Source organism: Theropithecus gelada, chromosome 17 (genome assembly GCF_003255815.1).
Source record: "Theropithecus gelada isolate Dixy chromosome 17, Tgel_1.0, whole genome shotgun sequence".
Classification (NCBI taxonomy): Eukaryota; Metazoa; Chordata; class Mammalia; order Primates; family Cercopithecidae; genus Theropithecus; species Theropithecus gelada.
In genome coordinates this window covers 27,456,614-27,528,702 of record NC_037685.1, presented here as the reverse complement: position 1 = coordinate 27,528,702, position 72,089 = coordinate 27,456,614, and positions in this window count along the sequence as shown.

The window sequence follows — 72,089 nt, the reverse complement described above, 5'->3', positions numbered from 1 at the left end:
TAAACTTTTTTTTTTTTTGTCCACCAGTCTTTGTGCTATGGATGGGACAAGTTTCTTACCTGTTTTTACTTATGAGTAATCTTATTTTATGTAAGAATAACCTCATTTTATTAACTTTTTCCAGTTAAAAGAAAACATTTTGATGTACAAACGAGTAATTTAGTAATCAATGTATTTATTAATACATGCTTGTGTGTGCATTTTTTATATGCAGTTTATCCTATGTATAATTTACCTTGCACAGGTATGTGTGTTTGTTTTTGTTGGTATTCTCATGGTTTACTTACGAGCACAACCTCCCAAAAGCTCATCTCATAGTACATATCGCTAACGATATAGGGTTGCTATATCATATACAAAGTAGTTCTTCATTTTCAAAAAATGTTTAGTGTACTTTTGGGGAGAATATGAATAAAGTTATACAAATATTTCAAATGTACCATGAATATTATTGAATTGTTTCTAATCTGATTTTTATTTTTGGGGGGAGGGGGATACAGAGTCTTGCTCTGTTGCCCAGGCTGGAGTGCAGTGACTCAATTTTGGCTCACTGCAAGCTCCACCTCCTGGGTTCACACCATTCTCCTGCCTCAGCCTCCCAAGTAGCTGGGACTACAGGTGCCCGCCACCACCCCTGGCAATTTTTTTTGTATTTTTAGTAGAGACGGAGTTTTACCGTGTTAGCCAGGATGGTCTCGATCTCCTGACCTCATGATCCGCCTGCCTCAGCCTCCCAAAGTGCTGGGATTACAGGCATGAGCCACCGCGCCCGGCCTCTAATGTAAATTTTAACCCCAAATGCATTGGCTTTGAGGAACCTAATTAGTAATAAAGTACTGTTAGCATCATTGCCCTGGAGAGTGATACTGGATTACTCAAGCCTGTGTAAAATCACCAGGGTCTCAACTTTTATTAACATATTTTTAAGCAAATTCCTCAAAGCAGTGACATTTGGAAGATATGCTACAAAATTACAAATGATTGCACAAAGTTGTTGGAATCGTTTCTCATTTTTATAGACAATTTTGTTATACAAACAGGAAATCAACACATTACAAAACATCAGAGTAAGTCTGAACCCACATTACTATAGGCACTTACCCAGCTACTGGGTTTACTTATCGCTTGCGTACAGATTGCCTTGTGTTCCTTCAAACAAAACAGTCGTATTTTAATGTTAAAATGTAAGCATGCTGAACATCATCAGTGTTTCTCCCCAGTCTTTTTCAATATTCATTCTTTCTGTTTTCCTTGGGGACACAATATGTATTGCTGCCCTCTGGATAACTTAAGGTCCCCTCTACAGATGCTCCTGGCATCCAGCCAGAGCTCTTTGATTTGACACCCAAAGTTCAAATAGGAACATCATTTCAGTTTCAAAATACGGAAAGCCTGATAACAATATATGTGTATATGTGCGTGTTAATATACATAAATATATATACAAAAGACTCATTGTATTCTTGAGATAATGGCCTTCTGAGCATTGTTTACATTGTTGTTTTACAGCTTTAATTGACATATAACTGAAAAATAATTGTATATATTCCAAGTATATGAAGTTATGATATATGTATATGAAGTTATGATATATGTATACATTGTGAAATGTTTACTGTGATCAACTTAACTTGGCATATCCATCGTCTCATGTAGCTTCTGTTCTGTGTATGTTGATGTATGCTGAGGACGATGAGGATCTCTCTCCCTTGCTTTCCCTTGCTCTGGCTTTGCGTGTGTGTGTGTGTGTGTGCTTTTTATTAGGAAAATTTAAGCATTTTTCCAAATTAAAATGAATGCAGTGAAAAAACAGATCCAAAGTAGCAGTAGCTGTTATGTTTATCTCAATGTGTAATTAAAAGTAGTATCTGACAGGCCAGGGGTAGTGACTCATGCTTGCAATCCCAGCACTTTTGGGAGGCCTAGGCGAGTGGATCACCTGAGGTCAGGAGTTCGAGACCAGCCTGACCAATACGGTGAAACTTCATCTCTACTAAAAATATAAAAGTTACCTGGGTGTGGTGGCGTGCGCCTGTAGTCTCAGCTACTCTGGAGGTTGAGACCACAGAATTGCCTGAACCCGGGAGGTGGAGGTTGCAGTGAGCCGAGATTGCGCCATTGCACTCCAGCCTGGACGACAGAGCGAGACTCCATCTAAAATAATAATGCTGGGAATAACGCTCAAAATCCTAAGGAGATTGAACACTTAAAGGATTCTTAGCAAAGCAATTTTATTTGTGTAGAGGGGTAGTCGCTACGAGAGCATACCTGAACAAAGGGGCACGAGAGCCTTTATTTCTGATGCAAGTCCTGCCCCTGTACCCTTTCCCCGTTGGCTGGTGTTGGGTAGCACAATCTGAACTAATACCAGTTGGCTGGACATCTAAAGTTTCTTTAGAGAAGGTGGCATGTAAGGGAGAGAGGGAAAGAAGGGGAAGGGGGGTGTCTGCAATGAGCTAAAGAGCTAGTCTCCTTTCCAAATGAGGGAAAGGAATGTGAGCCGGTACTGACAAGCCTGGTACTGTTGCGTGTCCAGGCATGTAACAAAGGCAGAAAAGAGAAAAAGGGTTGGTGGGGGCGTACTATGAATTAAAGAATAAAGGATTGATCAGGCTGTTTGAAGTGAAACCTCATCATATCCCACAATAATATCTGACTACATTAGGTGTCCCAACTTTCTGTGTGGTATATGCTTCTCCTAATTATAACTTAGACTACTGTTTTTAAGAAATCAACATTTAAAAACTGGAAGATAATTTATAGTACTCTAAACAATATTTTTTTCAAAAATCATTACATCCCTTTAACTTACTCAGTTATTCTCTGGGCTTAGTCTTTTTTAATCCCTCGGAATGAGTATGCTGACTTAAACTCAACATCAGTAGATTTAAAAAACATGGTTTTTAAATATGGCATGGACTTTAGAAAACTGGTCATCACCTAGATGGAATCGTTTTTTTTTCCCCGCTCTAAAATGTATAATTGCCACGTAAATAATTTATTTTGTACAATTATCTAATTTATTTTTCTAGCTTTGGATGTTGCCCACGGTCTGTATTCATGGCAGCATAAATCATCGATATCTTGCCATACTCCAGTCTGTGTTCTTTCAGTGAAAGTACAAACTTAAAACCATTTGTAACTGATCTTTCACGCTGACTGTTGTCATTCTGGAAGATGGGCTGTGATAGCTGCCAAAAAAGCATTTTAGGACCAAGAAAATTCAAGGTTTGAGAGCCATGTAGAGTATGTATTATAACATTTTGTATTTTTGTCTGTATGAGACAAAACCGTGAAAAGTAGGCCAAAGGAACAGAAGCAAACTTAAGTTTTCTTCTCCTCCTGCCTTTGCCCTAGTGATAACTTCTGTGATTCCTCACACATCGATGAGACAAAACAGAAAAAAGACCACATTATTTCTCCCTAGCTCGTGAAATGTTTTATTTAATAATCTTAATGTTCATTTTTTTCTCCTGTAAGCACAAAGTGTATCACTCAAGACATTCTGCCTCTTCATTTTTTTGCAAAATATATGATCAAGCAGTTTTTCCTATGCTATGTAGCAATTTTAGCATCGTGAATTTATATTGTGAATATATACATGTTAAAAAAATGAAGATTCCTGATCATAGATTATCCATTCTACTCCATGTGACTAAAGTACTCTAAATCCTGGACGTCTTTTAGATTACTAGTTTTCATAGTTTTATAGCATTTATTGGCCTTGTGTAGTGACTAAATCATTCATGCCATATTGATGAAAGCAACTAAATAAATGTATATGATTCACTATGTATTGAGTTATGACTGTACCAATAAAGAGGTGAGGGTACTTAACAGGTATCAGCATACATTCTGTAATTCCTGTATCCCATGTAAGCTCTTTGAGTTATAATAAAAATACAACACTTTAAACATTCAGGATTATAAAACACATGCCTAGTCTACTTCTGGAATATTTGTGTAAGCCTACCATAAACTTCTTATCTTACAGTTAACTAAAAACTGTGGGTAAAATACAAAAAACAATATATTCAATGGTTATGCAACATGAACAAGAGCAGGTAAGTTCTGAAGCGAGTTAAAATTTTGAGGGAGCTATAAACAAGGTATGAGCACTGGATTTTGTGGCTTTGTCACTGAGAGAAGACGGCGGTTGTTTCATGCAAGAAGGCTTAAACTCCAATTAATAGTTTGCCCTCTTTCTCAAATGAAGAAACAGGGGGCAGAGTCCAGGCAACAATGACTGCATGAGTATAAGTCAGAAGAAAGTGGAAGAGGAATTGAGATTCAGTTGAGAATTAAATGGATGTTTGTAAATTTTTCAGTTTGAATGTAAAGGAACTAAAAGCCTCAACATTTATAAAGAATAATGTAGCAGAATCCACAGTCTTGATGCAATACTTAAGCTACAAACCAAAATGCCTGGTATACAAAGAACCAAGTAAATATGGGCCATTTCCAAGTAATAGTATAATTACCAGAAGGGGGTCCCTGATATAACGCATATTTTAGAATTGTTGGAAGAAGATTTTAAGAGTAATGATAAATATATTCAAAGAGGTGAAAAAACGCACATCGTAAAATAACAGAAAATCTTAACAGAAATGAAAATTATATGAAAGAACCAAAAGAAATGTTAGAATAAAAAAATTACGTGCTTAATAGCCTGATAAAATGAGAGAGAAACATGAAAATTAATGATTTTTGCAATCTGAAAATAAAACATTGAGAAACTGAACAGAATCTCAGGGACTTGTGAAATAGGAAGCACACCTCAATCTAAATACTGAAATCTGAAGATAAAGAACAAATCTTAAAAGTAGCAAGAGGAAAAATAACACTTTAAATAAAGAGGAAAAATTAAATTACGTTTGTTTCTAACAGGAAATTATGAAGGTAAAAGATAATTTAAATTTATGAAAGAACTGTCAATGCAGAATTCTACATTTAACAATACTATTTCTCAAGTAAGGCAAAATAAGACAAGTGAATATTTAAGAAAACTAAGAATTCACTGCCATCACTTCTGTATGACAGTAAGTGCTGACTGCAGTTCCTTCAGGTTGAAGGGAAATAATTAAAATTTTGATATATATCAGTAAATGCATCACAAATGTTAAATACCTGTTTAAACATGAAAAATTTTTTCTTTTTGTCTTTTGACTTTAGACTTTATTTGTAATACATATTATACTTCAACTGAAGTCATCTACTAAAACCTTATGTGGAGTTTACAATTTTAAAACTTACATTTTACAAATGTAAATAGCTTTCCATATAAAAAGTATCCGATATAAAGAATGAGAGGAGTATAAGCAGAATCCCATATTAGAAGTTTTTTATACTTTGTAAGGATGGATACAGCGTGAAATCCAAGTAGACTGGGAAAAGGTGTAAGAACATAATTTAGTACTGGCACTTTGGAAAATGTGACAGCCTCTCAAAGTTACATATACACCATACATCTATTATATAACCCGGCCACTCAACTCCTGGATATTTACCCAAGAAAAATGAAAAATACTCAGATTTGTACCACATTTTTATAACAGTTTTACCCAGAAGAAAATACAATATCTACCAATAAGTGAATAAAGGAAATGTGACATACAATTATTGATACACCCAACAACATGGATGAACCTCAAAATACTCAAGCTGAATGAAAGACGCCAGAAATAAGAGTAGATACTGTATAAGATAACTTACAGAAAAAGAAAATGAATATGTGCACACTAATCTGGAGTGACAAAGTGGGAGCTCTTGAGACCAGAGCTGTTTGGGGAGAGGGAGAGGTTACAAAAGAAACACTCGACAATCTTTATGGGAGAAAATGATTTGAATATTGAATTTCACAGCCCTCAAAAATGGTTATAGAAGAGGGATGGCAATCTTGAAGAGCATCTTAAATTGTGCCTATTGTGCGTTAATACATATGTACACACATTCCTGCATGTGTCGGGGATGTGGAAGTTGAGTTCATAGTATCATGTGAATAATGGCTGTATATTTGCCGAAAAAAGGCAACTCCAAAATCACAGTGAATTAACACATTAATACAAAGCCACATGTTCATTGTAAGACGTGTATTTATTGAACATCTCTATCATTTGCCTTCTAAGACTCAGAGTTGGGTATGGTAGTGAAAGTACTGAAGCACATTGCAGAAGAATAGAAACTCTTGTGTGGAAGAATCCCACTAAGTATTTAATATTTTACATTTTGTTCTTTAAGATGTATTTCAATATTACTACTTGTTACAGAATATTACTACTTGTTACAGATATATATCTGTATCAAGTGAAGGATTTTCCAAAAATTATTTTTTCGGCCTTCCCCTGCAACTCAGTTGGGTTAGAGTTGCAGAAATAGAACAATTAAACCCAGGTGTTAGATCGGTGTAGTAATGCTTTTCAGATTGTGAGAGATTTAGGTGGAAAATGAGGTTTAGGTAGAAAATTTGGTAGAATGCTGGAACCAATTGCATTTTTTTAAATCTAGGAAATTCCCTGTCGGTTCTAAATTATTAAAGATACTGAGCTGTGTTTCAATGTATTCACTTATTTTCCTTCAAAGTCAAAAAATTGTAACACAGTTTCTTAAACTGAGTGTTTCACACAATAAAAATACTCTGAAATAAGTGAAAACAATGGAGAAAACGAGAGATTTGTTAAATGTAAAAAAAAGATTACGGAAAGGAACAAAGGACACAATAAATCATGTATACATTCTTCACGTTGATGTAATTGATGCTGTAAATCGCAACACTTTGCGATGATGCATGTTTTTAAATGTATGAAAAATTGTGCCACAATTTTCTTGATTTGATCTCTTTATAATAATGTAAACATTTTGAATGCATTATGATAGAAATAGCAGAACATTACTTAAAGTTCTTTTAAAGCACATGTGAATGTAGTCTAAAACTGTTCTTTATTATCTGGAAACCTGCATTGTTTTAGAGAAACTTGGAGACATATCTGTCATGCACGTCCATGTGAAGAGACCACCAAACAGGCTTTGTGTGAGCAACATGGCTGTTTATTTCACCTGGGTGCAGGCGGGCTGAGTCCGAAAAGAGTCAGCAAAGGGAGATAAGGGTTGGGGCTGTTTTATAGGATTTGGGTACGTAAAGGAAAATTACAGTCAAAGGGGGTTGTTCTCTGGCGGGCAGGAGTTGTGGGGGGTCACAAGGTGCTCAGTGGGGGAGCTTTTTGAGCCAGGATGAGCCAGGAAAAGGAATTTCACAAGATAATATCGTCGCTTAAGGCAAGGACTGGCCATTTTCACTTCTTTTGTGGTGGAATGTCATCAGTTAAGGCAAGGCCAGGGCATTTGCACTTTTGTGATTGTTCAGTTACTTCAGGCCATCTGGTATACGTGCATGTCACGGGATGCGATGGCTTGGGTTGGGCTCAGAGGCCTATCTGTTTCTTTAAACGTCAATATCTTTTCTCTAGCTGATTCTTCTTTTTCCTATTTTTGCTAAAGTTTTGAAGTCTTTAAAGATAGGATTCTGAAACACCAAGCTGAGTTTATGACAACTACTTCTGTTCCTTTGGTTGTGTTATTCTCATTGCCAATTATCTTGTTACTTTTGTAACACATGTCCTGGAAGAGAAAAGGTGTTCTTAATCCACCTAAATCACAGAAAAATTTAGCATCTGTTGATGTTGGGAATACATCAGGCTTTACCAAGATGCTATAAAAATGGACTGGAAGAATGTATGTTGATTGTTTTAAATTAACTGTGAACAATACAATTGTTTATTGAAAAACTATAGTTAAGCATATTCACTTTTCTCATTGCAAAACTCAATTTACTTTTGCCTAAAGAAATTCCAGAAAGAAATTTCTTACTGTCCCCCATTAACAAGGTTCCCAGAACTCTTGTATTTCCTCCAGTCTATACAAGCTCCACATGCATAGCCTTTGGCAATCCACTGGAGTAATCGGTGCCACCTTTCAAAATGTTCCAATTTCAGCAACTTCCATTCTACAACATTTTCAGATAATCCACAATCTTCAGAACCTTTTCCTTTTTCCAAAACACTTTCAAGAAAAAGTTTCATGTACACCATGATATATTCAGAGCTCTCTAAACATTGGCATACTTTATATACCAAAAGTATTCTTCCTAGGGAAAAATTCCTAATGCAACACATACAAAATCATGTTGGAAGACATGAAATTGAAAATGGAGTTTGAACTTGCAGAAGGGATTTCAGCGGGTTATTTGTTAGAAACACCACAGGAGCATTTTGTGTGTTTGCGGTTTTGTGCTTTCTGGATAGATTAAAAAAAAAAATAGTGGGGCTTTGTGTAGTTAATTCTTCATGAGGTTTTAAATACCTTCTCTACAATTGCACATCTCATTTTAAAGGTGTGCTTCTCTGATGTTGTATTTAGTCTTTGCTGTGGAATTCACTAAATTAAGATGTTAAACATTATCCATCCAACTATGTTTAGCTTTATTTTAACATGCTAATGTCTTTAATTAAAGCTGCACCTGTTACTATCAGTGAATGTAAAGGTCTCATGTTCCTATCACAATTCTAATTTTAGAACTTTTTCTGGCATTATCAGCTCTGTCAAACATTTTCAATTCTATATTGATTTAAGCTAGATGTCAAGTAGCCATGAATATTTCTTCAAGCATCTCTTGTTGGTGTTACTGTTACCCTCCTTGCTTTGCTTTAGTAGAAAGTTTCCAATGAATTATTGGGACATTAGGTTTCTTTACAAAATAATACATGCTGTCGAAGCTAAAACAGTCATTAAGCAACACCATTTTTTCTCACAAGATTTTTAACGAAAATACTATCTTTCACATGGGTTATCTTTTTTATTTTATTAAAAGGTATTCTCACCTAGGTGTGGTGGCTCACGCCTGTAATCCCAACACGTTGGGAGGCAAAAAGGGTGGATCACTTGAGGTCAGAAGCTCGAGACCAGCCTGACCAAAACACGTCAAAACGCCGTCTCTACTAAAACTACAAAAATTAGCCAGGCATGGTGGTGCAGGCCTAATAATCCCAGCTACTAGGGGGGCTGAGGCAGGAGGATCGCTTGAACCTGGGAGGCGGAGGTTCCAGTGACCTGAGATTGTACCCCTTGCACTCCAGCCTGGGCAACAGAGCAAGACACCATCTCCCAAAAAAAAAAAAAAAAAAAAATTCTCCGCTGTGACTAGCATAGGATAAGCTCATAGTTAATATTTATTGAATTAGAGAAAAGCTAATGAAAATCATAAAAACAATTTCAAATTCAAACCTCTGTGTTGCACAAAGATTTGGGGTTCCACATTTGCATGTAAGATGGCCTTTTTCTGCTTTCATATCTGAAGCAAATCTTTCAGATATTCAGTCTGCTTCTTTCCTTCAATAACTAGTTCTATACATTTTTCCCTTTTGTGATATTTTGTTCCTGCCTAGCATGGCTGTGTACATACTGCCTTTCAAAATACTCAATTTTTGAAATTTCTAAAAAAAAAAAAAATACAAGTGTAATTTACCATTTGATGGTATATTCAATGGACTGAATGTTTGTGTCTTCCCAAATTTTTGCGTTGAAACCGTAATAAGCAGTGTAATGACACTTGGAGGTGGGGCCATTGGGAAATAATCAGATCATGAGGATGAAGCCCTTGTGAATGGGAGTAGTGCCTTTACAGAACATCCCAGAGAGCTCTCGCATGCTCTTCATGCTCTGAGAATTTACAAGTCAGTAGTCTGCAATCTGGAAGAGAGCCCTTCACCAAAGTCAAACATGCTGTGCCCTAATCTGGGACTTCTAGCCTCCAGAATTGGGGGGGCGGGGAACTTTAAACAGCCGAGTATTATAACAGCCTTAAGTAACACAACTTATAACTTAACACTAAAGGGAAATGTAAAAAATGTAATGTTAAAAATTGCTTGAAGGCACCAAATCCTTACTTTAGAATCTTGTTTCCTACTGGATGGATACTGATTTTATTCATGAAATCAAAGCTCAGTATATCATGGGCTTCCCTCATTTGTTTATTTCATAAGTATTTATTAGCAATTGTTCTGAGCTGGGCACTGTACTAAACATTAGGGCTTCAACAACGTAGAAGATCCACCATCAGAGAATAATTCTAGTAGTTTAAGGAGGGATATAGTCAGCGATGCTCTTTCTCCAGAACTTCCTTGCAAAAAATAAAACCTTTATATATTTTAGTTGAGTAGAATTGTATACACACAATTCGATACAAGTTATATATACAAACATTGATATCTCAGGTCTTCAAATGGTTTGATTGATTTATTCATTCAGTGCATATGTACTTTACATCTTTTCTGTGGAAAATTCTAAGACTGAAAGAGTGCTGAACAAAGCGCACTGTTTCATTCCTCAAGGAATTTGCCTTTTTTCAAGTCTGTAAAATTGAAAAATGTTAAAAAAATAAAAATAAAAATAAATAAAAATAAACATTTCATGGCAACCAAAAACAGATATTTCAGATAAATGTAATACCCGTACATTTTTTCAGCTCTGAGATTTTAAAGATTAAGATCCCATAATCTCTTTTAATAAAGATAAAATAGGGCCAGAAAATACGTCATGACAACAATGGCAAGGAAATAGAATAGCTAACAAAATATCTGCATTTAGTAAACTGAGCATATGTTTTCTAGGGAAAATAAAGACAAGGACTTAAGCTCACTATAGGTATTTTGCTGTATTCTTATTCTTTCTTTGAGCCAGAATGTTACATCTGATTTGGACCACCTCTGGAGCATATTTCCACCTCTTAGCACACTTACTGCCTCCTTTCTTCTTTTAAGCATCTTTACTAAAAATGTGTACAATTGTCCTCCTGTTGTTCTTTTGACACTCATATTGTTAGATGCTTGAGCAGAAATGCTTCAATGAAGCTACATAGATTATTATTAACTGATTCTTTATGAGAAAATTCCAAGTTATAATCATGAATTCCTGGGTCAAATAGTAATGAAGTCATTTATAATGTGCCGTTACAAATTAAGAAATTAATTTGAATATAATAAGAGATATGGATGTTCTTTGCCTGGAAAAGAGTTCCAGGTTGTAGTTAATAGTACTTGCAGAACAGAATAAAAACAAAATCATTCACATGACACCATTTAAAGTAGAGTTTAGTAATGGCTGGGGGGGAGTTTAGAATATTTTTGGCAACTGTAATGTACAATTGATGAAACAATTTTAGGGCAATATTACAAATACAATTAAGTGCAAGTATTGAAGAATTGATATTAACAGTGATGCAGGAGTCCACAGTAAATATAACAAGAACCGTATAAGAAACTTACAAGAAATTCTTATAACTATATAAGAAAACGCTTATCACCATCTGGAGCACCATGAATCCCTTCATTTATTCCGTAACTATTGTTGACTAGTGTATGAAAGACATTACATATTATATCTATGGGAGACTATAACCCTGCTCTGCCATATTGGAATTATAGTCGATTAGGGAGAAAACCAGGAAATGGGTCATTTTCAGAAAATATACTTGTTATTAAATAAGTAAAAGTCCATTATTCTGTGGGAAAGCTTTGAGGACCTCATTGAAGAGACTATTTTCTCTCTTGATTGTAAGTGCCTGTTTCCACAGATTACAATGAACCAGAGTTTTCAAAATTAATAGCCCTTTACCTCATAAAACAGTTAAGAACCCAGACTTTAGATTTGTGACAAGGGCTAAGATTAATAAACTTTGGGGAGTGAAAATTTGCACACAACTTGCATGTGTTCCTTGGGAGGTAAATACGCATTTAAAATGCAGAGTTGTAATAGTTAAAAAAAAAAAAAAAAATACACACACACACACACACACACACACACACACAGAACTTCAAGACTCAAGATATTTTTCTGAGTTAAAAGTCAAGTAAAAGCAACCTCAGTTGGGAGTACAATATAAATTTCAGAATCCTTAAAATATTAACTATTTTCCAAGGTCAGTGCACCTAAACCTTTTTCAAGCCTATTTTTCACTGGGATATATAAAAATATACTTGTTATTATTTACCATTTTTGAAATTTTATTTTTGTATGAACTAAATATAAAAAGGAAAATAAGACATGCTATTTCTTTTCTTGAAACGGCCAGTGTTTTCCAAATTCTTTCCTTTCCCTCATCTCTGCCCTACATATGCCTAAAGTGAAACCCTCATGGCAGGAGAAAGGCACTGAAAAATGTAAGAAACTATTTCATTTTCCTCACATTGTTAGATTCATGGTAGTCAAACTCTAGATGTGATGAAAACCGTCTCTACTTACTTGGCAGTGTGGGGAACCACTGGCAAGATAACCTAAGGTCATGGAATACTCTATCTTTTAAATGCATAGGTCAAAAGACACTTAAAGTACCTGTGGTATCTGAAGTATTTGACGAAATAATCGATTGATAACAATGCAAGCTAGTAAGATTGTAATAGCTTGTGTCTTGACTTCAGGGAAATATAGAGAAGCATAACTAAATAAATTCTCCTTTGGAGAGGAAAGTAAACTCCAAAAACGGGCATTCTCGTTGGTAATTGGAATCCTTTGTAACTTGTGTGAGGGAATTAATAAGATCTAATAATTCGAACAAACTAAAAGGAGTCCAATCCATTCTAACTGTGGCTGACTTGAGAAACGCTGTTTTATTCTTCCTGGAAATGGGAAACCAAAGGCTGAAGAATAACTTACCAAAATCCTTGTAAACAAAATTTCAGTTCTGCCCCGAAGTGTTGAGATGAAAAGAACTATGGGTCAATGCTGTCATGCTTTTAGACAGGGTCTTTTTTCCCCATTTCAGGGTTATCATTTCTGTTTTTTCTATAAATTGTCCTCATACCTGACACACACAGTAGGTAATGACTACACTCCGTGCAGGTGTTTCAGGTCACTTCCCCCCCCCCCCCCCCCCCCCCGGTTTTTTAGCATCCTAGGTTTCAGTATGCTTGAACTACACAGTAGCTGTTTCTCTTTTGAGTTTAAAAAAAAAAAAAACCTCGACTAAGGGGAAGCCCATTTCCTCCTTGTATATGCAAAGCAAGAAGTTTCCTGGAATTCTTGTCACCACCTCTTCCTTTCTGATACGCAAACACCTTCATTATGCTTTACCTGAAGACGGATGGATGAGAGACCCTGAAAGCCTCTCTTCCCTTCCCTCAGCTCAGGCTAACCTGGGTTATAACTTACTTGTCAGCATTCTTCTGTGTGAGGAGGCTGTAGAGCATATACACTGTGATTTTTACCCAAGATGGAAGTCTTTCTTTGTCCCTTTGGTCCTTTTTCTCTTGACACTTCTACAAAAATAAAAATTTAAAAAACTTATGTCACTAAAATAAAGCAGCTAACGGTCGCTTCAAAAACACCTTACATAAAACATCATAGCCCATTCCTCAAGATTCCTTGTAACTCCTATTTTTCCCATGGAACATTCACTAACCACTCATCCTTAATCACATATACAGACTGATGATGCTGTCAAGTATTCTAGAAGTGGTATGGAACCTTTGAAATCAATCCTCACCCATCTCCCAAAAATCTCTCTCTCTCTCTCCTCTCTCTCTCTGCGGCTCACTTCTGTGTTGGTATATTTGGTCTCCTCGATAGTATTACAAACTTACAAAAATTAAAGACATATCTTTCATGTTTTCTTTGTGTGTGTGTAACAAAGTAAGTTTCTCACTTGATAAGCAGTGAGAAACAAGTCAATGAATACTTACGAAATGAAAAAAGTCCTTATGAAAGGAAATGGAAATAAAAATATGCTCATTTTGTCTAGGCAAAACGAGGGAGGTTGACTCTCTAAAAGACATTAATGTTAAGGCCATGTAAATCATGAGTGAAATTCTGTACACTTATCAAGTGAGTGAACAGGGATGGAAAAGCAGCCTGTGTGACTCCGAGGTTAATGTACTTAGTCAATGCTTTCAACACAAGAATCCAGTGGCTCTTCTGAGTGAGATTGTAATGCTGCTTACTTCCAATAAAGCTTATACTAAAAAGATCAAAATTAGTTTATCCATCCAGCTAAATACTTGTCAAATAATGATGCTGAGCTATTCAGTTGGCTTTAAAAAATATGGGAGACTGTCTCAAGGAGATCAGTATCTAGTGAACAAAACTGAAGATAACATATTAAATATAGAAAATGTGATAGGACCTTAGGCTGGAAGTGTGTACTATATGTTTTGGGAACACAGAAGGTATATTTTTAATTTCATCTGGGAGTGAGGATGTGTTTTGGGAGCCGTTTATCTGTTACCACTGTAGCCATGAGTCCTAAGGCTAAGATTGTTTTTTGTTTCAATTGAAATCAGAAGGATAATGACCATTTGTTACCTGGTTCCATTATAAATTGCTTACTCATAGTTTTATCTATGATTATTCAATATGATGGAAGTATTAATGGAAATAAATTTTGATTTTATTAAATAGATTTGCTATGGAAATCTTGATATTAGGTTGGTGCAAAAATGTGGGTTTTGCCATTACTTTCAATGGCAAAACCCACAATTACTTTTGTACCAACCTAATATATTGATGATAATCTCTGGTTATTTAGAATTTGCAACAATTCAGAATTACTGAAAGAGTTCACAAAAATATGAGAGATAAGTTGTTTTTATTTTCCTGTCACATAGAGTTGCCTCCCCTTATCCATGGGAGTTCAGTTCCAACACACCCACTGGATGCCCGCAACCACAGACAGTACCAAACTGTATGTGCTATGGATTTTCCCATTACATACATACCTAGGATAAAGTTTACTGTATATATTCGGCACAATGAGAGATTAACATCAATAACAATAAAATAGAATGATTATAACACTGTGCAGCATCACTGCTGTTGTGCTTTGGGACCATCACTAAGTCAGATGAGGGTTACTTGATCACAAGAACTGCACTACCATGACACTCGATCTGAGAAAGCAAACTGCCAAGTGACTGACAGGAAGGTAGTGTCTGCAGCACAGAGACACTAAACATAGTGATGATGCACGTGGGAAGGGGGACAGCACAGGACAATCCAAGATTTTGTCACACTACTCAGAACAACGTGCAATTTAAAACTTAAGATTTGTTTCTGGAATTTTTCATGTGACATTTTCAGACCACAATTGACCACTAGTAACTGAAATCTCAAAATCCTAGTCCAGAAATAAGGAGTGGATTACTGTATTTGACAGTAGTTTGAACAGCTATGAATCTATATTCATTTTTGAAGCAATGACTAAAAATTTAAAATTGAAGAAAACACACTTATTCCAAGACAAAAAATTATGATGGTACATGAATACATTTTTAAAATTTTCTTTATACTTTAGTGTTTTTTCTAAAATCTTAAATTTTTCCAATATACGTGTATGCTTGTGTTAGTAAAATTTCATTGAATGATATCTTATAGTAAGTTTATAAAATTTTAAATATAGAAAATATAGAAGTAATAGCATAGCACAAATCATCATTTTGCATTCTCAAAGATATCTGAGAAGTTGTATTGGATGGACTGCAAAGTAGAAATCGGGAAACAAAGAGAAAGGATTGTATTGCTGATTAAAATTTTCCTTTGACAGTTGATTCATTTCCTTGTTCATCAAACAATTTGTGGTTGAAGCTGTGATGAAAGACCAACAGTAGCACTGTTATGGAGAATATAATGAAAATAATTCAGTAAATCATAAAAATGAAATCCACTGAAAATGTGTATGTATGAACTTTGAAGTTATTTTAGCAGCAGCAAGTTTACTTCATGAGCACATAAATAAAGACAATAAGATATAGAAGAGTATGATCTTCCATTGGCATGTCACATTTTTCATCCACGTGAAATATAAGGTAATGTATATTAGGCAATCACCAGCCAGTCACTTACCAATTTGCCAATAACAACAAAGCTTTCTTTCTCATATATATACGTATATATACACATACACACAGAGAATTTATCCTGTTCCCAACTATGTGCCAAGTAGTTTTCCAAGTATTCAAACATATGCATAAGCACAAACATAATGACTCCTGAAGTCGGCTTTGATTTTTTTAAATATAATATATTCCTTATTTTGGGAGGCATGTTTCTAAAGTAAATATTTTGTTTGAATGACTATTAAAAGAAAGGAACTACAACAATTATTTTTTACTTTTGACCAAAATAGAGTACAGAAGTGTTTGTGCTTATTTATTAGAATAGCTGGTACAGTATTGATGTGTTCAAGGTAAATTACACTGAAGTTACACCTGGGCAGTATCATACGTATACGGGATGTATATTAGGGAATTTGTAATTTAAACATGGTGTGTTTTATTTAATGAAACAAATTACTATTTCATTAAACATAATAAAATAACTGTAGCAATCATTTATAGATTCGAAGCCTGATACATCGATACTTAATATTTTTCAAGCCATAACAAAAACCTTAATGCTTTTTTTTAAATAGCAGATTTTGTATTCTATTGTATATTTAATTTTATTTGAAACAGTTTTGGTGTATATGCCAACTGGGTATTTATTTCTGAGTGTATATTGTTTTTAAAATTTCAACCTCAAAGTCATTTATTAGTGTAGAGCAAGATTATTTTGCCGCAGATCACGAAATCTATACCCTAGAATTGTATAAAATAGGTCCCGATCTCGATCACAAACTGCAGGATCTTATAATGAACAACTTTGTAATTTAGAATAATTTTGTTTTAAATTTGAAATTCCCAACATAGTTTGGCTACATTTTTCTAAAAATTCAAGGTTGATAAATACAACTGGAGTTAGAGATAGAGAGGCAGAAGAGATGCAGTAGAAGAAGGAATTAAGATTTCAAAAGCTAGCGAATTTTGACACACTATTGTAGATATAAGGGGGGGCCAAAGAGGGACCTGCAGGAGGCAAATTTGGCCATCCTTGGCTGACATCCAGTTGGGAAACAAGAACCTCTGCCTTACAAACACAATTTTACCGACAACCTGATTGAGTTTGAAAGTAGGTTCTTCCTCAAAGCCTACCGAAAAGAAAGGAACTCAACACTGACACCATAATTTCATTCCTGTGATACCTGTAGCAGAGGAAGCAGCTGTGCCACATTGTGGCCAGACTTGTGACCTGCAAAAACTGAGATGATGATGTTTTTGTTTTAGCTGCTAATTTTGTGATATTTAGATACATGAAATATTATCACTTATCTAGGGCAGCCATCTTGTTTTAATTACAAACTGTACCTTTGAACACCACTTTTAAAATATCTTATCAGTTTTCACATATTAAGTGTAAAGAACATTTTTACTGAATAAACATTATAGAGAGTAAATACATTTAGTGTTACTGTTGGAAATAGAATTATTCAGTCACATAATAAAGTAAGTTTTGTAATATGTGAGCTGAAATTCTTAAATCACATAGGTATGTCAAACGATATTTAAATCTAAAAGCCTAGTAAAAGTGTAAAGCACAAAATGCCACATACGGAAATTTTAAAGAGCTTATGAATATTACATGTTAATACTTGATTAAATGAGATGGGGACATATGGTAATAGATATTGTATATAATTTTGTCAGTGCTATGCAATAATATATAAAATACTATAACCAACCATTTTAAATTCACAAGACAAAACAGTAAAGAGATTCAGTTCAGAGAATAATTTATTCTCTATATTAAAGGTAACATAGTTTACTTTTTATTTTATTGTACACTCTTTATTTTTTCTAGCTTTATTGATGTATACTTGACAACTAAAAATATTTATAATTTCACATATATGTGAAATCTGAAAATGCTGAACTCATAAAAGGATAGTAGAAAAGTGGTTGACAGGGGCCAGGGAAATGGGAAGATCTTGATCAAAGGGTATAAAGGTTCAGTGATACAGGATGAGTAAGCTGTGGAGATCTAATATAGAGCATGAAAACTCTAGTTTATGATACTTTATATTTACTGTGTAGCATTTTCTAAAAAGTATGGCTTTGATGCCTAAAATGAAAATCATTATAAGCTATCAGTAATATATAGATATTAAAATATATATAACATGGTTTAATTTCAAGTATTCAGTGTAACAACATAATTTATTTTGTAAGTTAGCTTTTTCCCAAGTTAAACATTTTTTTTTAAACAAATTATTTATTTAGTAACAATCACAGTGTACTTGTCAAAACAAAATGCTCGTAGCTTTGCCAAACATTTTCCAACAGAAATACTGGTATTATTTAATGAGATGAACATCTGCTTTAGGACATACTCCCCTCTGTGAACTTTGCCTTGGGAATATTGTTTAAGAATTTTTAAATAGTGGATAGTTTTAACTGTAAATTTCATACTTTTAGAAAATATAACCAAAAGTTTTCCTAAGAATACTCGAGTAAGCAGACATTAAAGAAGAATTTGCCATATGGATGGCAAATAAGTTTGTGAAAGGATGCTAAATGTCTTGTCACTTAATGCAAAGCAAATTAAAAGACTTATTTTAAATGGCTACAATTCAAATGATTGGTGATACCAAATGCTGTTACAAAGCTACAGGAATGTTCTTTCATTGCTATAGTTTGCAAGAAATTCTAAATATACAAATGTTTATAGCAGCTTTATTTATAGCTGCCCCCAGACTAGAAGAAACCAAGATATCCTTCAAAATGAGGATGGCTAAAGAATTGTGGTACATCTACACACTGAAAAAGTAGTCAATGATGAAAAAGTAAAGACATACAGATAAATCCAAAAGACATTGCTGTGTGAGAAGAGACAAATTGAAAAGGGGTAACAAATACATAATATGCAATTCCATTCACATGTCATTTTGGAAAAAGTGGAATTGTAGGTAAAGAAAGCAGATTAGTTTGCCAGAGGTATGGGGAGTGAGGAGTGTTTGACTAGGGGGATAATAGAGAATATTTTATGGTCATAGGACAAATCTGTGCATTACTGAGGGTAGTGAATCTGTGACACTATGTATTTTTCATGGACCATTAGGACTATACAGCAGAAAGAGGGCAAATCAACCAGGAGGTTGAAGGGTCCCAGGAGATAGGAAAAAATTTATTGAGATTCATACTTTATTACAAACATATTACCTAATGGATTTAAAATAAAAGATACTTAACTAGTCACATTTTATTTTAGAAGTTCAGTAATAAAAATAATGTATTTAGTTATCAAGAATATTATGCAAGTGAATATTGCCTTAACTTTGCCTACTTTGTTCATTGGGTAACTTTAAGCCAAAATTGTAATGACCGTAGTATTTTACAGCTCATACAGTTTTCTGTGCTTTATTAGAGCCATGACATTGATGACTTCATACATTTGAAGGTTTGAAACAAAAGGTCAAAATGTCCTTTATTGAGTTTCATTAGTTGCTACTTGCAACATTTTTGAAGTTAGTGCCTCAGCTGACTCTTCAAGTCATTTTTTTTTTGTTTATTTTTTGAGACGGAGTCTTGCTCTTTCTCCAGGCTGAAGTGCAATGGCAACATCTCGGCTCACTGCAACCTCCGCCTCCCGGGTTCATGCCATTCTCCTGCCTCAGCCTCTCGAGTAGCTGGGACTACAGGCCCACACCGCCACGCCTGGCTGGTTTGTGTGTGTGTGTGTGTGTGTGTGTATTTTAGTAGAGACAGGGTTTCATTGTGTTGCCCAGGCTGGTCTCGAACTCTTGAGCTCAGGCAGTCCGCCCACCTCTGCCTCCTAAAGTGTTAAGATTACAGGCGTGAGCCACTGCCCCAGGCCTTCAAGTCAGTTTTAATGACTGTACAAATGACCATCCTAGTATGAACCCTTTTTATGCATTATTGCATAAACGTGTATCTCTCTAAATGGAATGAAAAGAAACATGTTCTCATATATCAAAGAAAAAATAAATTAGAATTTCACAGTGGTTCTAGGTGGTAATTACATTTTATCATGGTGTGACAATTTTAGCAAATTAGTAAGTAGTAAAGTGCATTACTTTAACAGAGCATCTCTGCCAAAGAACGCAGATAAAGCCACCCTGTTACCCATTCCCTTAATTTACCCCAATCTCAGTGAGCTTGCTCAGATCTTGGACATAGGACAGTGTTTAGGTAATGAAAGCATTCACCTTCAATCAGAGATGTACAAGTAATGTTGATTTATCTATATTGCTCATGTATTATATAGTCTAAAAGATAAACATTTCATGTAACCTTTGCAACAATCCCTGTTACAGTGTTTGGTAATTTTTATTTCACTGCATAAGGAAGTATTAAAAGTATGTAGACGAGTAGCAATGCATCTCTAAATCTGTGATACATAAAATCATGTAATAATTTCGGGTATCTTTCTACATATTGGAATAGTGAAGAAATTACCTGTGTAGTCTTCAGTTTGTATGCTCAATAAAATGTGCTTTCGTACAAAGTAGAAGACGCAATGGTCTTATAAAGTCACTTTGTACATAGATTTTAAAGACAAATTTATTATTTCAAATACTATTTGAAATTTCTGATCAGTAAAGAAACAAGACACATATTTTAGAAATCATTGTCCCTTTGCTAAAGATTTTCATTCTCTGTATCTGAATTTTTGAATGATTGGATAGATCTTAAACTAGAAACATTTCATAAAGGAACATTACCAATCATTCCTCAGAATTAACATTTTATATACATATAATGTTTAGTACAAACATATAATGTTTAGACAAAATTATCGGATTGCTTTCTGCAATATAAAATACACCAATTCTATCAAGATTTTATTCAACCATCTAGGCTTATAGACTGCTGCATCTAGCTAAATCAGTTTGCCTGGAAGTACTGGATTGGATGCATTGTCAGATAAACACAGTTCTGATGACTGATATGTTAAAGTACACTAAGAAGTAGGAAATCTTATTTGCTCTCACTGAAGCAACATATCTTAATTGTAGACAGATATGAAAGGGTATTGGTTTTGCTACTTCCAAAAAAAAAGATTGACATTTTTCATATGAATTCTAATTTAGCCACTACGAGGTAAACTGTTATTGAAGGAAAATAACATTTAAGTTACAAACTTTACATAAACTAGGAGTGATGGATATTTATAAATTCAACACATGTATATTGTAAAGCAATGAAAGGTTAAAATATGAGTTTCTAAATTAGATGAAATTTTTAATAAGCCATTGAAAATATGTTGAAGACTTTTTTCAGAAGCTTATGATTGTCTTTGAAAGTTTTGTTTTTCCTATCACAAACATATAAACAAAATCTCTATATGGTTACAAAACTTAGAAGATCTATTGAGGATAAATATGGAATCATCTGTGGATTTTTGAATATTTTTAGCCAGCTCTATTCATGTCATAAACAAATGACAATCAGGGCAATAAAAATTGCTTAAGGATTTCTTGGAAAAATTTCTTGCTCCTCTTTCCCTGTAGGTAAGTACATAGAAAGGCACATGGAGGGATGGACAAACAGATGAATGAATGGATGCATGGAGGGATAGATGGATTTATGATAGACAAATTTAGATAAATATATATAGAAAGCTGTATTTTAATACTTAGATTGATAAATATAGACAGATGCCACAATGTTGTTTGTCAGATATGAGAATTGAAAGGTACGATTTCTACACCTTAAGTTGATTCATTTTTTCAATTTTTGTTTTTAGGTTTGGGGGTACACGTGCAGGTTTTGTTACATAGGTAGCTTGTGTGTTGCTCAGGTCTGGTGTTCAGATGGTTCCATCACCCAGGTAGTGAGCCATACTATCAGTTTTATCGACCCTCATCTTCATCTCATCATCTTTATCTCATCATCTTCATCTCACACTCCCCCCTCAAGTAGGCCCTGATATAAACTATTTCTGTCTTTGTGTCTTTGTGCACTCGGTGTTTAACTCCCAGTTACAAATGAGAAAATGCGATATTTAGGTTTCTGTTCCTGGATGAATTTGCTTATGATAATGGCCTCCAGCTGTATCTATGTTCCTGAAAATGACATGGCTTTATTCTTTTTATGGCTAGGGTAGTATTCCATGGTGTGTATGTCCTATGTTTTCCTTATCCATGACACCATTCATGGACACCTAGGTTGACTTCATGTTTTTACTATTGTGAATAATACTACGGTGAACATGAGGGTGCATGTGCTTTTTGGTAGAATGATTTGTATTGCTTTGGGTATATACCTAGTATTGGGGTTGGTGTGTCAAATGATATTTCTTGACCATAGGTCTCTGAGGAATCGCCACAGTATCTTACACAGTGGTTGAACTAACTTACACTCCCAGTAAGTGTTCCTTTTTCTTCCCAACCTTGACAATATCTGTTACTTTTTTGGACTTTAAAACAGTCGTTCTGACTGGTACGAGATGGTATCTCATGGTGGTTTTGATTTGCATTTCTCTGATAGTGATTTTGAGCTTTTTCATATATGCTTGTTTGCCATGTGTATTTGTTTTTTTTGAAAAGTGTCTGTCCTTTGCCCATTGTTTACTGGGTTTATTTTATTTTGATACTTTTTGCTTGTAGATTTCTTTAACCTCCTAATAAACTGTGGATTTTTGAACTGTCAGATCCATAGTTTACAAATATTTTCTCCCATTCTGTGGGTTGTCTGTTTATTCTGTTGATTGTTTCCTTTGCTGGAAAGAAGCTCTTTAGTTTCATTAGGTCTTACTTGTCTATTTTGTCTTTATTGCAATTGCTTTTAGAGATTTCATCATAAAATGTTTGCTAAGGCCTATGTACAGAATGGTATTTTCTGATTTTGTCCGGAGTTCTTAGTTTTAGATCTTACATCTAAGTCTTTAATCAATTTTGGATTGACTTTTGTACAGGGTGAAAGGAAGAAGTCTACTTTCAATCTTCTGCATATGGCTATCCAGTGATCACAGCACCATTTATTGAATAGGGTGTCCTTTCACCATTGCTTGTTATTGTTGACTTTGATGAAAAGCTGATGATTGTAGATGTGTGTGGTCCTGTTACTGAGGTCTCTGCGATCCACTTGTCTTTTTTTTTAAATTTTTTTAACAGGACCATGCTGTTTTGGTTAGTGTAGTCTTGTGTAGTTTTATAGCTGTTAATGTAACTTTGTTGTATAGTGTAGCTTTGAAGAGAAGCTCTTTCTGGTTGCATCTATTCAGACATCTTGGTTCTTCCTCTTAATTTTAATCAAGGTGGAGTCACTAGCAGTCCAAACATATTATGGCACAACCTCTAAGGGAAGCATCTATGTCTGTCACTTTTTTTATCAAAGAAATCGACTTTCTCATGAGGAATGAATGGTTAAACATGCCAAATAGGAGCACAGACTTCCTCTCCTTTCTCTGGTTTCATGTAGTGAGAACACATGGAATCACTCCTTGTGAGTATAATGTAGCACAATAACAACATATTTAGGCGTACATTATGGGACATTACAGACTGATTTTCAAAATTTGTACATGTTTACATACTGTATCTTCTGTGGTATAAGCCAGTATGTAGTGGCCTTAAGAGTATACTTTAGAGGGTAAAGTAGTTAATCAAAATGTCTTTCGAGTTAATCTCAGCAGGTCTAAGGAAAACAGGAAAAAATAGTGATGAACATAGTACACTATTAGAAAACCTAGTAAGACTTAATTTTCCTCCTTGCCCTTTCTCCACTCAAGCTCCCAAGAAAAGAGACTAATTCATTATATTAACTATTAATTATGCCATTAGACGGTATATCTTGACTTGCAAGTAGAAGCATTTCATGTACACACCACTCAACATTAGCAGCATAAATGGTATTTATATTAACTATTTGAATGAACTCTACTGAAAACATGAGCGGTATGCATTAAGTTTCAAATGAATACTTGTCCATGTTAATATTAATTATATTATTAAATATAAAAATACTAAAGATTATAGTAGATTTTCAAAGCACATAGTACTACAGAATATAGTACTTCTAGTTTTTCCTACATGCCAGAAAGTATTTCCACTTGCTCTATAAATATTAACTCATTTAATCACCTCCAAAAACTTGCTATTAGTTTAGTTATCTTTCCTGTGTGTACTGTTAGAAAACGAAAAGAAATTAAGAAAATTGAAAATTCACATGAAAGTTAAATCCCAGATTTAGATTTGGACTCTAGCTCTGGAATCTATTTGCCTAAGTAGCGCGCCAACGCTGCCTCTAGATTAAAAAGGTGGATATAATCATTAACTTATAATCATGTACTGTAATATGTAATGTAAATTATAATGCAATATATTCTCTCCACATAAGATGACTATTCAGGCTTAAAATAAGAAAAATTCCTTTGTTAAGACAATAGTAAGCTTATGTCAGACCTAAAAGATTGGTAGAAAAATTAAGCTTAATTGTGAAATTGGACATCTACAATTTTCTGTTTGGTTGGGGGAAAGTGTTACATGATAGCTAGAGGTAAAGTAGTGAGAAAAAGTATTACTTGGTGAGAGGAGCTAAATTAGTGAGGAAAAGTGCTTAAACTATATCAAAGATCAGTATTAATGAAATGATTAGAAGCTTAACACAAAACTCTTAAGGAAAACATTAATAAAGCAAGTACATTTTTATTTTGGCTAATGTTATTTTAGATATCATTTGAATTTAGATTTGTTTAAAAACAAGTTCTTAGGCATTTAGAGTATCTGGAGTCTTTGTATTTTAAAAATCAATTCAGGAACAAAGCATACATCAGTGTTTTAAATTTTATTTAGTCATAAATGTTACCTAAATTTTGAAATACCAAAATGAAAATGGCATTTCATAACAGTAATACTTTATGTATAAGATGTATTTTAATATTCATTAAAAGTAAATTTCAAATGCATTGTTAGTCATATTAGAAGTAGCTACTAGCTCCTATCAAACAGTCAAGCAGTTCTAAGCAGCAGTGCAGTGACAGCTGCTAGGCTGGCATGTCATACTTCCATAGATTTGTCTAGTAAAGAGACAGCCCAAATGGATTTAGACAGGTAATTTTTCAGGGCATTACAGACGTCTTGAGCTTCATGCTAGCATAGGTTCCCAATGCTGCATAGTATTACGGGGTTAATGGGAAAACATGCCCAGGTGAATGTAACAAAACCTAAATGTAAATTTATTAGTATTACAATTCTCTTAAATACAACATTTAAAAATTAGCATTAGCAGACTATAAAACTAAATAAATACCAATGAACTACTTTAATAGATACGTGTGATAGTCTTTGCTTTGATTAGTCTTGCTTTATTTGGAGTAATTTTTTAGTCATTTTCAGTCATTCACATATTCTAATTTTATAATATAATTTCAAACCACAAATGTGTATTACTTTTCTAGGTCATTTAGTATAATAATTTGCTCCAAAATGTTACACTGAAACATAAAAATGGACTTAATATGAACCTTATTGCATCTTTATTACAATGTAAAAGAGAATTGCTGTTAAAAAAAAAAAAAAAATTGGTATACAAAAAAAGTACTACATGGCATTTTGATGAGAAATATATCATCTGCCTTGATTTAGCTTCCATTATATTTTTTGGCACGTTTACATTACTGGTTCATTTCATAATTATGTTGTTATTTTTCTCTTTGACTTATAACACATTTCTCTCTTCTGGTAGAAAATTGTTACCTCACGTAGCCTTCATTTGATGTAATTATCTTATTTGTAAATTAATCACACACCTGTTATTAGCCCTCAGAAACTTAAATATATTACTTTTTCGCCAAAGAGTACCATTTTATGAACAAAATAATGACATCAGTGTATTATGCAAATCAAACAATAAGGTCATGTACTAGGGAAAAAAAGGTTATTGAGTTTTTACTCCAAAACATATTTGGACTTCAAAATTACATGTAAACTCTATGTGCCCATATTTTCAAAATGGAAATTCAACAGTTACATGGGATACGTGAGAGTCCAAGAATGGAACATCTTACAACTAAAAATTAGCAATATCCAAAATTTACAGCAAAAATTTTATGCCAAAGAAACGTGTATATATAAGCAAAAATTTAAATTAAATTTAGTTATTTGTGGATTTAAGTAGTCAATAAGATGAAAATATTAGAGAAATAAATGTCTGGAAAAATCAAACAGATGTAAAATTTTTTATCCATGGATTGGGACCCTCTTATATACCGGCACTGTGCTAGGTGCTTAAAGGTGACTACATTTGGCCTTTTCTAACTCTCTCAATGCTTTCTGTTCTTTAAAAGATTAAAGAAAAGCACCGCTTAATCTCATTAGAACGAACTTCATTCAGTAAAGTATTGAGCACTTGAAAAGCCACCTTGCTTAAAATGGAGATACATAAGTAGTTAGGAAATGCAACAAGAATTTAAAAGTTACTTAATGTCCGTAAGTTTATTGAAAATGAAATTTGAATAGAAGATAGGAAGTCCCCATGGCTAATGATGTTGATTCTTTAAAATAGAAGAGTCAGCATAATATTTACATGAGACGACTTCCCTTGGCATTATTCTCTTCATTTTACCTCTGCTATCAAAAATAAAATATTAGTTTTGTCATCATAGGAAATATTCTGTAAAGTTTTTCCTTGAGCAAATGGTAAATATGTTTACACCAGGGCTGTCTGCCATCACATTTTCCTTGGATTATCTTCTTTTACAAAAAAAAAAGAGGAAAAGCATTACTTAAAACAACAATGCTTACTGTGTTAAAGGTCTTTTTTCAATATTAGAATTAAATACATGGAGTCTGAATCCAAAACTCTGTATTGTTAGCACTTACCTTATATTACTTAAGAAATTAATGGTAGCAATTTAAGGAATGTTGACATCTGCCAAAGTAGAAATTTTTTTTTTTTAATGTCCAGATTTTGTTGTTGTTGTTTGCAGTTCAGTTTTCCAGTTACAGTAATTTCATTTTGATTTTATTTTTCAAAATGCAAATTCAGTAAGATAAAACACAAACTGTTGTCAAAACCTTTATTAACAAAGCAATAACATTACCATTTTTAAAATTAATGATTAATTACTGTTTTACATTAAACCGTGATTTTCCATCTGAATTGCCTTTTGGCAATTCAATTATGAAGCAAAATAGTAGTATTATAATATTTCCTACTATATAACCCATATGTTAGTACTGTACAGTAAGAAAGCAGGGATAAATTTCTAACCTACTTCGATTAACAAGGTAATAGAATGCAACAAGAAACATCTGCAATAATTCAATTCTCTGCTAGACAGTTTATGACAAAGTATACTTTTCATAATTAAATTTCATGTTAATTGGCTGTTATTTTACAGCAGTATTCCTATTGGAGAAAGTATAGAATATGCCTGTCTCATTAAAACGAAATAACAATTCAAAGCATTCAAACAAAAACATGCTGTAGAGCAAAATGGTTTGCATATTAAGAGTCAATTTTCTCAAATAAGGTAAATTTTAGCAGTTGAATTTCAAAACTATGAATTACTGTTACGTAACGAATGGAAACATATTTCACAGTTTTATAAGTACATACAACTAACTTTCTCCCCCAAAATAGTACCATTAATTGTGACCCAGAGATACTGTACTTTTAAGCTGGATATATTACATGCAGTCTCTAGTTTCTCAGCAAGGGCTTGTGTATATTTTACATGCAGGAAGATGTGTAAAACAAACATGATGAACAAAATAGTTAACTCTGACATATATTACTATTGTTGTGCTTTGATTTTTAATATTCATAGCCATTCAATATTTAATATCATTTTTTCAATAGCCGTTCCTGTAGACCTTAGAGAAGACCAAAGGTTTTCCATCTTTTGTAGTTAGCCAAGGTCAAGAGACTATTTTATTACATAAAGAATGTAAGTTGAAGTGATATATGCATCTTCCAGGTGTGTAAGTATAAAACATTTGGAATGAGGCTTGCCTGTTCCTTCTTGCCCTTTACTTACTTGTTGAGACAACCAAGAGAGTTGTGTGGTTGAATTAAAAAGCTCTAAGGTGGTAGAAACTGTGTACAGTGGAGTATCAATGTAGAGTGAATCTCCCATACTGCTTTCTCATATGTATGAAATGACAGTGAAATACTTAAGTTGTTTATATAATGGTTGTCTATACTGATAAATTGAACATGTTGCTTTCAAAATTGGGTATCTTGGAAATTCAAGATATGAATTTGATATGTGTGTCACATGCAAAGGAATGCATGCAATTAATAAATTAATAACTTAAAGGTACAACCATAAGTAATACTTATTTACCAACAAGCCAAGTTAGTACTAGAAATTACCAAATCTGTTACAACTGTTTGCTATCCCATCTATATTAGCTATCGCAAGATTAGACTGCCAGAAAAAGACAAAACAACTATTTTAGTGGTTGACAGAAAATATTTTTTAAAATCTCTGGTAATAGTTCAAGATGAGCCTTGTAAATCGGAGAACTCTAATGGTCTTTGTAGACTGATTCTTCTATAATGTCCTTCTCCTATTCAAAAGCTATGATTCTTATTTCCATGGTTGAAATTGTCATAATTAAAGATTACAATGTGGTATGAAGAAAAAATGTGAAATCTACCATATTATCTTCAATATATAATTAAATATTATATTTGAATATATAATTTCAAATTTCATGTATCACTGCCATTTACATCCTGTTGAATAGCAGTTGGTCTCACATGTACTCATAAGTTATCTCTGCCAGCTTGTCTAGTCTTATGACCTGGAAAAAGAGAACAACAGATTTTGGTGCACAACTGTGTAGGTTTGACACAACATCCACTTGCTTAAATTGCAGTTACCCATTCCCCTAAATGTTAGAGTAATTCATTTTTTATTCCTTAAAACAAGTGTCCCTCATTTATCTACATATATCCTTAATAAGCTGATTTAGTTGTGCTTGGTTTTGAAATTTATAGTAATTTCCATGTTGATACACTTTTAAAATACTGCAATTTTATCTTTTTCTGAAAGTTTAATTTTGAGCACTATATAAAATTCCATAGTGTGATGTTAATGTACTTTATTTTGCATTCTCCCACTAATGTAAATTGGTGTTATTTCCAGATTGTATTTCTGTAAAGAACACTGCTATATATGTTTTCATGGTTACGTTCATATTCAAATGCAAGTGTATTAGTACATTCTCACACTCCTATAAAGAACTACCGGAGACTGGATAATTTATAAAAAGGTTTAGTTGACTTACAGTTCTCCAGGCTGTTCAGGAAGCATAGTGGCTTCTGTCTCTCAGGGGGACGTTTCAGGAAGCTACCAAGAATGGTCGAAGGGAAAAGAGGGAACCGAGGCACTTTACATGGCAAGAGCAGGAAGAAGAGAAAGAGGGCAAGGAAGGAGGTGACACACACTTTTAATGAGCAGACCTTACAAGAACTCACTATCATGAGAATGTCACCAAGGGGAGATTGTGTTAAACCATGAGCAACCAACCTCATGATCCAATCACCTCCCACCAGGCCCCACCTCCAACACTGGGTATGACAATTCAAGATGATATTTAGGCAGGGACCACAGACTCAAACCATATTGTTCTGCCCCAACCTCTCCAAAGTCTCATGTTGGTCTCATGTTTCAAAATAAAATCATGCCTTCCCAACAGTCCAGAGTCTTAAATCATTAAAGCCATTAATACAAAAGTCCAAAATCCCAAGTCTCATCTGACACAAGGCAAGTCCCTTCTGCCTATGATCCTGTAAAAACAACAACAAAAAACTAGTTACTTCCAAGATACAATGGGGAATGTAGGCATTAGGTAAATACTCCCATTGCAAACAGGAGAGATCAGCCTAAAGAAAAGGACTAAAGGCCCCATGCAAGCCCAAAACCCAGTAGGGAAGTCATTAAAATTTAAAGCTCCAAAATAATCTCCTTTGACTCCATATCTGATATCCAGGGCACAATGATGCTAGGGGTGGGCTTGCAAGCCCTTGGGCAGCTACACCCCTGTGACTTTGCAGGGTTCAGGCCCCACAGCTATTCTCAAGAGCTGGTGTTGAGTGCCTGTGGCTTCTCCAGGTGGGTGGTGCAAGCTGCTTGTAGATCTACCAATTCCAGGGTCTAAAGGGTGGTGGCCCACTTGTCATAGCTCCAGTAGGCAGTGCCCCAAGAGGACCTTGTGTGTGGGCTGTAACCCCGCATTTCCCCTCCACAGTGTCCTAGTTAGGGGTTCTCCATCTGGGCTCTGCCCCTGAAACAGACTGGACATCCAGACTTTTCCATATAGCCTCTGGAATCTAGCTGGAGGCTCCCAAGCCCTCAACTCTTGCACTCTGTGTACCTGAAGGCTTAACACCACATGGAAGTCACCAAGGCATACAGCTTGCAGCCTCTGAAGCAGTGGCCTCAGCTATACCTGGGCCCCTTTGAACCACAGCTGGAGCAGGCAGAATGCAAAAAGCCATGCATGTCCTGAGGTTGCACAGGGCAGCAGGGTCCTGGGCCTGACCAAGAAACTATTCATTCTTCCTAAGTCTCCAGTTCTGTGATGGGAGGGGCCACCGTGAAGATCTCTGAAATGCCTTCAAGGCCTTTTCCCCATTATCTTGACTATCAGAACTTGCCTTCCTTTTAGTAATGCAAATTTCTGCAGCCTGCTTTATTTGCTGCCCTGATAATAGATTTTTATTTTCTACCACATGACGTGGCTGCTAATTTTCCAAACTTTTATGCTCTAATTTTCTTTTAAATATAAGTTTCAATTTCAGGTCATTTCTTTGCTCATGCCAATGAGCATAGGTTGTTAGAGCAGCCAGGTTAATTCTAGAACACTTTTTGCCACTTATAAATTACTTGCACCAGATACATTGTTATCCCTATGAAGTTCCCATTTCCACAGATCCCTAGAGCAGGGGCACAATGCAGCCAGGTTCTTTGCTGAAGCGTAACAAATATGAACCATATTTCAGTTCCCAACAAGTTCCTCATTTTCATCAAAGACCTCGTCAGTCTTGACTTTACTGTACATACCATTATCTGCATTTTGTTCACAACAATTTAACAAATACCTAAAAAGTCCCAAATTTTCGCTCATCTGTCTTCTGAGCCCTCCAAGCTCTTCTAACCTCTGCCTGTTTCCCAGTTCCAAACCTGCTTCCACATTTTCTGGCATCTTTATATCAATGCCACACTCCTCAGTACCAATTCACTGTATTAGTCCATCCCCATGTTGCTATAAAGAAATACCTGAGACTCATTTATAAAGAAAGAAGCTTCATTGGCTCATGGTTTTGCAGGTTATACAGAAAGCATAGCAGCTTCTACTTCTGGGGAGGCCTCAGGAAGGTTCCAATCATAGCAGAAGTAAGTGGCAGGGTGTGTCACACACTTTTAAATGACCAGATTTAATAATAACTATCACAAGAACAGCACCAAGCGGGGAGGCGGGGAGTTAAATCACGAGAAACCACCCCAATGACTCAATCACCTCTCCTCAGGCCCGACCTCCAACACTGGGAGTTACAATTTGACATGAGATTTGGGCAAAGACAGAGACCCAAACCCTATCAGCAAAATTTCTTCCAGTATAAAATCTTAAGAGTAGAATTGTGGAAATGCAGTATATATGTATATACACACACATATATAACTAAAAAGACAGTGACAAAATTATTTTCCAAATTATTTTGACCATTTTTTAAATTGATAAGAATTTTATATAAATTCTAAACACTAATTACACTTCTATTCAAATACTTTAAACCCCAGCAGAGGTGTTTAAGTTGTTTATCTTCCTCCCTTTCTTGACTTTTGCTTTGTGTGTATGTTAAGAAATTCAAGTTATTCACTTCTTAAATATGTGCCTTCAAATTATTAACATTGTAAGGGATAAAAAGACTTGAAAACTATGAGTCAAGAAATTTCATGGAATGGATGTGTATTGTTTGCGAAATACATCAAGCTGTATACATTTATTACGTACTGCCATTTGCATATGAAAATACATGAATATTGAAAAATATTTCATAGACTGGAAGTTTATTTTGCCCATATAGCCCCAATCAAAAGAGAAAAAAAATCTGTCAGAATACCTCCACTGTTCAAAATTCCACAGTACCACATACTTATTTTAAAAATAGCTACTGAATATAATGTATTCATTACTAGAGTAAAAACTGGAGACATATAAATGAAAAAATCGCTATTCTTTCGATAGTTTAGTGAAAGAGTTTAGAAATGAAGTAGATGTAGCTACTATAGGTATATGAGAAATAGTACAAAAAAAGTTGTAGAAGGCTTGTGTTTATACAATATCTTAATCGTAGAACATCACAGTGCTATAGGAGTTTGAAGAAGGAGTTTTCTAAACTTAAGATTGGCAGTTCGTGTTAAACCAGATACATCATGAAAGACTGAAAATAGTACTTTGGGAGAGACTAAGCCCAGTTGGCTTTACTGCAGCTAAAGTTACCACAGAAAAAAGGCTATGCAAGAAATGTGGATGAAGGTAATATACCGACGATGAAAGAACTTCTTGCTAAATCATGAAGTTTGCTTTAATTTACAAAGAACTCTTGACTGAATTGATTAGATTTCCATCACTGTGGTAACAGTGACTTAAATAATAAACTTCAAATGAAGTCAAATCTGCATTTGTGTTTCCAAACTCAGAAAGCAGTGGAAATTTCATACTTAAATAGGGACAATGTGTGAGAAAATATTCACAGCTAATAAATGTTTTTTCAGACATGTTTTACCTGGTAAAAGTCAATTATTTTAAATTCATAATTAGGTGTTACTATGGCATTTTACCGATAGTGAAATTATGGCCCACAAATACCAAGTAAATTGCCCAACGGCGTACAGTAGGTGATAGTACATAAACATAGAATGCAAAGCCAGGCTCAAAGAGCAAGCACAAGTAACTATAATATACGGAGAACAACATTTAAAAGAATAGAAAATTATCATCTTTTAAAGCAAGCAAAATCAAAGGTACAATACAGCAAGGTAAAGAACCAATGCATATGTTTTGTAAATGCTTATTTGCCTCTGAATCCAATCTTCCAGAAAAAAAATCTTTTAAACAATGAAGACAACAAAAAGTGAGACATTTCAACTGATCTGCTTCTATGTGTGATTATAGATTGTGTCTCTTGTGAGCATTCTATTGTTAGAAGATTTCTTGTGTAATTATAAGATGAAAAACATTGTAGATATTACCGTCTGCGATGGGACTCCTTGCTGTTGCAAGTGGAAGATTTTTTTGAGTTAATTGAAAGCACAGCTTGATGTCTCATGCAGTTTAAATACAGATATTCAAAGCAGAGAAAAATAATAAACTCTGCTAAAGTAACATTTGAATTGAAATAAATTGGTTGAATAAAGAGAATTCTGGATCATATTTTAAAGTCTTTCAATATCTCTAAACATATAATGTGTGTAATACATTACTGATAACTTGAAGATTTATCCTTAAGTAAATGTTCATGATCTTGAAACAAACATGCAAATTAGCACTGGCATACAATGACTAAAGTGACTGGGAATAAAAAGCTTAGGTAAATATTAAGCATTCTTATATGTTATTTTTAAATTCAGTAAGTCACTATGGAAATTATTAATCTGTGGAGATACTTTTTTTTTTTTTTTTTGAGGCGGAGTCTCACACTGTTGCCCAGGCTGGAGTGCAATGGCGCGATCTCAGCTCACTGCAAGCTCCGCCTCCCGGGTTCACGCCAGTCTCCTGCCTCAGCCTCCTGAGTAGCTGGGACTATAGGCGCCCACCACCGCGCCTGGCTAATTTTTTGTATTTTTAGTAGAGACGGGGTTTCACCGTGGTCTCGATCTCCTGACCTTGTGATCCGCCCGCCCCAGCCTCCCAAAGTGCTGGGATTACAGGCGTGAGCCACTGCGTCCGGCCTGGAGATAACTTTTCTTATCATTTTTCAGGAGAGAAAACATTTGTAAAATGATAACGCATGTCAAAGAGCTCAAGCCTAACTGATGGCAGAGCCAGAACAACATTAATGACTATATGTCTCGTTCTTTTTCTTGTTTAAAATCAACAGATAAAATTGTATATATTGTGTACAATATGATGTCATGAAATATATATACATTGTTGAATGATTAAATATAGCTAATTACCATGTGCATAACCTTATCTAGTTATTTTTGTGGTGAGAGCACTTCATATCCTCAGCATTTTTAAAGAATATAACATTGTCTACTGTAATCATCACTTCCTTTAAATTTATCTAGAAAATAAAATTTTGAGTCAAGTACTCTTGTAGGTTCTAAGAAGAAAGACAAAAACTGAAGTCATAAAGCTGATGTCATAAAACTGATAATTTGGTTAATGAATACATGAATAAACAATGAGCATAAATATGTACCATAATTTATATTAATAAAGTAATACATATGGAGGAGAAATAGAGTGGGGGCATGATTTCTCACGAAGTTATCAAGAAACACTAAAGTCTCATAAAAGATCTCTTCATGAAAGTCAAACTTGAATGAAATGAAAGAAGTAAACAACAAAGGTATCATTCCAGTGTTTGTATATTATGCCTTTTCTTACATGTATGTTTTCATTATATATATCTAGATATTATGTATATCTATATAGACATGGTTACCCTTTAGTATCCATGGGGGACAGAGGGGATTAATTCAAATACAATATGTAGACACCAAAGTCTGTGGATGCTCAAGTCTCTTATGCAAAATCCCAGAGAGGATGTGAAGAAAGGGGACTGCTTGTACATTGTTGGTGGGAATATAAATTAGTACAGCCCTTATGGAGAACAGTATGGAGATTCCTCAAAAAAACAGAAAATGGAACTATTATACAGCCTCATTGTGGAAAATTAGAACTATTCCACAATCCCGTTGCTTGTTATACATCTGTAGAAAATCAGTATATGGAAGAGATAGTTACACTTTTATATTTATTGCAGCACTATCCACAACTGCCAAGAAACACAGTCAACCTCAGTGTTCTTCAGTGAATGCATGGATAAAGAAAATGTGTATATACAAAATGAAATTTTATTCAGGCTAAAAAGAATGAAATCCTATCATTTGCAGCAACATGGATGGAATTAGAAGAGGTTAAGCAAGATAAGCCAGACACAGAGGGACAAATACTGCATGTTCTCATTTATATGCAGGAGCTAAAATATTTGAGCTAATGAAGGTGGTTACCAGAGGCTAGGAAGGGTAGTGAGAAGGGGATAGCGAAAAAAGTTGGTAGATGGGTACAAAAATAGAGTTGGATGGAATAAATACATTCTAGAGTGCAATAGAACAATAAGTTGACTGTAGTTAATAATTTATTGTATATTTTAAAAATAGAAGATTTGGAATGTTCCCAACACAAAGAAATGACAAATGTTAGAGATGACGGATATCCTAATTTCTCTGATTTGATTATTACACACTGTATGCTTGTTCAAAAATCACATGGACCCCATAAATATGTGCAAATATATAAATTTTTAAAAAGCATAGTATTTTTGTATTAGCACATTTTAAGAATTCAATGGATCATCAGCTATAATTATCCTTTAAGTTATTAAGAAATAATTTTTCGACCAGGTAACCTTGTAGGTGCAAAGAACAAAACAAAGGCCCAAACTGTAGCCATAAAACTCGTGTTTGGTAAATGACATATAGGCCCACCTCTCATATACTTTAACCATCTCTAGATTACTTTTAATACCCAATACAAAGTAGATGCTATGTGAATAGTTGTTATGTAGTATTTTTTATCTGTGCTATTTTTATTGTTGAATTTTTTTAAACCTAAATGATTTTAATCCAGACATTAAATCTGTAGATAAGAATTCTGTGGATATGGAAGGCTCTGTATGTATATAGATGTTTGAATGAATATATATTCATATATAAATATAAATGAATGTAATTTTAGATGAGAAAGCAGAAAATATAAATATATGTTAGCATATACTGTGTATGTTTGTGATCAAGGTATTTCCATATATATTTTTGTCCATATATACATATATGTGTGTGATATGTATGCATAGTATTAACGTGTATTCCATTCCTATTCCAAAATGTCAATCTAAAACTCCCAGTATTTTCAGAGAGATTACCAACTTGTAATTCCCCAATTCCTGACTATCCGATCAAAACATTGCTTCTCAATTACAAGTACAATAGTTTACATTTGGCCAACTGTATTCAGACAGTGAAGACTAACAAATGTATTCTTCAATGTATTCTTAATTTTAATGGTGTCTTTTAGGGATGCTTCTGATGTCTCAGCCCATTCCCACTTAGAATCAAAATACTGTGCAAAAGAAAGACTTGTTAAAAAGTTTCAACAGACATTCCAAGAACTCCCCATGCGAAGGTAGATGTGGTTTGAGGTAGAGGGTGGGCAGCTAGGAGGTGATACCATGAGAACATGAGAAACATTTATGAAATCTACTTGCTCCTGGGGTACTGCTTTGGCTCAGCCTAGAGCACATACAGACTTTTCAAGTAAAAGCTGCATTTTCGTTAATCCAAAGCTTTTAATGTGATAGATCAGTTATAATTTATAATGGGCACCTCAGGTTATCTGGGCATCTTATAGCCAAAAGACAGGTGTTTTTAAGGCCTAATAGCAAGCTGTGAAGAATACACCATACATCATAAGATGATCCTAAATCCCCAGGAATCTTCTCTGTGAATTTCTGTTGAGGCTTTTCAGAGGTTTAATATGACATACCTACTTAAACTATTAAAGTACAATTAGATCTGCTGCATTATAGGACAAGTACAAAAGAAAAGCTTGCGTTCAGCCCTGGAATTTTTGCAGAGCCTTTTCTTGCTCAGGGTTATACTCAGAATCTACAGTCTTATGAATTACCTGAATCCAAGATATGCTGCTCTAAAATGTAAGAGGACCAACCAAGGGTTGTGGGTTTTTGTTTTGTTTTGTTTTAATGGTTTTGTTTTGTGATGGGTTGTGTAGGTAGCAGCAAGTTGTCACCCAATTTGTAAAGAATATCATAACAGCTTTTTAGACTATTACATACTGAGAAATTTCACTAAAGTGGAAGGATCTTAAATTTCTATGACATCTATGTCTCACCCTTTAGCATGCATGTGTCACAACTTATTTGCTAACTTATTTTCTACTCCCTCTTTCTCAGGTCTAGTCAGCATGCTGTTACCAATGTAAGAGAGAATCTGTATTACATTTTGTGTTATGTCAATTAAACTAAGATCTTTGTAACTAATGCAGAGAGAAGGAAAATTAGTATAGACCTGTGATAGTCTATGACAAAGTGTTATTTTCCTTTCTAGGTAAAAGAAACTGCTTCTGGGAGTTTTTAATTAATATTGTGAAAAGAGCAATGAATGATCAATGGTTTTATATTAACTGATAGAGGCCTTGTGTGTAAAAATATTACACCTGAAACTGCAGCCACAATTGAAATCAGTCCCAAGTAAAATTTTACTGCAACCAATAGCCATTCTTAGAAGCTAATAAGCCTCTGCACAGACCAAACCTGTAATTTAATTGATAATGTGATAGACACTAATACCCTCCTTTCTTAAAGTGTGGTGTTTGTGTTCTAGTAATATTAATTTACTGAATTCTCCCAGCTATGTGGTATTTATTTTTTTTTAATTTATTATCCTGGTTAAGAAAAAAGTAATAGAGCTCCCAATGAGCACTTCTTTTATAATAGCCTGGGTGCATGGTTTAGATAGCCAATATGAGTAATTATTTATTTCCAGTAAGTTAATTCCAATTCAGAAACAAGAGAATTAATGACAGATAGGTTCTGTAGACCCAGTGACCTACCCATGTACAAGACCTAAGCCCAAGTTTAATTTATTACCTGATATCCACAGAAGTCCACATTGATTGGTGGACCACAGCCAGAGTGGGTGTCTCAGAAAATACCAACTCAAAACTTGTGTCTACTAGAACATGGTATTTCTATTTTGCCATGATAAAATTATCTTAGTAAGTGACTATAGCTCCTATTGCAACTTAGAAAACATATAACTTTCATCAATTTTGAATGATCTTATCACAAGGGAACCGTGACTTAACTTCACTTGAGAAGTTCCAGGTAAGTAAACTAGCCTAGATGTTGGACTTCAATTGAAGACTAAAATATTCCATTATATCAGTTGAGTCAGATTTCTGCCTTCAGATGTAGAAATTATGTAGTTATTTAATAATCACTGTAATATATTTTCTAAGTATTTTATTGATAAATATGTTTGTTCTGTCACCACCAAAATCTCTGTGGTTTAAGACATTCTGTCACTTTTGTTTATCCTGCTTCTAAATATGGTAATGCCACCCGTTTTATTGATGGAGGTTGAATATAACAATGAAGCCTCTGTTACTTTCAAATGAACATTGAATTTAGAGATATTCTTAATAGCAGCATTTCCTAACATCCCAAAGTAAAGGTCCCAGCAAATACAGAACTTTATAAAGAAGCTGGTGCTTATTTCTCCGTAACTGCATTTCTCAATTCCTTAGTAAAGCAAGTTTCTTCTGAGTCCCATCTGAGTGTGAAACAGGGTGTATGTTTCCATTCTTTTAATAGTTATTTCCAACTTTTTCATCATCCTAAGCATTTGATTTTTTTTAATCTCCATTATATCAGAGAAGTGTTAATACTTAACTGCATAGAATAATCATCACCATTGTGTTCAGATTTCAATCAATTCACCTCACAGTAAGTTACCTAGAAAGATAATTTACTCCCAATTTTATATTTTATCTTTCTTATTCCAACATCTTTTTAATACAGTTCTGCACATTTTTTCATAAGCCTTCATAAACAGAAGTTAGTACAGATTTTCAACTATTATTGAGAATAAGCTGTCTTTTCCTTTGTCACATTTGACACTTAAACCCTTACAGCATATTAATATGATTCCAGTTACAGAGGCAATAAGGAGTAGAAGTACTCTATATTCAGAAAAAAAAGAACATTCTCTTGAATAATTTCCTAATGACAGGTAATTATAATGTTATGTAAAGATAAAAAATAAGTTGTTTCCTGTACTCATCTGTTTTGCATGAAGGGAATACCTAAGACTGGGTAATTTATAAACAGAAGAGGTTTATTTGACTTAGTTCTATAGGCTGTACCCAGAACATAGTTCCAGCATCTGTTTCTGGCAAGGCCTGGGGAAGCTTACTGTCATGGCGAAAGGGGAGCCAGCATGTCACGTGGCGAGACTGAGAGCAACAGAAGGAAGGGGAAGGTTTCAGACTCTTTTAAACATCCAGTTCTCTTGTGAACTCATTACCACAGGTGGGGCACCAAGCCATTCCTGAGAGATCCACCCCCATGACCCAAACACTGCCTATTAGGCCCCACCTCCAACCCTGGTAGTCACATTTCAACATGAGATTTGGGGGAGTAAAATATTTAAACCATATCATTTCCATTGACATTGGAAGCTCAGGGTGCTTGGGGGAATCGTTAAGTCTCAATTATATTTGAACGTCCAAGTCATGAATCCACGTCTTCCCCAAAGAGGTTTTGGTTGTTATAAATAGATGCTTGACAAGTCTTTGGTTTACACTGTAATTCTTCAACATGCTCAATCACATTTACTTTACAACTTCAAGAGGTTTACCAACAAATAACTCTGGTTCTATTACTGTGACTTGAGCTGAAACTTTTCTTTCTGAACCTGCAATTTTCTTTATAGAAAGTCTGCAGTTAAATCATAACAAAAGCATCCTAGCCCACTAATAGCTGTCATCACTCTAATGGTTATGTACAGCAATCACTTGTTAGACAAAGCGTGCTGTTCCTCAGGCACTTCATTCTATGCAAGCAGTGATGGTTCAATTCATCAACATACCAACGCATGTCATATTCCCTGTGGACCTTTTTCTCTTATAAAGAAACTCAATATGATGCAAAGGCCACTTGCTAAAACACAACAATCTCAGATTTCCATTGTTGAGAGTCTATTTTCTGACCTTATTATATCCATCATTGTTCCATTAATGATCCTGTCAGAACACAGAAGAAAAAGTATGTGCTGAAGTTGGCTTATAATGATGAGTGGATTGTGTACTTATCTTCCTAATCTGTATTTTGACATCACATTTGTAGTTTGAATCAGACATGATGAGAGTATGTACATCTTAAAAATAGCAAGTTCTGCAAATCAAGGTTGCTCCTTTACCCTATCCATACCAGACAGCCAGTTGCTGAACATTCACCATCACCTCACAGCACTTATATATTTTAAGTAGATGACTTTTAATAGACTTGATTAAACATATATTGGATAACTAAGAGAAAAAAGTGTACCTGTAAATATTCAGAAACCAATAATGGCAAGAATAATTTCCAAACGTAGGTGTCAGGAAATAAAGAGAAGAGGTGTCCTTCTAAGAACTTAATGGTAGAAAAGAGTAGTTCAGTGAGCTGTGTGTTCAGAAGGGATCATTGCACTCCTAGTGCTTGTATGTCTAAGGTGGTTGTTTAAATCACAGAAAAAAGCAGCCTGCTCCCAACAGGCTGCTGTGAGGGGAGCAGCCTGCTATGGTCTCAGACAACACAGTTTGTTTCTCAGTGGATACGTGAGAGCAATGTGGCTGGTGCTCTGCTTGACAATAGGCATGGCATCTTTGCTTTTGGTACCTCTAAGTGAGCCCAGAGATGCTGGTGCTGGAAATGCCACCAGACCTTGATGGTAACTGATCACTGTCATTCAAAGAATATTGAATGACAAGGACTTGAATTCAGAGAAAAAAGTGTTTTACTTTCTTCACATTTTCTAATCTTACTCTATGGTCACCTGTTAGTAGAACCTATTAGAAAACCAGCTGGTCAAAGAAACTGGGAAGTACAATTTATAGGATAAAAGCCTAGGAAAACAAATCTGAGTATAAAAGCAAGCTATAGAATTAGGATATAATAGGCAAGTAACCACGACTTGGAGCATTTGCATCTTGTAAACAGAGTTTGGAATTTTATGCTGAGGCAATAGAAAGGGTGTGAAATTCTTAGTAGATAGGGAATAAACTAACCAAGTAATATTTTAGAAATAATTGTATTCTTCAAGGTCAGGTTTCTCTACTTTTCACTCTTGGTTCTACTATTTGCAGATAGATCTCCAGAACACCCACCTGGAATCTTAGAACAAGGATGTAAAAAGCAGTGTGAGAAATGTTGCAAGTGTGGCTCCACAGGCGTATCCAAAGTTCAGGAGGAGGTTTGCCCATTATGGGGAACTTCCCAAGTCTATATGCTTCATAGTCGTCTCTGACAGCTCAGTCCTGATAGTAGTCTGACCTCAGAGAGAGTGGAAGATGGTGGAATAGAACTCTGTAGCAATCATCCCCACATAGAAAAATCAGTGAACAGCTATCCACATGCAAAATTACCTTCACAAAAGCTAGTAAAACCAGGTAAGCTATCATAGTGCCTTCTTGTACCACAGTAGTAAGAGGAATGTATTAAAGAGGGTAGGAAGAAGAGTTTTACATTATCTGCATTACCCCCGCCCTAGGCAGCACAGTACAGACACAGAAAAAATTCGCTTTGGGTAATGAAAAAAAGGTGAGCATAGGGCTTTGCTTGTACCCCAGTACTGGGCCTCCAAAGTGAAAACAAGCACTAGGAAAACCTCCATAGACTCACATTCCATGTTGGTACCCAAAGACTGAGCCCTCTAGCCTCACCTCAGTCCCTGGGAGGACCACACAGCTGCAGACTTTAGGCTTGCATGGCAAATTTAATTTCTGGCTTGCACCACTGCTGGACCAACTCCTGTGGCTCCAGGCTTCAGATAACACTCGTCAACAGGTAGGCCTCAACAACACCTTGCTGAAGGCACACTCCAACCCTGTACCTGCCATAGCAAACCCTAGGCTGCTGTCAGTGCTGTACTGACTGCAGCTGCCCAAAGCATCTGCCATGCCCTAGTGCCATGCCTTTCCCACAATCCAGTCTGTGAAGAATGGAATAAGTACCTACCTTTTCAAATGAGCAAACATAGACACATGACCCTCAGAGATGCAGAACATTCAGGAAAAGATGTTATCAACAAATGGACAAAAATAAGGTAATAGTGACTGATCCTGAAGAAATAAGGATGCGTTATCTGTCTAAGAAGTTAAAATAACTGTCAAAACAAAGTTTAGCGAACTTCAAGAAAATACAGAGAAATAATTCAAGAAAATAAGAAAAACAGTAAGTGACTAAAATTAGAAATTTAATGGACAGACTGAAATTTTAAAACTATCAAACAGAAGTCCTGGAGCTAGACAAAACAAATGAAAAATGAAACATCCAACAGCAGATTTGATCAATAAGAAAAATCTGCGAACTTGAAGATACCTGAAAATATACAGTGAAACGTCAAAAAATCTTGTGAAATTTATGCTTTAAGGAGGTTCTGTTTTGATGTATTTTGAGGATTTGTTTCAAGATTTAGCTGCTTTTAGTGGTTCTTGTAGTGTTGGCTTAGTAGTGGCATATTAGCTTAGTATTTGTCTGAAAAAGACTATATCTTTCCTTCCTTTATGGCGCTTACTTTCACTGGATACAAAATTCTTGACTGATAATTGTTTTATAAAGTAGGCTGAAGATAGGGCCCCAATCCCTTCTAGCTTGTAGGGTTTCTGGTGAGAAATCTGTTAATATGATAGGCTTTCCTTTATAGGTTACCTCATGCTTTTGCCTTACAGATCCTAATCTTTCCTTTGTCTTGACTTTAGATAACCTGATGCCTATGTTCCCAGGTGATCTCTTTGTAATGAATTTCCCAGTGTTCCTTGAGCTTCCTGTATTTGGATATCTAGATTTCTAGGAAGGACAGAAAATTTTTTCTCAATTATTCTCCCAAATGTGTTTTCCAAACTTTCAGATTTCTCTTTCAGGAATGCCAATTATTTTTAGGTTTGGTCAATCAACATCCCAAAATTTTCAGTCTTTGTTCATTTTTTAAAAATTCTTTTTCTGTATCTTTGTTGGATTGGGTTATTTTGAAAACCTTGTCATCGAGCTCTGAAGATTTTTCTTCTGCTTGTTCAAGTCTATTGCTGAGACTTTCCAGTGCATTTTACATTTATATAAATTGAAAAAAAGCAATGAAAAGGAAGTGAGAAAGCTTATGGAATTTTTGAGACAGGAGAAAAGGTCAAATGATTGAGTCACGCAAGTTAAAGAAAAACAAACATGAAGTACAATGCTTTTAAAAAATTAAAAATTAAAATTTTAATAGAAAACATTCCAAACCTTGAAAAATGCAAACATCCAAGTACAGGAATGTCAAAATTTACAATTAGATTCCATCCAAATGAGACCACTGCATGATACGTTAGAATCAAACATATTTGATAAGGTTTGGCTGTGTCTCCACTGAAATCTCAACTTGAATTGTATCTCCAAGAATTTCCACGTGTTGTGGGAAGGACACAAGGGGAGGTAATTGAATTATTGGGGCCTGTCTTTCCCGTGCTATTCTTGTGGTAGTGAATGAGCATCACGAGATCTGGTGGGTTTATCAGGGGTTTCCACTTTTGCTGCTTTCTCTTTTTCTCTTGCTGCCACCATGTAAGAAGTGTCTTTGGCCTCCCGCCGTGATTCTGAGGCCTCTCCAGCCGTGTGAAACTGTAAGTCCAATTAAACCCCTTTTTCTTTCCGGTCTCAGGTATGTCTTTATCAGCAGCATGAAAACAGAACTAATACAGTAAATTTGTACCAGTGGAGTGGGGTGCTGAAAAAAGTGACTTTGGAACTATGTAAAAGGCAGAGGTTGGAATAGTTTGGAGGGGTCAGAAGAAGACAGAAATGCGGGAAAGTTTGGAACTTCCTAGAGACTTGAATGACTTTAGCCAAAAGCCTTGATAGCAAGCAACATGGACAATAAAATCCAGGCTGAGGTGGTTTCAGATGGAGATGAGGAACTTCTTGGGAACTGGAGCAAAGTTGACTCCTGTTATATTTTAGCAAAGACACTGGTGGCATTTTGCCCCTGCTATGGTGATTTGTGAACTTGAGAGAGATAATTTAACATGTGGTGGAATAAATTTCTAAGCATCAAAGCATTCTAGAAGTGACTTGGGTGCTGTTAAATTCGATTTTATAAAGGAAGCAGAGCATAAAAATTTGGAAAATGTGCAGCCTGACTAATTAGAAAAGAAAAGCCCATTTTCTGGGGGAGAAATTAAAGCTGGCTGTAGAAATTTGCATAAGAAGCAGAGCCTAATGTTAATTCCCAAGACAATGGGGAAAATGTCTCCAGGCCATGTCAGAGACCTTTATGGCAGGCCCAGAAGCCCAGGAGGAAAAAGTGGTTTCCTGGGCCAGGCCCAGGGTCCTTGTGTTGTGTGCAGCCTAAGGACTTGATGCTCTGTGTCCCAGTCACTTCAACCATTGGCTGAAAGAGGGCAACGACAGCTCGGGCTGTGGCTTCAGAGGGTGGAAGCCCCAAGCCTTGGCAGTTTCCAGGTGGTATTGAGCCTGTGGGTGCATGGAACTCAAAAATGGAGATTTAGGAACCTTTGCCTAGATATGATGTGTGGAAATGCCTGGATGCCCAGGCAAAAGTTTGCAGGTGTGGGACCTTCATCGAGAACCTCTGCTAGAGCAGTATGGAACAGAGTCCCTAGGCAATGGGGCATTGCCTAGTGGGGCCATGAGAGGAGGGCCACCATCCTTCAGACACCAGAATCCATCCTTCAGACACCAGAATGGTAGATCCACCAACAGCTTGCACCGTGTGCCTGGAAAAGCCACAGACACTCAACACCAGCCTGTGAAAGCATTTGGGAGGGAGGCTGTAGCCTGCAAAACCATAGAGACAAAGATGTCCAAGACCATGGGAACTCATGTCTTGCATCAGTGTGACCAGGATGTGAGACCTGGATTCAAAGGAGGTCATTTTGGAGCTTGGAAATTTGACTTGCCCAGTGGATTTTGGACTTGCATGGGCCCTGTGACCCTTTTGTTTTGGCTAGTTTATCCCATTTGAAATGGCTATATTTACCCAATACCGTACCTTCACTGTATCTAGGAAGTAATTAGCTGGCTTTTGATTTTGTAGGCTCATAGGCAGAAGGGACTTGCCTTGTCTCAGATGAGACTTGGCTGTGGACTTTTGAGTTAATGTTGAAATGATTTAAGACTTTGGGAGACTATCAGGAAGACATGATTAGTTTCGAAAGGTGAGGACATAAGATTTGGAGGGGTTGGGGCAAAATGATACAGTCTGTCCCCACTGAAATTTCAACTTGAATCATATCTTCCAGAATTCTCATGTGTTGTGGGAGGGACTCAGGAGAAGGTAATTGAATCATGGGAGCCGGTCTTTCCTGTGCTGTTCTCGTGATAGTAAGTCTCGCTTCTCAGTGGTTTCTACTTTTGCTGCTTCCTCTTTTTCTCTTGCTGCCACCATATAAGACATGCCTTTCACCTCCTACCATCATATTGAGGCCTCCCCAGCCATGTGCAATTCTAAGTCCAGTTAAACCTCTTTTTCTTCCTAGTCTTGAGTATGTCTTTATCAGCTGCATGCAAATGGACTAATACAATATTATAATCAAAAGAGATAGAGAGGAGGAGCTTGAAAGCAGCAAGAGAAAAGAAGTAAATAACATAAGGCATTGTAATAGAGCTAGCTGTAGATTTCTGAGCAGATACCTTACAGGACAAGAGTGATTAGGATGATATGTTTAAAGAACTGAAGGACAGGAAACTGCCAATGAAGAATACTGTATCCAGCAAAGGTATCCTTCAGAAATACAGGTGAGATAGTTTCCTAGACAGACAAAAGCTGCAGAGTTCATTAACACTAGACCTGTCTTACCTGTCTTACAATAAACACTCAAGGGAATTTTTCAAACTAAAATAAGATTAGTGAGTAAATCAAAAACATCTGAAAGCATAAAACTATTAAACTTGTAGAAGTAGGCAGCCAAATTTAGAATAATACCGTAATGGTCATGGGTGAATAACCTATGTCTTTCACATGCAGGTCAAAAGACCAAACTATCAAAAACAATAGCTATAGTAATTTGTTGAAATATGTAAATTGTAAGTCAAACATTTTAAATGTGTGTTGGGGTAATTAAGTACAATTATAGTGTGTTTGTGCACACATGCGCATGTGCTCAAAGTTATCAGCTTGAAAATACCTGTTATAAATGTTTTTGTAAGCCTCATGGTAACTATCAAGCAAAAGCCTACAGCAAATACACTGAAAATAAAAGGGGAAAAAAAATCATATCGTTAGAGAAAACCACTCGGCCACCAAGGAGGACAGCTAGAAAGAAAGAAAAAAAGGAATTTATAAAATGCCTAGAAAACAACAGAATGAAAGTAGTAATTAGCTTGAATGCAAACCATTAGATTACCTAATGGCTACATGGATTGAAGAAAAAAAACACACACACAGCTTAAGACCAACTATGTGCTTCCTACAAGAGACTGACTGTACCTGTAAGTACATACATAGACTGAAAGTGAAGGCATTAAAAACATGTATCCCATGCAAGTAAAGAAACAGAAGAAAGCAGCAATAGCTGAAAAGAGAATAGCTGTATCTATACTTATATCAGGTAAAATGGACTTTATTTCAAACTGCAAAAAGAAAAATAGAAGGCCATTATATAATAAAAGAGGTCAAATCAGCATGAGGATTCAACAATTTTAAATATGCACTCAATATTGGAGGCCCTAAATATATCAAGCAAATATTAATAGATCTAAAGGGAGAGAGAGACTGCAATATAATAGAATCTTTAACACTCCTTTTACAGCAATAGATTATCCTGACAAGAAAACAATAGGAAAACATCAGCTTTAATCTGTACTCTAGATCAAAGGGACCTAACAGAACATTCCATCCAATAGTTGCAAAATATACATCCTTCTTAACTGCACATGAAACATTATCCAGGATATATAATGTTAGATCACAAAAGAAATCTCAACAAATTTAACAAAATTGAAGTCATATCAAGTACGTTTTTGGACCACAAAGTTACAGAACTAGAAATCAGTAGTAGGAGAAACTTCAAAAATGAACAAATACATGGAAAAAATAACAGCATCCTTCCAAATAACCAATGGATCAATGAATAAATTAAAAACTAAAATATTTGCTGAGAAAAATGAAAATGGAAACATCTTCCATCAGTAGAACGAAAGCAGTTCTATGAGGGAAGTATACAGCATAAAAATCTACATCAAAAAAGAAGCTTGCAAATAAACAACCTAACATTGCAAAAGATATGCCAAAGATATGTTCATACTCTCATGTTTGTTCTGGCATCATTCACTATAGCCAAGATGTGGAATCAACTTAAGTTTCCATCAATGGATGAAAGAAGAAATAAAATATCATGTATATGTATGCAGTATAATATTCAGCCACAAAAGAGAAGGAAATTCTGTGGTTTGCAACAACATAGAAGAATATGTACCACATTATGTTAAGTAAGCCAGGAACAGAAATACAAATACTGTACAATCTCACTCATACGTGGGATTTATAGGAATTGATCTCATAGAAGTGAACCATAGGCTGATGGTTAGGAGCAGCTAGGATGGTTGGAGACTAGGGAGTTGGAAAAATGTTGGTCAAAGCATGGAAAATTTCAGCTACACAGGAAAAATAAGATCAAAAGTTCTATTGAACAACATGGCAACTACAGTTAATAATGTATTCTTAAAACAATGCTAAGAGAATGGCTATAAAGTGTTCTCACTACAAAAATATAACTGAGTTATTAAATATATTTAGTCATTTTATATGGTATGTATATAGTTAATTTTTGAACAACATGGGTTTGAACTGTGTGGGTCCACTTACATTCAGATTTTCTTCCACTTCTTTGATCCCTGAGACACCCAAGACCAATGCCTCCCCATCTCCTCAGCCTATTGAATGTGAAGATAATGAGAATGAAGACCCTTGTAATAATCTATTTGTAATTAATAAGCAGTAAATAAAATTTCTCTTCCTTTTGATTTTCTTAACATTTTCTTTTCTCTAGCTTATTTCATGATAAGCGTACTTTAACAAAGGTACAAAATATGTGTTAATCAACTGTTATGAGTAGGGCTTCCAGTTAACAGTTGACTATTAAGTTTTGGGGCAGACCAAGTTATATGTGAGTTTTTGTTTGTGTGGGGTTTAGTGCTTCTAACCCGCATGTTGTTCAATAGTCCGTTGTACTTGAAGACATCATTTTGGACCTGGCAAATATATACACATTTATCAATTAGACGTTTAAGCACATTTTTTAAAAAGTAAAATAGTTTCACATGAATGTTCAGAATAAGATAGAATTATTGAAAAATGAAGTAATCATAAGTTGGTTGCAATAACTTAGAGAAATTTTGAGGACAATAACAGTGCCAGTGGGATGGACAGACAAGGTAGTTTGAAAAGCTGCTCGGGACATCAAAGTTCATGTGTCTTCTTCCCATGAAGGTAACAATTTTAATAAATGCTAGATTTAACTTTGAAACTTGTATTTCTAATGCAAAAGAAGTATATGTTTTTAATATTCAATAGCATATGTTGTACACAGTATTTTTAGGTGTGCTTTAAAAAGTTCACTTTACAATAAACTATAGCAGTTCAGGTTAGAAATGCCACTATTTCACTTCTACATAGTTAAGTTGAATATGACATTTTAAGTCAATTATTTATTGAATAAACATGTAGGTTTAGGATTTTTTATAGTTTCATAGTAATTTATGACCTAACAGATATATTTAGTTCCAATGCAAAGTTTTCTTTCATTTACTTTTTATTTTAAGAATAAATATAATATCCTGTAACACTTAAAGTCCTGATTACTCAGATCAGTATTCTGGAATTTTTATATAATCAGTATCGCATATATAATTAAAGATGTTGATAGTCTCTGAGAATAAATGTCCACTATGTGAGGAAACTTTTATTGATAAGTTAATATACAAGAGACTCTTCAGCCTATGCACTGCTATGGCTTCAGAAAGCCAGAGAGTTAACAGCAATCTAACAGAAATATAGGAATAACAATTGCAAAGGCTAGTCTCATTGTAGATAGCCAATTAGTCAAATGAATATGGTCTTAAAAATTAGTAGTTTGGATACTATTCAGGTAATTATTGGCCTCCAGAGTTCCAAACTAAGTAGAAGATAAAATCAAGTTATCCTAGGCAGCAGTTCAATTTTGAAAATTGGAAGAACATGCCAAGGCAGAAATCCAATGCTATAAATGGATTCAGTCTTGGGAGGGGCACATTATGAAGTATTACAGCTGGGCATGACATGAGTTTTTGTTCATCCATCTGATTAATCAAATCATGGTTCTCATTAAAAGCAAAGGAGATGCCAAGGACTGGCTTCTGTTTTCCTGATCTAATATGAGAACCCTTAGCCGGTCTGTACTTCTGGTTGTAAGGCAGAAAGAGAGTCTGTTGATATATGCACAGTTCCTGGTAGGACTGATTTATAAAATAGAAACAAAGCTGGACCAACAGATGGTACTCTGCAGAAGATACTGCCACGAAGATAAAAGACAAAGGTAAAACAAAATAGGGTTACCTGATAATGACAAAAAAGTAAAGAATTACTGAAGACATAACAATTACAGGACTAGATTTAACCAATGATATTCAGTTATTTAGAGAAAAGGAATACTCAATTTATTATACATGTATAAATGGCAAAAGCAGTGAATATAGTAGTAAGTTGCAGAAACTCAGAAAATAAGATGTGGTACCAGAAAATGTTAAGACATTAAAACTGAAATCAATTCAGTTAGAAAGGCAAATCATCATCACAATTGTACCATGATGTATAAGTAACCTTAAAAACAAAAAGAGAAAATGTGACATTTACACTCTTTAATAAAGAGCTACTGTAAGTCTGAAAACAAAATAATTGAAATGTATGCTTTCAAAAATACACCGTTTGAATTTATTAATATAACAGTAAAAGTGGGTGTCTTTATGGCTGTTTCAACATGTTGCTAAATTGAGATAAACATCCAAAAGCAATGACAAAGCAATTTAATTCTTTACAACATTCTTTCAAAAAGTGCTAAGAGATGCTGCAATTCATAATACCTTGGAGAAATTTCTACAAGTACTTGCCACCCAATTATCTCTCCAAAGCCTGAAGCATGGATACTGTATATATCCACAAATTCCTTGCTGAAATCTTCCCTGAACACTTCCCCAAATTCAGCCCAAATACCTGACTTTTAAGTGGCACTTCCAATTCTACTTTGTGTATAGTCTTCTACCAGAAACAATGTTCTAAATTTTCCAATGTGAAGTAGAAAAAACAATTTGAGTTCCATTCAATTATCCCGTTCAAACTTTACCCTGATATAAACAAAAAGGTCCAGTATAACAGCATTATATGGTTTGGCTCTGTGTCCCCACCCAAATCTTACCTTGAATTGTTACAATTCCCACATGTCAAGGGCAGGATCAGATGGAGATAATTAAACCATGGGCGCTTGACTTCCCCATGCTGTTCTCATTATAGTGAGTTCTCATGAATTCTGATTGTTTAATGAAGGGGCTTCTCTTCCTGGGCACTCATTCTCCCCATTGAGATGAAGTAGTATGTCTAGAGTGGCTAATCTTTAGCATTCCCATCCCCCTAAGCGTTTTTATCCTTTCCTCTACATAAAACCAAGGGGGACTGGGCATTTCCAGCTCTCTCACAGTGGACCATCTTTTGATCCATGTTTCAGCTAACCAAGCAAATAAACTATTAGAACCTTTTTTAACTCCTTGAACTGCAACATTAAATGCAGAATCCCTGCTTATTACTCCCATATCAGAAAGCTCAGCCTGACCCAAGTTTGTTTCTTCCACCATTATCCCACACCCTTCATAGCCATTCCCATGGCTGTTTTCCAGATTTCTGCTTATATAAATTAGAAAACTCAAGCAGGTCTTTTGGACTGTAGCACACCTCCCCATGGACCACATTCTGAATCTCACTTCTAGGGGCCTGCCAGGAATTTAGCTATAGGTCCTAGAAGCAAACAGCGGTTTTGGGGGTGGGTCCTGAGGGAGAATCAGCAAACTGTCTCAGGTAGTGCATGATTAATCTCTTCAGACCAACGTGGAAAGATTGATGGCAGTGTGGGTGGGAAAGGTGATGTTGCCACCACTGGGCGTGGGGAGTCTGTTTCTTCTGGCAAAAAAGGCTCTTCAGAATTTAAGACTTCCGTGCCCTCAGCCTCATCAGGATCCTTCCACATGTTCGCATTCTAAGTGGCATGGTCCAGATCTTTTTCCAATCAGTGCCTTCCCTTTAACAGTAGACACCTGGTAAGGATGTGTGTGCACCTTTCACTGCATGATAAGAGCTTACGTCTGATTTTCCACAATTTTAGCCCTTTATGTACACGAAATAAGACTCTCAGAGCCATCTTAGAAAATTTGAAACTCAGTGTTTTTGGAGCTGTGAGTTAGAATCCCTGAACTCATCATTTTCTTCCATCACTTTGTCTAGCGAACTTAGGAACAACCAGTCAACTTCATTATATTCCTTGGTTCTCCACATGTAGTGGAAGGTATTAGGTATAGAGTCACTAAACTCGTTGCCTCTCACAAGCTGTGAATCAGGAGTTACTTTTTTTTTTTTTTTTTTGGAGACAGAGTCTCACTCTATTGCCCAGGCTGGAGTGCAATGGTGTGATCTCGGCTCACTGCAACCTCCACCTCCCGGGTTCAAACGATTCTCCTGCCTCAGCGTCCCAAGTAGCTGGGATTAGAGGCAGCTGCCGCCACACCCAGATAATTTTTATATTTTCAGCAGAGAGGGGGTTTCACCATGTTGGCCAGGCTGGTCTCGAACTTCTGACCTCATCATCCACTTGCCTCGACCTCCCAAAGTGCTGGGATTACATGCGTGACTCATCATGCCCGGCCCTAACGCATTTATTTCTCATAACTCTCTAAATAGTTCACACCAGGGACTATCAGTGTTCTGCATACTATTAGAAGTAGACTCCTTGGCATTTTGGGTTCTAATCAGATTAAGCAGTCAACTCCAGAAACCCTAAAACTAAACAAAGACATCTATTAAAATTTGGTTCTATGTTTGCTCCTGATAAAAAAATCTGTATTAGGGTGCTCTAGAGGGACAAAGCTAATAGAATAGATGTATATGTGAAGGAGAGTTTATTAAGGAGTATTAACTCACTGGGTTACAAGGGTGAAATCCCACAATAGGCCACCTGCAAGCTTAGGAGCAAGTAAAGCAGTCCAAGTCCCATATTCTCAAAAGTAGGAAACCTGACAGCGCAGTCCTCAGTCTGTGTCCAAAGACCCACGAGCTCCTGGCAACCACTGGTGTAAGTCCAAGAGTTCAAAAGCTGAAGAACTTGAAGTCTGATGTTTGAGGGAAGGAAGCATACAACACAGGAGAAAGATGAAGGCTGTGGAAGGCTCAGCAAGTCTGCTCTTTTTAGCTGCTTCTGCCTGCTTTACTCTAGCTGTGCTGACAGCTAATTAGGTGGTGCCTCCCCCAGACTGAGGGTCAGTCTGGCTCTCCCAGTCAACTCAAACCTTGATTTCTTTTGGCCACACACTCAGAGACACACCCAGAAACAATACTGTGTGTCCTTCGATCCTGTCAGGTTGGCACTCAATATTACCCATGACAGGTGCCTTCCACTATGATTGTAAGTTTCCTGAGGGCGCCCCGGCCACGTGGAACTGTGAGTGAATTAAACCTCTTTACTTTGTAAATTATCTAGTCTCAAGTATTTCTTCATCGCACCATGAGAACGGACTAATACACCACACATTCATTTATCTTATTGCTTGCTTTACAAGCAGATACATCTCCTGAAAATTACTCAAATTTATTTCCCATTGCTTAGTTTGTAATCACACTGACACCCAAACTACCTCCATATAAGTGTATATAAATTTGAAGTAGAAACTACATTCTCAAAGGAATATGTCTGCATGTGTTTATTATACTCAACTCACCCTCAAATATCTTACTGTACATATGTGTGCTATCTTGGAAAGACGTTGTATGTAGCTGATCTTTAAAACTACCCTTCATTTGTGATGCTCTTCCAGCCTTGGAATCTTTTAAAGCATTTGAGCTTGTATGTGTGTGAGGATGAATGTAAAAATGCAGTCTTAAATAAACTATTTAAAAATCAAACAAATGGAAGTTACAAAAGCTCAATAGATTCTCGTTTCTTGTAGATTTTAAAGAAATTCACTACAGATTTTTCAGCAGTTCCAACAGATAGCATTCTGACATTGCCAGCTGTGAGGATTGTATTTCAGATAAACAACCTTGGTCCCATTGTAGTCAGTCATATTACAGCTGCAGAGTGAAGAATTTTAGATTTAATTTTCTTCCAAGAGAGAAGGTCATAAACACTGAATGAATTAGTAATGAAGGCATTTTTTTGCATTTCATTTTTATTTCAATATAGAAAAATGTCATATTTCAAATCTTTCTGTGTACTCAGTGGTCATAGTGAGTCTTACTGCAACATTATAAAGAGTGATGCAAAAAGTACATTCTGGATTCTAGAGCATTTTTGTTTTAAGCTAGAAAGCAGTGACCTCAACGAAATCATTACAGAATTTTTAAGCAACTTAATATAAAATAGCAGAATACAGTTGACAATCAAATATAAATGATCAGAGTACATTTCAAATGGTAAGAATGAGAATTGTCCCTGATATTGAATGTATTAATACATATTTATAAGCAGTGCTTTTCTTTTTATTTGGTCTCCTTTTTTAAACTAAGGTACAGCTACATACAAAAAATGCATAAATCTAAATTGTGTGAGTCATTGGGTTGTGACCAATCTATTTACCCATGTAATTAATACCTCAATCAGATTTTAGAGCACTCTCAAACTTTCCCTCAAGCACCTTTCAAGTCTCTCTTCCCCTTACACAGAGGCAACCATTTTTCTGATTTCCATAGATCGGTTTGCAAGTTCCAGAACTTCATATCATTAGGATGACACAGGATATGTTCCTTTTGGCCATTTCTCTATTGATGTGGGTTTGCTTTTCTTTTTTTCAGACTCGGAAGATATCTTAGAACATTTATATTAAACATCACATTTCTAATATGAATTTTTATAGCAGTTTCAGCTTCATCCCATCAAATTTGCTATGTTGTGTTTTCATTAGTGTGTAGATAACAATGGAAATGTTATTTCCATTGGCCAGTAGGTTATTTAGAAGTATATTGGCAACTTTTCAATTAATTTGGGATTACCTAAATGTTTTTTATTAGCGATCTTTGATTTAATTACATTGTAATCAGACAGCATATTTAGTAACATTTCAATATTTGAAATATATTGTGGCTCATTGTGTTGTGGACTAGCATGCAGTTTATATTGAAGAAGATTCATTGACTGTTTAAACCACATTTTGATATGTTTATTAGGACACTCTCAAAGTTTATAGTATCTTAATTTACAATGTATTAAATATGTATTTTTACTATTTTATCTTATATATTTAGTACCAATGGAAATAAATATCTTTAATATTATTGTAAACAAAGTTTTTTAAAGGCCATGAAGTAATTGAAATTGTTCTCCTTGATCCTTACAATTGATTTGCATAGTTTCAACTTGCACATTTTTACGGTGAGGATGAATTACAGTTCACAAAATTATTCACTAGAATTTTGTGGCCAAATTGAGGTTTAAATTTCACATGGCTAATAAGTCTGCCTTATTATAAAGCCACACAGTATACTATGACTCCCATATAACCCCCTTTTAGACATGTACTCTGATTCACAAAACATATAAGATGGTGCGGAAGATGTCTCACAAATTTCCATCCTAAAAAATAATCCAAATGACTACTCATTAATGTACAGTGTTCTGTTAGCATAGCATGATACTCCTAAAATTTTTAACACAAAATACAAAACAGTATTTTTAGATTGTGATTAGTAACTCGTAGTGGTAGAATATGTATCAAGAAAAAAAATTGTATGTGAACAACTTATAACCTATAAGAGTGACTTGTTTAATAGATTATTGTTTCAAATTGCATACATTTACAGAAAAGTGTTTCCTTTTATTAGTTTATAAATAAATTTATAAATTTATTATTTTTATTCTTAGATAGGGCCTCACTCGGTCACTCAGGCTGGAGTGCAGTGGTATGATTTCAGCTCACTGCAACTCTGTCCTCCCGACTCCCCCACCCACACACGGGGTCAAGCAATCCTGCCACCTCAGCTTTCATTGTTTTTAAATAATGCTAAGAATCTTATGGTATAATAATAGACATGCTACACTACTTACTGTAATCCATTATATACAGAAAAAAAGATGAATAAATTGTTTAACGGTAGCATTAAGTGCATATATAAATCTAAGTCTGTGACATCTGAAAATTGAACTACTATTAGTCAAACTTTTTACCTTTACCTATCAAATACAGGTCAACAGCTGTATAAGTTTGATAAAAAGATTTTCACATATTGCATTCCATATCATTGTACAACTTGGTAAGGTAACAAAAGTCGTATTTTGTGTAAAGCAAAAAATCTAAATACTGTATGCCACCAGTTTGTGTAGTTTGACTTTATATTCTTTTCAAAATCATTTCGGTAAGCATATCTATTCATTCAAAAGTGTATGTTAAGATGCATAATTTTTATACTCTTGCTGCAATACAAATATGTCATACTACAAAAGGGGTAATTTAGCATATATATAAGAAAATCAGATTTTTAAATAGAGAATAATTACTTTTAACAGCCATTAAATTTACTCAAAATAGTGACTAATTTCTACATGATATGACTCTGCAGCAATCCAGCAGTTGAAATTTGCAGAATTTTCAATCTAGTTAGTTACATATAAATGGTAAGTTAATGCTTATTCAAAGAACATGAAAGAAAATGCTAACAATGACTAGATTGATAGATTTATTAAGTCTCCCTCACTAGTGTGGGCACTGTGCCCAGGTAGGGTATTTTCTGGAAATACGGCATGATCCTGTAGCTTCAGATTCAAACCACCTGTCTTCTTCATTGATTGAAAAGAAAAAATCTGTTTACCTAAAAAATCAAACAAATCTGGCCCTTATTGGCCTGATTGCTTCATGTGCTTATCCATGTGAACAGCAGCATGTAATGCACTAACTGGTTAGTTTAAAGCATACAGCCCATGCAATCTGAAGCATATGGTTGATTGTGAGATAAGTATAAAGTGAAGAATTATGCCCAATTTCCCAGGACAATTATAGTATTCACCTGATGTCTCAGCATAATCATACTAACTCATTCTCCAGAGTCATTCAATTTAAAAAATAAATTACATGGCCACTTCAGTAAGGAGTGATTTGACAAAAATCAAGATAATGGCATTGTGTGCTAGAGGAAGTACAAATAACTTTTGGGCTTAAAAATCAATATCCATTACACTAGGCAGGAAAAGTATTCTTAGCAAATCACAGAAAATTATTTACATCTGTGTATATCTCGAGTAAAATTAAAAAAGGAAGATAGAAGGAAAGGAAGATGAAAGAAAGACTGGAAAGAATTGGGCAAAGTTCACTTGACTAAGAAAGGAACTGCAGTAAAGGATCATAATAGCGATATTCCTTGTTCAGTATGTATTCGGTATTATAAATATTTAAGTTTAGTCTCTGTTAAAAATAACATTTTGAGGGGCACAATGCTACAACAATTTTTGTCCCCCCCTTTTTTTATCCAGCAGCAGAGTAATATGGAAAATTGCCAATAGAAGAACAAAGATATTTGATCTGATCAAACTCAAAGGAAATCTAACAATTTGTTGTATTAATGACATTTATCATTATTTCTAATTCTATATTATGTTTTAAATTCTTATTTTTTATGAAGCTCTTATTTAAATTTATTATACTATACATACTACATTGAGTCATAAATTTTCTTTGTAAGTGCCAAAATCAGAGTTTAGACCCACTCATCGTCAATGTACACTTCCAGACACTGAGCAGGATACTTTGTATTAAATTATTCTTAAAATCAAAAACCCACTGGGATTTTATTGATTCAAACTGATATCAAAAAAAAATCAATTTACAAGTAAATATCAAATTAATCAACTGTTTAGTATAAAATAGTTTAAAAAAATTATAATTACATAAATATTTTCAGTTGAGGTTTAAAGATAGTTGACAAGAATGGTAGCATGGTAATTCTTCAAAAAAGCTTACATCCATTCAGGAATATTTGCTGTAAAGCTACAAGAAACAAATTTTTGTCCTACTTAAAAGCACTACAAACATCACCGTAGAAATTTAGTTTTTGTAAAATAACTGTCAGCTCTGCAGTCGTGAAGGAGTTCCCTGAATGACAAGTCTAAAGACAAAGGTAATAATTTGAAAAGAGAGTGAAACTTTAATTTTACCTGCCAGGGTCCCACCTAGGCGTTGTCATTTTCAATAACTGCGGTTCCTCCATAAAGCCAGTTTCAAGTGGTACCCTAGTTCTATTCTTTCTTGATTTTTCCAGTGGCCTTCATTTGTTACTTCAATTCAAAAACATTTCTCAAGCATTTTGGGACCATCAATCCAGTGATCCTACTCTTAATCATGCCACATTCTGCTCATTTGCCTTTGGATCAGCTGTCTATCGCCACATAATAAATTACTCCCAAAATCAGGGGCTTAAAACATCCCACATTTATTGTCTACATTTTTAATTAGAGAACAAAACCAGGCATAAAATCTATGTGGGTCTTCTGCTTAAGGTCTCTTACAAGGCTGCAATCAAGATGGCAGTCAGGGCTGTGATACAATCCAAAGGCTTGACTGAAAAAGGATTCACCTTCAGACTCATTCAAAGAAATATTTGCAGATATAAGTTCTGCAAATTGTGCAGGAAATGAGGGCTTCAATTTCTCTCTATGTTGACTAGAGGATTCCCTCAGTTATTTGTGACATAGAACACTCCAACATGGCAGTTTGCTTCAACAAAACGTGCTATCCAAGAAGACAGTATCTAGAGAATACCAGCAAATTGAAGTCTCAACTTTTATTACCTAGTTACAGAAGGGTCATCTCATCACTTTGCTTATGTTCTACTCATTAGAATAATATACTAGGTTCATTTCACAGTGTAGGACAGGAGATTATACAAGTGTATGAATACCACTAGGCAAAGATTGTTGTGAGTTTTCGTTAGCTACCTGTAAAAGTCCTCATGGCACTCCAAACACAATTTACCAGTGAATCATCATTATACCATTGCATACTTTCCTATCTAAATCTAATCATCTACCTACTCTTTTACTGTACCCCTAGTGATTGACTAAATATGAATGGAGAAATATGGTCTAAAGTAAGTTTAAATCCATAACCATAAATGTTAAAAGTGCCTCTAATACTTTTTAAAATCATACCATATGTTATGATTCACTCATTTTCCTCAAATCCTCAATATCTCCTTTTCCAAAGTCAATCTGTTTATCATTGACTTGGCTTCTCGTTCAATTAATAATCAGGTGAATTTTTTTTTTTTTTTGAGACTGAGTCTTACTCTGTCATCCAGGCTAGAGTGCAGTGGCACGATCTCACCTCTCTGTAACCTCCGTCTCCTGGGGTCAAGAGATTCTCCTGCCTCAGCCTCCTGAATAGCTAGGACTACAGGTGTGCGCCACCGCACCTGGCTAATGTTTTGTATTTTTATTAGAGATGGGTTTCACCGTGTTAGCCAGGAAGGTGAATAGGATCCACCACTACATGTATTACCTACCTTTCTGAGTTTATATTGTTACCATTATTTGCAATATAGAGATAAGTTCTATGTGTTCTCAAGGTCAAGCCTGCTTACATACTAAATACTGTCTTTCTTACTCAAGAAATCTCTTAGGAATTATCCACTGCCACCCTCTTGGACAATCAGTTTCTCCTTAATAAATAGGTCATATTGTCCTACAAACTTGGTATAATTTATCAGTCTTACAAGATGATCTTTGCTTGAGTCATGGTTCCCTAAAAGCTGCTCCTCCCCTTGCTGGCAACATTTCTTTCCTTTTTTTAAAAATGTCCTAGTCCCCAACTCTTATTATTTTCTTCCTTCTCTGTCTTTTAAATGTGTCTGTATTCTTTACTCACAATCATAAACCACTGTAACTTCTATGGGTTGTAATGATTTGAGTACTTCTCATTCTCCCCAGCTGTATTTTATGCATTTTATATTCCCTGAGGGCAAGATCCACAAATGTATGGTTCTCAGTTTTAGTGAGTTACTGTGTTTTGCTCAGCCACTTCTCTAATCTCACATCTTCCTTCTATTCATTCTTGCCTACCTTCACTCTCAGCAAATACCTTGTTTCCTACTTCACAGAAGAAGAATAAAAGACTATTAGACAAGAACTCCTTAAATTTTCTTGTAATGTTTACTATGAAGATCAGTGAAAAAGAAGACACAGTTAAACGTGATTGGAAAATACTCATAAGCACAGTACTTCAGAATAAGTGTTAGTAAAGAAGAAACTCTTGAAAGATCACCAAAAGGAGAACAAATTACATGAAGAAATAGAAAATAACAAAAGGTAAAATCATAGAAGGCATATTATAAAAATCCATGTTACAAAATATAGATTCTGAAAAAGAATGCAAAGATCGTAGAAACAACAATCCACTGTATTGGTACAAAGACCTTTCTTGATCCCAAAAAGCTGGTTCAGGAGCCCTAGAGATTGGAAACATGTTCAAGCATAACCAGTGTATTAAGTACACACACACACACACACACAGGTAACCCAGAAGATTTTAAAATTTCAAATTTCAATATTAAAATTTTTTTCACTGTGTCCACCCAAACTGGAGTGCAGTGGCACAATCATGGCTCACTGCAACCTCCACCTCCATGACTCAAGTGATCCTCTCACCTCGGCCTCCAAAGTAGCTGGGATTACAGGCATGACATGTCATGCATGGCTCATTTCTTTTTGAATTTTGGTAGAGACAGAGTTGCGCCATGTTGGGCAGCTTAAACTCCTGAGCTCTAGTGATCCTCCCGCCTCAGCCTTCCAAAACACTGGAATCACAGGTGTGAGCCACCATGCCTGGCCAGGATTAAATAGGATTAAATCTAGCATCCAGAAGGATGAAAAAAGTTTACTTTCAAAAAAGTAAAATCTAATTAGTCTCATATTTATTCTTCATGACAATAAATATTTTATAATGCAATGAAAAAGATGTCTTCAGTTTGAAAAGGGAGAGAATTATGTCCCAATGATTTAATTGCATTATAAAGACACCCTCAAATTTACCAAGTTTTGGAAAATGAAACAACATATAGCACTGTTTCCTTGTAAAGTTTTCCATGTTGTCAGGTGATTCAATCAATAACAAAGCCCAAGAATTGAGGAGTCATAGTAGAAACAGACCGACAGTGAATATAAAAGCAACCTAAGGGTCAAAAATAAAGCAATGGAAGAAAATAAACACTAAGTTGAACCAGAAGCATTCTGTTCTTACAAAACACCACATAGAATTTATCCAGTTGCTTAAGCTCATGTTACTAACAGAAGCTAAACCTAATATTTATATCCAGATCTTTTAGCTGTTCAAAGGCCAAAGGAAGTTTGGACCAATTCCTAAATAATTGTCATCATGCCATCAGAATCGTACAAATGAGAAAATAGAAATGTTGATAGTAGTTAATTTAGTAGACATATACATAGGATTTGCAATGCTGAGGTAAGTAACTTAAGATACTAAAAAAAATATGTAGGCCAAAATAGTTACAATCTTAAAATTGGGTTTTAAATTATTTTTATTTTTGATTTAGTAAGTGGCAGTAATGTACATTGGTGTATAATGCTATTATCGTTAATGGAATTAAAATCATGGCTGGGCGCAGTGACTTATGCCTGTAATCCCAGCACTTTGGGAGGCCAAGGCAGGTGGATCATGAGGTCAGGAGATCAAGACCATCCTTGTTAACATGGTGAAATACCGTTTCTAGTAAAAATACAAAAAATTAGCCTGGATGGTGGTGGACACCTGTAGTCCCAGCTACTCAGGAGGCTGAGGCAGAAGAATGGCATGAACCTGGGATGCAGAGTTTGCAGTGAGCCAATATTGGGCCACTGCATTCCAGCTGACAGCGAGACTCTGTCTGGAAAATAAATAAATAATTAACAATTTCTAACCAATCAATTCAAAAGTTAAAATGAAGCAAGCAGTCTATATAGGAAAAAAAATAAGAAATAGAAAAACAAGATAAAAAATAAACGGCAGCTTGAATAAGCTATTTGTGACTGAATATGTTGTATTCTTGTAATCCTTACGGTACTTGACATCTCATTTAGAAGTTTGTACTCTCCTACTTCTGTTGCTCTTTATCAGCTTCCTTTGGCAATCTTGTAATTAAAAAAAAAATTTTTTGTGTGGACACATAGAAGGCATATATATTTGTTTGGTTCCGAACATTCTGGTTGACTCTACTCCGATCAATTCTTGGTTCCATGTCTTCAAAATGTTCTCAGTAGGTCTTCAGAGACTCAAATTTGTTAATTCAAATTGTCAATTCACAGTCTAATTTTTCAGCAGTACATGATTCATTGAATCAGTCTCTCCCTTGAAAAACAATCTTCACTTATCGTTCAGGACATTAAATCTAATTTTCTTGTAGTTCCTAACTGCAATTCCTCTATCTCCTTTTGTAGTTTCTCTTTATCATTCTTTCCCTTTGTGTTAGAATATCCTAAGACTTAATTGAGTCCCTTCCATCTACACTTTTTCATCATTCAGTGTTGAAAATTTTTTTGCCTTCACTTTTTCACCTGTATTATTAAATCCTCCCTCAATATCTCTAGATGAAACCTTAATAAGTGAGAGCTAAAATGATTAAAACTCAATTCTTGATTTTTTTCCCCTCTCACAGTATTTGCCATTAGAGTCAAGAAAACTCCACTTTTTCCATTTCTTAGGCCAAATCACTTCCTGTCATCATCTTTCTCCTTCCCATATTCCTCATTTCAGTATGTGAGAACATACTGTTGGCTCAAACCATCTTTTAACTTTATCTTATTCTGGATAATTGAAACAACCACAAAAGTTATACTTGACTTTGGCTCTTGCTTCGGTAGCCTGTTCTGTTTTCTACCCCCCAGAATTGCATTATTTGATTAAATAACAAAACAGATAATGTCACTACTCTGCTTATTACCACCCATCATCTCTCCTTGTAAATCATAGTACAAGTTGAATTCCTCTCAAGGACCAAAATGTCCTTATATAATTTACATTCTTCTCCATATATATATATGTGTGTGTGTGTGTGTGTATATATGTATATATATGTGTATGTGTGTGTATATATATATATATATTTTTTTTTTTTTTTACTTTTTCTACTCTTCCCCCTTGCTCACTCTGGTTCTGTAACAATAACCTTACTACTCTGAAAACTTTATTCCTGTCTCAAGATCTCTGTAGCATTAATTCGTCTTGCTGCCTTAGTTTTCCAACTGAAATCTTCATATCTGGCTTACTTTCTTCAGGTCTTTCCTTATTTTGACCTTTTCACTGCTGTGTTGATTTTTCACAGAGGTATTCTCTGACTATACTAACAAGCTAATCATTCCAATTACTCTATTCTTTTTACTGATTTATTCTTTCTTTTTAATACATTTTTCCTGCCTTAAAATCCGTAACTTTCTATATTTTGATTTTTAAAGTTAGCTGTATCTCCCAGTAGAATGTAACTCTTATGAGAACAAGTATTCTTGTTTGGTTTCTGTTATTTCTTGTTGATTTGTTTGTTTTCAGAGAGAATTGTGGTGTGATGCGGGTTATTTTTATATGTGTGTGTGTGTGTGTATACATAAACACCTAGAGCAATAAATTGTTAAATCAATGAATGAAACTAACATACATGGTGTCCTACCTAATATGGGGTGTCTAAGAAAGTGTAGTAAGCTGGTAGAATTATCAGAATTACTACAGAAAAGAGCATATAAAAATAACGTTACAGAAGTTTATACTTGTGCTGCTTACAGAAAAATTGTTAATATTTGAAAATGATATGTAGTTAAAAGTTTTTACAGGTATTGATAAAGAAACAATTCCTACAAGCTTTCATCTGCTATCTGGCTTTTTGATGCCAGCCAGGCCTGCTGTTACTGTGCTGTAAATAAACAATTTCACAGAAGTCTAATATCAGATAAAGTTACTGTGTGACTGTGATAGAATAAGACCTAAAAAATCACACTTCTCTAATCACATGAGCACAGACAAAAACAATAAATCTACTGGACCGTAAAAGTGACCAAATATCCCACTTGCCATTGACACAGTTCCACCAAGGACAGCATTAGAGTCACTCCACTATTCTCAGCTCCTGGTTAGATCATGGACTCACTTCCGTTTCATAACAGCGCACACATAAAAGCAAACCCTGACTTTCTTGAATCTTCCGTAAATCAACTAAAACAAGTCTAAATCTTGTAAGAACCCCCTAGTAAAATTTCTTAGTGATACTCCCCAAGGCTCCTGTTTTATTGTCTTCCTTGCTTCATAAAATTTAATCAGTTTAACTTTATTTTACTACAGATGTGTTCTTAGTGGTTTGACTGGTAAACATCAACAGTATTCCCAATTTAATTTGGGACAAAATCATTTGATTTCATGTAATATCACTTAGAATATTTTGTAATATGTTAATATATAAAAATAGAAAATCTTGGATTGATATGCAAGTACGTATAAAGATTTAAACACACTGTTGTGTAGTCAAGAAAAATTGAAAAGCCTATTGTAATTGAGTACTGATGAATCCTATAATAATTATATTTTAAACATGATTTATGGAGTATAAAGCATTCTGACATTGTGAACATGCATATATAAAATATATATCCACAATAAAGGTAATATGTTACATATAACTGTGATTCTTTCACATATACGTCCACACTTTTGTGTTGATATATTAAAGTATTTCAACAACGTTAGTACATTTTAATGTATTTTTTTACTTTAATGTCTAAATCACTAACATTACACAATCTCCAAATGCTGAATTTTTTTTCTTTGCAAGTCAATATTATGGTTTTGGTATACTTCAGTTGGATTCTTGAATTCAATATTCTGTGACCAGTAAATTAGTAGAGGTAAAATCATTATTTTCATAAAAATCATTATTTTCATAAAGATGCTAGTATATACTGGTCCAGTCACATGTTTATTTTTGTAGTGCCTTATTTTTGAATAATTTTAAAACTATTTTCTTTCCCAATTGTATTGTATAAATGTGTGGTAATTAATGTAGATTTATGATAGATACTATGGAGATTATAAAGTCAGAGGCTATATAAGAAATATTTTTCGTTTTTCCGTTTTACATTTCAGAGTGATGATAATTTTAACAGTATTAATAGAAAATACATAATTATGTTTTATTTGAATTACCTCATACACATTGTCATCGGATCACCATTTGCTATAATGAAAATGTTTTAGAAAAATATGAAGTCCTATTAAAAGCATTGTTTTTGCAGCTAAATAGTACTTCTTAGCTATGTTCATTACAATTTCTTCCTAGCCTGTTGCCCTCACAGGTCTAATTTCTGTCTTCCATTTTTTGGAATTAATATGATACGATGGAAAGAACATGTGGAGTCTGAATACCTTGATTCTAATTCTGATTTTGAATTCTTAGATATAATTTGGGAGCATTATCATTTACTGTATTTTCCCATTTTTAAAAAGATACTAGTAAATATTAACTAGCTTTTGAGGATCAAATGAGACAAACATCAAGAGGACACTTTGCATTAGAGTGTTCTCTTGCATTCATGTTTTTCTTTCTACATTTATTGACAGGTTTTTTCTATTTTATGATTGTCAGAAAAATTCTTTATTATTCAATAATATTATTTTATAAAAATAGGAGGGAGCATGCAGGGCTGGGAAGCTCACAGACTAGGCTCACCAAAACCCCCTTTTATTAATTTAAAGTTTAACATATATTGTGTTAAATGGCCATAAGTGTTTGGGAGAAAAAAATGCCAGAGGAGCCTAACAAACATTGTAATGGGTAAGTAACTAAGTTTAGGTAGACAAGTCCTCAGTGATAAGATATTTAAACAAAGACCAAAATGAAATTGCAGAGTAAGCCTGTATTTTTCAGATAAAAGACACTCTAAGCTAAGGGTATGAAACTGTTAAAGGCTTTGATGAAGGAATCAAGCTATCTTCCTTGTAGGAAAAGGCAAAAGGCCGTGGCACCTGGGTCTGAATGACTGATTTTAAGAATATGAGGGGAAATCCTAATGTAATGGGATTCCATATCTTACCAGGACTCTGATTTTCACTCTGAGAGATGTACAGTCATTGGAAGATTTTAATCAGAGGAATTATATGGTTCATATGCTTTCAGAATTGTTAACAGGTCAGAAAAAGGAAAAGGGGAAGAACTAGAGGCTATCAAAGTAATCAAGAAAAATTGATGATAATGGTTTGTACTAAGTTAGCAGTAGTTGAGCAAAAAGAAATGCCTGTAGTTTGCATATATTTTGGAATTAGAGTCAGTAGATTTGCTGACAGACTGGGTATGAGTTGCAAGGAAATAAAAGGAATACAGATGCTGAAAATATTTTTAGTGTGAGGGGAAAGGTTAATCTAGTTTTGGTTGTGTTACACTTGAGCCTTTTAAACTTGAAAAAAACGTGGATAGCAAGTTGAATTTGTAAATCTGTAGTTCAACAGAAAGTTCTAGTATATACATACCATTTTGAAAGTCACCTATGTATCTATATAGTATTTATACCATAGAATGAATGAAATCATAAAGGAAGTGTGTGCAGATAGAAAACAAAAAGCTCATAAAAGTGAAATGTGAACTTCTAAGCTTGGACAACAGAGATATGAAATGTACATGAACAGAATCAAATGGAGGCATTTGTGAGTTAGAGGAAATGCTGAGGTAGAATAGCGTCTGAAAAATCAAATATTCAGAATTACTCATTCTTGTAAGCCACATGAATGTCAGCTTTTACCTGGAATTGTGTATTGTCTGAGATACAAAGCCTTAGTGGAGTGGGTTTCAGAAAACAATAGTGAAAAGGGAAAACATTTATATTTATTTTCTGTTTAGTTATCATCTGTATGGTAAACCTAGGAGGAATTCTGTGAAGGGGTATTGGGTTAATCGAGTTAGTTTTGTTTTTCTGTTTTTGTTTTTGTTTTCAAATCTAAAAGTATGATACAGGCTTTATGCTAATAAGAATAATCAAATTAACCTGGAAAAAATATAATAATGCATGAGAAAGGGGTTGTGTAACACATTGACTGCTGAATTTTAGTGGTAAGTGATGATAAAATAAAACCATGCATCATACACTATAGACTATCAGTCATTTACCCACAAGAACCATGTGGTTGAATGGGAACTGTGGCTCAGTGCCACTGCCCAGCATCAGAAGTCAGTATTGTCCCACATATCTTTAACCCTAGAAAAAAAAAATCAAAAGTTGAAGTACAGTTTCTACTCAATAGGTATCATTTTTGAACAATCATAAAGTAAAAATCATAAATGGAGCTATCATAATTTGGAAACCAACTGCAATAAACATGGAAATTCATTTGGATACAAAAATAGTCATCATATTAGGGTAGCACAATGAAAACAGGTTTGTGTGAGACTGGATTGTTGGAATTATAGAAAAACAAATTTATATCCACAAAGGTAATAACTGAGGAAGTGGTAAAGAAAAAGGTGATTGGAAAAGTAGAAATTAAAGCTGAAAGGGCTAGATTATAGAAAGAATCATCTATGTGAACATTGGAATCAACCCAGAATTACCATAAGATTAGTACAGATATTAAAGAGAATGACGGTAATTCAATAGTTAAAATCACTAGAGACTATTTGGAGTGACTTGGGTCTTTATAGGACTAAAATGAAAGGTAATAAAATCGATGGTTTAACAGTCAAATGGGAAGATCACAAATAATGGATGGCTACTGATCTGAAAGTGCCAATGAAGTGCAAATGGGGCCTATGACTTTAGCTCAGTGGAATAAAGAATTACTAATCACCATTCAGTCTTTTATTTCTTTTGCTCAAACTCTTATTTCAGTTTCTGCCTTTCTAGTCTGTGTAAAGTTACATTCACAAAGGAAATAAAAATATTTACGAATTCGTTGAGGCGGACTGAGAGAAAATATAGACTATTATATACCTCTACCAATCTGTTATTATTGGAAAATATTAATTTTAAGTCAAGTCAACATGTTATTACTATCATGTAATTATTATATATAGTAGCAAGAACACAGAATAAATAAAATGCTGCTCCTGAAATTGAAAAGCTCATGTCCTAGTGCAAGAAAAAGATAAAGCAAAACATCATTATAATTCAGTGTTTGACATAGATTATAGAAATGTAAAGTGAAAATAGTAGGCATTTTTTGAAGCTGCAGAATGTTAGCAAAAGCTGAACTATGTGTTAAAATGTGAGTGGAAATTTGCCTATCAAAGATTATTAAAATATGTATAGTGAATGAATCCATTTATTAAATACAGGGAAAGTATGTGAAATGGAACAGGTGTGTGAAGGTATTAGGCAGATTTGTTAATGATTACCTAAAATGTTTACACCTGAAGAGAAGCTAATGCAGTGAAAATGGAACACAGAAATTAGCATGAGGTCAGATATAAAAAAGATTGTTTTGCAATTCTAAAATACTTCTATGGTTAAATTTGTTTTCAAAATTGTTTTTGCTGGTAAAAGACATGGAGAATATTTTGTAATCATATACAGTTGTGAACCACTCCATGTTTTTACTTTTATTTTTTGTGGTTACTGTAATTATAAAGTCCTTGAATTTTCTTTTCCAAACATGTTTGAGTATAGAATTGGTGTGAATTGTGGGGAGGCTGTAAGTTAAAAAATAATGGACCAAACAAAAGTGAATTATTTTGCTTCATATATGTTGAAAGAAGAAAACTACAAAATTAAGGAGTTTCAGAAATCAGAATGTGTGTCCCTAGAACAAACTGGGATTAGCACTATGAAAATCCCTCTTAATCTCTCTTTCCCTGTTTTCCTATGGATATGTGGAATATATGGATAGATCTTCTCTTTACATTGGCCTTTGGCTGTTGCCTATCCCAATATCACTTTATCACTTTTTTCTAGCATGTACATGTTCCAGGTTCCAAATCATGAAATCTCAGGGAGAGAGATATAAATGGTTAATCCAGATTATGCACCCAACAATGTGTGTGTATTAATGGTGGTGGTGGTGGGAGGTATATCAGAGCAAGACAGAGAAGAATGGGGAAACTTACTACCACACATAACTTCAGCCACAGAACTGATTTTCATTAGTTCCTATTAATATGCTTTGGAATTCATTTCATACAGCACATGCTTACATAACTCATGCATGAATGTATGGAGTTTAAGTAATTTCAAATTGGGCATTATGACATAGTATGTCACAGATAAATCTGGATATGATTTAGATGATGGAAATAGTGTAGACAAATTAGAATTTGGGTAAACAAAGTTATTAATATCAAAGTCCTAAATGAGAAATACCAAGTAGAGGTCAATTAAAATATTTTATGTTTCTTAGATCCCTTCTACTTGTTACTTATAAAGTAGAGAAATAACATTTGATTACTACTGAAAATGGTTAAATAGTTTTTAGTCTGAAAATGTCCTTACAACACTAAAAAGTACACGAAGTGTCTTCATAACATATATCAACTTTTAAAATTTGGTCAACACGAATATTTTATTTTGTACTCTATAGTGAGAATAACATTAGGTTAAAGAAATCTGGTCAAAGAAAAAGGACTGTTTTGCTAACATAATAAATGAAGATTGCATATTATATTTTCACATATTGTGAAATTGCCTTAGGTATTTTTTATTTGACCAATAATAGTTTGTAAAATTATTTGTATGCTAAGAAATACTACAAAAATATCAACTGAAATACAATAAAAATCCCAATAACCCTGGGCAATTACAATGTGAAATCTCATTATAATTCATTTCAAATAAAATTACATTTTTTTAAAGAAAAACATTTTAGGTTCAGTTGCACATGTTTATGTTTGTTATATAGGTACATTGTCATGGCATTTTGGTGTTTAGATGATTTGATCATCATTACCCAATAGGTAGTTTTTAAAATCTGTTCTCTCACCCTTCACCCTCTGGGAGGCTCCAGTGTCTGTTCTCCTCTTTTTTTCTCTATGTACTCAATCTTTATCTTCTACTTATAATTGAGAACATGTGGTATTTGATTTTCTGTTACTATGTTAGTTTAGTTAAGATAATGACCTCCAGCTCCATCTTCGTTGCTGCAAAAACATGATATCGTTCTTTTTATGGCTGTGTGGTATTCCATGGTGTATATGTACTATAGTCTCTTTGCCTAGTCTACCATTGATGAGCGTGTAGACTGACTCCATATCTTTGCCATTGTGAATAGCGCTGCAGTGAATAAGGGTACATGTGTCCTTATAGCAGAACAATTTAGATTCCTTTGAGTGTGTACACAATAATAAGATTGCTGGGTTGAATGGTAGTTATATTTCAAGTTCCTTGAAAAATTGCCGCACTGCTTTTCACAATGGCTAAACTAATTTACATTACTCCCAGCAGTCTACAGATGTTCCCTTTTCTCCACAACATAGCCAGGCATCTGTTATGTTGTTACTTTTTCACAGAAGTCATTCTGACTAGTGTGAGATGGTATCTCGTTGTGATTTTGATGTACATTTCTCTAATGATTAGTGATACTGAGCCGTTTTTCATATGCTTGTTAGCTTTGTGTATGTCTCTCTTGAAAAGCATGTGTTTGTTTTTTGCGTAATTTTTACCGGTGCTGTTTGTTTTTCTTGTAAATTTGTTTAAGTTCCTTATAGATGATGGATACTACACTTTATCAGATGGATAGTTTGCAAATATTTTCTTCCATTCTCTACATTGTCTGTTTACTTCACCAATAATTCCTTTTGCTGTGCTGAAGCTCTTTAGTTTAATTTGTCACTTTGTTTTTGTTGCAATTGCTTTTAGCATTTTTTTTTTCCATGAAATCCTCATCAGGACCTATGTCCAAAATGGTATTTCCTAGGTTATCTTCCAGGGTTTTTATAGTTTTAGGTATTATACTTTAGTCTTTAATTTATCTTGAGTTTATTTTTGTATATTATATAAGGAAACAGTTGAGTTTCAATCTTCTGCATATGGCCAGCCAGTTATCCGAGCACCATTTGTTGCTTGCTTTGGTCGACTGTCAAGGATCATCAAAATACCATCATCATATTTCACAGAGCTAGCAAAAACAATCCTGAAATTCATGTGTAACCAAAAGAGAGCCCACATAGCCAAAGCAATACTAAGCAAAAATAACAAGGAAAACAACAACAAAACAAATCTGGCAGTATCACATTACCTGACTTTATACTACAAAGGTATTGTTACCAATGCAATATGAAACTTGTATAAAAACAAGCATGTACACCAATGAAACAGAATAGAGAACCCAGAAATAAAGCCAAATACTTACAGTCAACTGATCCTTGACAAAGCATACAGAAACATAAATTGGGAAAAGAACACTGTATTCAACAAATAGTGCTGGGAAAACTGGCACACCACATGTAGAAGAATAAAATTGGACACACAGCTCTAATTTTATATAAAAATCAACATACGATTGATCAAAGACTTAAATCTAAGACCTGAAACTAAACATTATAGAAGACAATATCAGAAAAAACTCTTCTAGGCATTGGCTTAGGCAAAGAATTCATTACTAATAATACCTCAAAAACATAAACAAAATTAAATAAATGAGACCTAATTAAAAGTCTTCTGCACAACAAAATAAATAATTAGCAGAGTAAACAGACAACCTATGGAGCAGGAAAAAATATTCACAAGCTATGCATCTGACGAAGGACTAATATCCAGAATAGACAAGGAATGCAAACAAATCTGCAATAATACAAGTACTCCCATCAAAAAGTGGACAAAGGATATGAATAGAAAATTATCAAAAGAAGATATGCAAACAGTCAACGAACATGAAAAAGTGTTCATATGACTATTAGGGAAATGAAAATTAAAACCATGATGAGATACTACTTTACACTTGAAAGAATAGCCATAATGTAAAAGTCAAAAAACAGTGGATACTGGTGTGGATGTGGTGAGAACAGAACACTTTTACCCCACTCATGGGAATGTAAATTAGAACAAACACTACGGAAAACAGTAAGGGGGTTTTTTAAGTAACAAAAGGTAGAACTACCATTCAATCCAGCAATCCAGCCCCTGGGTATCTACCCGAAGGAAAAGACATCATTATATGAAAAAGACACTTGCACATGCATGTTTATAGCGGCATAATTTACAATTGCCAAAGTGTGGAACTAGCCTAAATGCTCATCAACCAATGAGTGAATAAAGAAAATTATATATATATATGTACATATGTGTGTGTGTGTGTGTGTATATATATATATAAATGATGTATGCATACACACACGCACCATGGGATACTACTCAGTCATAAAAAGGAACAAAATAATCGCATTCGCAGCAACCTGGATGGAGTTGGAGACCATTATTCTAAGTGAAGTAACTCAACAATAAAAATGAATAAATAAAAAATTGTATGTCCTCACTTATAAGTGCAGCTAAGGCATGAGGACGCAAAAGCATGATAATGATATAATAGTCTTTGGGGACTCAATGGGGAAGTTTGGGAAGGAGATGAGAAATAAAAGACTACATACTGTGTACAGTGTACACTGGTCTGGTGATGGGTGCAGTAACAACCCAGAAATCACCATTAAATAACTTATCCATGTAACCAAAAAACATCTGTACCCCCAAAACTATTGAAATGAAAATAAATATTAAATAAAAATAGATGGTGGTAGGTGTGTGGCATTATGTCTTGGCTCTCTATTCTGTTTCATTGTTCTTTGTGTCTGTCTTCGTACCAGAGCTGTGCTATTTTGATTACTGTAGCCTTATAGTATAAAGTTGGGAAATATGACACCTGAAGCTTTGTTCTTTTGCTTATGATTGCCTTGGCTGTCTGGGCTTCTTTTTGGTTGCACGTGAATTTTAAAATATGTTTTTCTAGTTTTGTGAAAAAATCATTGGTAGTTTTGATAGAAATAGCATTAAATCTATAAATTGCTTTGGGCAGTATGGCCATTTTAACAAT